General features: G+C 46.3%; 1 protein-coding gene across 1 annotated transcript; it reads right to left on the bottom strand.

Annotated features, from left to right (window-relative positions):
- Positions 1–15,937: 15,937 nt before the first annotated feature.
- On the bottom strand, positions 15,938–67,162 carry LOC138292605 (extracellular serine/threonine protein kinase FAM20C-like). The gene is made up of 10 exons (XM_069231307.1): positions 66,435–67,162; positions 63,768–63,940; positions 59,956–60,034; positions 58,821–58,913; positions 57,898–58,013; positions 56,895–57,075; positions 50,659–50,768; positions 20,217–20,298; positions 18,436–18,495; positions 15,938–16,706 (listed from the first exon to the last, which is right to left on the bottom strand). The coding sequence occupies exons 1-10, from the start codon at positions 66,869–66,871 to the stop codon at positions 16,463–16,465; spliced, it is 1,575 nt and encodes a 524-aa protein (XP_069087408.1). The 5' UTR covers positions 66,872–67,162; the 3' UTR covers positions 15,938–16,462.
- Positions 67,163–72,089: the final 4,927 nt, after the last annotated feature.

The raw sequence follows: 72,089 nt of genomic DNA, 5'->3' as shown, positions 1-72,089 counted from the left end.
AGGACATGGGTGTAGCCAGCTAAGTGAGACAGGTAAATCAATGTTTGTTAGTAGCTGAGACATGCACATTCTAGCAGTTACAATGCTGGGATAATCCATGTAGAAGTTAGTTTCTTATTAAAAGACGTTTCGTGGATAGTGATTGAAAGTAGAAAACGAGCTCAGGTAGATCAGTTAAAAGGTAGTTGTTATACCCTGGGGGAAGTGGCAGGAGTAATTTGCAGAGGAGGAGTTCGATTAAGATGGTGTTACTGAAAACTTGGAAAGAGAAGGCCCATTTTTGCTAAAGCAAGAGTTGGGAGGAAAACGTGCAGAATCATATGTGCTCAGAGAGAAATACAGGCCCGAGTGCTCATGGCATCCAAGTAAAAGGCCAGTGCAGGAGACAGAGAAGAGAGACAAAGGCATAGTTATCCACAAAGCAGCTACACGTAGAAAGGCCTAGAAGCTTGCAAATAATATAGTTACAGGAAAGGCACGCATTTCAAATCCACGTTAATGAGGAAAGGGAGTTTCTGGACAGGAATGTAAAAGCTTTGATGCTAGAAGGTCAGCAGCTGTGTGAAGGAGGTCAGACAGTCGGGGAGAGCTCCAAGCCTGGAGTTAGGAAAGGAGGAGCTACAGACAGCCTTTAGAACGTGAGATAAACGGTATTGCTGTTTATTAGTAAATGTGCACGTGACAGATATGTAACCTTCGCTTTTCTGCAAATGTGTAATTAGACACTTTCTCATGAGAAATGCGGCTTTATGCTGACGAAAGCAGTGACACAATGTACCACGTGAGCGCTTAGATCAAAATGCATGACAAGTGATAAGATGCATTCAAGGTAGCAAAAGTATATAAAAAGGGCTGTTTGAGTTGATGATTTTGAGGGCAGTTTCAGACTTAGAGCTGTGCTGTCCTCCCGGCCGTTATTCATAAATGCTCATATTACTTGCCAAACTGAATCCTGTCTTTCTTTATTCGTGACCTGCCAACAACATTTGGCGAGCCAGCCAGGAGCCCTCCTTCTCTTCTCCGGACACAGCTGAAGGAAAATCTGTCTGTACTGCTTGAATAGAACACTGCGCGCAACATAAACAGGTGAGATTACACCTGCCTATTCAACCAGGCAGTCGGGGATTCCAGATGTTGCAGTCCTAAAGGGGTAAAGAGAGGTCGGGCTTGTACCTTATTATTTTTAATTGCATGATTCTTTTTGGCAACTATAATATGACAAAATGCATGCATGATTTATGTGGGGTTTAAATGTTTTAATGCAATATTATGCTGTGTGCTAAAAAATAAATTGTGATTTCCCGGTAAGACCGGAAGACTAGCTAGGGGGTTAAAGCAATGTTTTGATGGTATGTTATTACTACACTGTGATTCCCTGGTCAGACCAGAAGACTAGCTGGTGTAATAGATAGTACTGCATTACCCAGGGGAGTAGCCCCTGGAAGACTTTTAGAGTATTACCCAGGGGGGTAGCCCCTGGAAGACTTTTAGAGTATTACCCAGGGGGGTAGCCCCTGGAAGACTTAGAGTATTACCCAGGGGGGTAGCCCCTGGAAGACTTAGAGTATTACCCAGGGGGGTAGCCCCTGGAAGACTTTTAGAGTATTACCCAGGGGAGTAGCCTCTGGAAGACTTAGAGTATTACCCAGGGGGGTAGCCCCTGGAAGACTTAGAGTATTACCCAGGGGAGTAGCCCCCGGAAGACTTAGAGTATTACCCAGGGGGGTAGCCCCTGGAAGACTTAGAGTATTACCCAGGGGGGTAGCCCCTGGAAGACTTAGAGTATTACCCAGGGGGGTAGCCCCTGGAAGACTTTTAGAGTATTACCCAGGGGGGTAGCCCCTGGAAGACATTAGAGTATTACCCAGGGGGGTAGCCCCTGGAAGACTTTTAGAGTATTACCCAGGGGGGTAGCCCCTGGAAGACTTTTAGAGTTAACCCAGGGGGGTAGCCCCTGGAAGAATTGTAGAGTATTACCCAGGGGGGTAGCCCCTGGAAGACATTAGAGTATTACCCAGGGGGGTAGCCCCTGGAAGACTTTAGAGTATTACCCAGGGGGGTAGCCCCTGGAAGACTTTAGAGTATTACCCAGGGGGTAGCCCCTGGAAGACATTAGAGTATTTCCCAGGGGGGTAGCCCCTGGAAGACTTTAGAGTATTACCCAGGGGGGGTAGCCCCTGGAAGACTTTAGAGTATTACCCAGGGGGATAGCCCCTGGATGACACCAGTATATTACCCAGGGGGCAGCCCTGGACGAAAGTAGTGCATTACCTAGGGGACAGCCCCTGGAAGAGACATTCATTTGGGAATGCCTAACAGATATTTTGGTTAAGACAGAGGGGTTAGAGTAGGAAATAGTGAAGTGGACCGAGTAACAAGTGTGCACATTTTGAGTCACATGCCCGGTTCACCAGATTCCCAGATTTACTAACCTCTGGAAGGCGTCTTTGAGGGGAAGCGACCAGGGCTGAAATATTAGTGAGAGTCTGAGTACAGTCAGACCCCTGGTTGCAGACCTGCAAAGCGCAATAGGGACTAGTGAATGCGTTTTATGAGTAATGAGTAAAAAAGAGGATAAAAATAATACTGTGTTTTACAATCATAAAGGACAGGTTATAGAGAAGTGGCAGGTGTCCCCTCCAGTTGTCACGCAGTCAGATATAAGTGAAGAAGAGAGGGTGCGAGATCTCTGCCATATTTTTGACATCCCAATAGACACCCTTAAAGAGTTCTGTGAAGGGGCAGTAATTAGTGAAAATAAAAACACAGGAGGCCCGAATAAATAACACCAAAGCAAGTAAAACTTGATAATAAATCCCTATGAGTGAGGCTAATAATTCTCTGTGGTAAGAAACAGATACACTTGAGCTAAAATTAGTATTTAAGTGGGCTCACGGTCAACCCCCATGCCCATGTAACACCCCGAGGTTTGAAATAATAACTCAATCACCCCTTGTATTAGAGGCTCTTCTTGATGCATTCCTCACAGATATTCGTACCTTCACTACTTTAAATAATGAATGGCTCAACGCACCCCAGAGCACCACAAATACTCATCTACATACATGACAACGTGATAACACGCATTGCTTCAGCTACTAATCCACTTAGACCACCCATAAATTCACCTGCCCCAGACATCACCATAGAAGAAGTGTTACACAGACTAGCGATAAGCATGGCTGATGTCCATAGATACGGTCTTACAACAATATATGTGAAGTCTGGTAATACCGAGTAGGACTGACCTTACACAATACTGTTATAAGTTAGTGGCATAGTTAAAATACTCACAAGATAACAGACAGGGAAAAAAGAGCGATGGATTCAGGAAGTAGGATGTAACTTGGAAAATACGGGAGGAAATGCAATTTTGTTTTATAATGTATTAAAGCGAGGCCTTCCCACTGACATTCAAGCAAATTTAGATGGAGTGGTGGGAATAGAAGCTAAGCCGTGGCCTGAAATACAGGCCCACATAATACATTATTTTAAGCGAAAACAAGAAAAAGAGCAAGCAGAAAGGGCCGCAGCGAAGTTGGTGCAACAGAAGCTTAAGAAGCCAAGTACAGAAGGGGCACTCGTGACTGTACCACCAATGTCCGTCACTATGCCAGTACAGGTGCAGACACCAGGGGGATAACCAGTAAGTGACATAAAGAAAGGACAGGGAGGAGGATGACACCAGACAGAGTACAGAGTATTAGGAATATGTCTAAGCCCACAACCACTAAACAGATGCAGAAGTTTTTAGGACTCTGCAATTATGTGAGACAGTTGATATTTTATTATGCCACCCTAACTGCACCACTTCTCACTGCCTTAAAAGAGTCCCACGCAAACGCAAATAAAGTAGACTGGACCGATGACAGGGAAACAGCCTTCCTGGAGCTAAAAGAAGTAATTACAAATGCTCCGGTGTTAGCCACACCTGATTACAAAAAACCTTTATGGGGCACGATTGCATTTACGCGAATTGCAAGAACAAGCACTACCTTATGAAAGGGAGCTGTGGGAGCAGCGAGGGTGTATACAGTCACCAACAGATTTTATCTATAGGCAAGAAAGTACAGGCAAGCCAGTGATGCCTCAAGCCCTGCTGTATATTGCCCTTGAACAACTACACCTCCCTGCACACATTGCCAAAGAATACCTTCTTGCCACATTACAGACAGACTGGTTCATTCCGCATAGCTCAACACTGAACAGATGCTCAAAAGACAGCTGAGGTCCTAGGACAGGAAATGAGTAGCTATCTATCTCAGTTATTGAAGTCTGTCAAGTTCTTCTCTAAACAGGTGGCACGACAAGAGAAGTGCACCAACGCAGCCCAGCAGACCAGTCCAATATCCGTGGGCCAGCAAGTGTACATCCGCAATTTTGTGCGACGATGGAAAGACAGCAAGTTCGAGGGCCCTTACTTAGTGACCCAGAGCACCCCCACAGCGGTGAAGGTGGAGGGCAGGAAGCCATGGATACACCTATCAGACGTTCGATTGTCCCCGGCTTCATGTCATACATCCCCATCTTCACAGGAACATTTACAGCAAGACAAAGACAAAGACGAAGGACAGCGTCCTTCCTAAAGAGGCCAGCAGAACTTCTACTCAACACTACTAGTGGACAGTTATGTATTTTGATTTTGTTTTACTGTTCATGCTTTGTTATGTTAGCAATTACCTTTCAATGGTATCTTAGTCCACACATGGCAATGTGTCAGTATACTAAGCGCTTACAGAGAGAAGTATATAAATATGAAAATATATCTCACAATATTCATACTAGCTTATTAGACAATGTATGGTATCAGCACATGACAGAGATAGGCATGCAGACTACTAATGAATCATGTTTTGTTTGTTCTTTGATTCCACATGCTAGTGACACAGATAGGCTACATTCATCAAAAGAAGTATTTCCAAATATTACTCGATGTTTATTGCACTTGTACCTTTGCAGGATGAGAGCACGAATGCAGCCCTTACAGATAAGACAGGGAGCATTTCTAGTAAACACCACACAATATGAGGAGGAATTAGCCGATATAACAAATATCTTGACAGATCGCAAGGAATTAGTGGTGAAATTAGGGAGGATGGCTGAGACGGGAATACTGAAATATAAAAGTAGGAATTGGAAGAATAAAATAATAGAACAGGGATTCCTGGGAATATCAAGATCTACACTTTTCTGTAAGAATTATTCAGCTTCACCCATGTCCCAAGATTGTCAGGAAAGACCATATTTTCGAGTAAATGGATCAGTGTATGTTCATGGTCAGTGGTACCACGGTGCAACATTTGGATGTAGAGCTCTCTCTCTCTGGAAGGGAAATCAGACTGATAATAGCACCCAGAAGAAGTGTCAGGCTATATGGGATGAAAATATATCTAGATTAACTTGGGTGGAAACACCAACAACTCTCCGAGCAGGCAGAACACCAATTGTTTTCTTTTTATGTTTCAGAGGGAATGGAACAGTCGCTGTGGGAAGAAACATCAATTGCATCACCACCGAGTACAATGCTGATATGGAATGGGGCACCTCCAGTCTGATGGACTATTATTGGCAATGCGGAGAATGGCTGTATTCGCGACTTCCTTCCGGATGGAAAGGTCTCTATTCCTTAGTAACTGTGCACACCCCCTCCCTGGTGATTCCAGGGGTGGACATCTCAAAGTTATATGATCAACCCATGAGCATTCCAACAAATTTATTGCGTCATCGGAAAAAGAGGTATGCAGAGCATATGGGTACTACAACCTGGGAAGACATTCCACAAGAGCACAGGTTGTTTAATGATGCCCAAATGTTCTTTGGGAGCATCTTTCCCTTTGTTCAAACAAAGGCCACGGCCCGCTGGCTGCAGATAACACGATGGGAACTGATGAAGACAATCAATGCAACTGAAGATGGATTCAATGCAGTCAAGGAAGAGATGCGGGCTGTGAGAGTGATGCTTATGCAACATAGGTATGTGCTAGACTTGATGACGGCCATGGAGGGTGGGGTCTGTGCCAAGATCGGAACTGCCTGTTTTACATGCCAACGATGCAGACAATGGAACAATCACAGAGACCATGCAGACTCTACATAACTTGCGGAAGAAGATGGCAGACGAGGGGGGTGCCCCCGATGGATGGTTTTCAGGATGGTTTGCATGGATACCATCCTGGTTATCAGGACTGATTAAGGGGTTATTCCCGATATTTGTGGTGATGTTATTAATGTTCTGCACCTTTCAGTTAGTGGTAGGATGCTGCAAGAAGGTTAGTCAGAAGATAGGTGGGATGTTCACTATTAGGGCAGCCAGGGACGTAAAGGAGGATGAGGATCACATATATATCCAAATGAATGAATGTAGTAGAGAGGGTGGAATAGTAGTTGAAAGTTCAACTAAAGGGGGGAATGTTACTGAAAACTTGGAAAGAGAAGGCCCATTTTTGCTAAAGCAAGAGTTGGGAGGAAAACGTGCAGAATCATATGTGCTCAGAGAGAAATACAGGCCCCGAGTGCTCATGGCATCCAAGTAAAAGGCCAGTGCAGGAGACAGAGAAGAGAGACAAAGGCATAGTTATCCACAAAGCAGCTACACGTAGAAAGGCCTAGAAGCTTGCAAATAATATAGTTACAGGAAAGGCACGCATTTCAAATCCACGTTAATGAGGAAAGGGAGTTTCTGGACAGGAATGTAAAAGCTTTGATGCTAGAAGGTCAGCAGCTGTGTGAAGGAGGTCAGAGAGTTGGGGAGAGCTCCAAGCCTGGAGTTAGGAAAGGAGGAGCTACAGACAGCCTTTAGAACGTGAGATAAACGGTATTGCTGTTTATTAGTAAATGTGCACGTGACAGATATGTAACCTTCGCTTTTCTGCAAATGTGTAATTAGACACTTTCTCATGAGAAATGCGGCTTTATGCTGACGAAAGCAGTGACACAATGTACCACGTGAGCGCTTAGATCAAAATGCATGACAAGTGATAAGATGCATTCAAGGTAGCAAAAGTATATAAAAAGGGCTGTTTGAGTTGATGATTTTGAGGGCAGTTTCAGACTTAGAGCTTTGCTGTCCTCCCGGCCGTTATTCATAAATGCTCATATTACTAGCCAAACTGAATCCTGTCTTTCTTTATTCGTGACCTGCCAACAACATTGGTTTCTGAGTTGTCACCAAATCGTATTTCAGTTAGTCTAGTAAGTGGTTGCTGCAGGTTGGATCAGGTAGAGTCAAATCAGTTAAGGAAATATCAGGATCAAAAATATTCGTCAGTCACAAACCTTTTTTGTGTGGCATTAAATAGCTGAGTGTGTGGGCATACATGAAGTCTGTGAAGTTTGATCCTGCCCGTTGGCATGGGTTCAGTGTATTTCATATCCTGGGGTCTTACACTGCCATGGACTGGCCTTCACGCTTCATCTGTTAGAGGCCTTTTTGAGTGACCAGTTGCACAGCCACTGACTGCAAGCACCTATCAGGCAAAAAGAGCAGTGTTAATTTCAACAGGTAGTCTGTCAGTGGGGCCCAGTGGGCCTTATGATGCAAAGACTTTTGGATTTTATTGGGGCCTACACTAAGAGAAAGTTTAGCAATTGTAGTGCTATTGTTTGTGTTTTCTCTCTTGAACAAGGTAAGATTAATTTTTTTACCTAATATTCAAGCATCTGCAGTCTGTTTAGAAGCCTTCTATGAAGTATGTTACAATAGTGTTCACCAAACCATCACTACTCATGTCACCTCCATCATTTGCCTATTTTGTTGGAAAAGAAGAAGTTCATGAATTAGGGAGAGTCATAGGTTAATCCAACTGCCCCTGGATTACCTTGATGAGCCATAAAAAAGGCAAAGGTCAAATAGGACTGCATGGTTCTTCACTGTCAACCATCGGGCTCTAATACTTCTTGGTTATGAGGCCAATAATGGAGCAGTAAGATCTTGCTCCTTTCAGCACCAGGATCTCGTTCTTGGCTTCATTCATGAACAGGACGTTCTTTTTAATCTGGTGGAATATCGTGTGTTCTAGGTCATTCATCAGTCTTACAAAGCAAAACTTTCAATATTTTTGATGGTCAAATAAATCTGGTTTGCTGCATGGCCCCTAAAGAAGCGGAAATCATAATTGAAGACAAATTATTGAGCTAGCGTAGGGAAATCTAGAGCACAGGTTTCCTGACAAAGCTTCTGTTGCTGTAAACAGAGCTCATTTTTTCCAAGATGGCTGCCATGGTGATAAAGAACTGAAGACAGTTGTCCACATTGGATTGACTGTTCTGAGCATGGCTGGAGCTAACAGCAAACAGGATGGAACACCATCTCTAATTTATATCAGCAGAAACTGGTTGTCAGTAACTTGCATGGAGAACATCCAATGGGAAGCTATGTTGGTCAAACAGAAGAGTCTAAGGGAAAGATTTAAGGAAAGTGGCACTGCACCCAGTGCAGTGCCACTTTCCTTGCGCCCCTTAGCGCCCCCTTACTGCCACCATTTTTATGGCATATTTAAAATACGGTGCACCCTGGTGCAGCGTATGGTGCTGTAGCATCATTTTATGTGACGCTATTGATGTTCTTTGCAGGAGTGGCACCAAAATGTTGTCGCTACTCCTGCAGAGTACATGGGGGCCCATTCTAAGTAATGGTATGCCCCCTTTTAACACCTGCTCTGAGCAGGCGTTAAAAGTGCCGAAAAAGACATCTCATAGATTCCCTTGTGCCAGTTTTTCATCTCCCCTAACGGGGGAATGCCCCCCTTGCATACATTATGCCTGGTGCAGGCATAATGTGGCGCAAGGGTTTACAAAGTGGCGCAATGCAAGCATTGCACCCCTTTGTAAATATGGTGAGTGGGAAATGCCACCTTAACGCCACTTTTGCGTAGAAATAAATGCCACAAATATGGTGTAAAGTGACGCTAGGGGCTTATAAATATGCCTCTAAATTTTTTAAGAGCAGTGTCTGGTATGTATTAGGAGTGAGACAAGAGAGTAAGGTGCACTTGTATAAGGAAATTCTACAAATTGTACTGAATGGCAAGTAGTGAGGGGGATTTTATAAAATGCTGTTATAAAAGTTCAAATTGATGCAGGAAAAAGCATTTCCGTCTGTACACATATCATGCAGACAAATGGAGCACAGAATATGATGCTTAATGGTTTTATCTTAGCAGAAAGGCTAAAGTGACTAGGTAATCAAACTGTTTAAGTATAAAAAAATTGGTAAGAGAAGACATCGACTATACACAGAGAGGTAAAATAAACCTCAGAGAGTGGATGGATGGGAACAGTCTGAAAAACTAAAAGGGTAAAAGATTCTATTTCAGGACCGGAGGCTCCGATTATGCTATCTCCTTCTTTACTGACCCAAAACAGCAGCCAATCAAAATACCCATGATGCTCAGTTCCAGTATCACATGGTCCAATCACCTCCCGCGCCCTCTGTCCATAAATGCTCTCACCCCAAATGTCACTTCCTCTTTCTTTGCTGCTCCGCAGCAGATAAGTGACTTTCATATTTACTCTTATTGTTTGTATGCGTGTTGTTCATGGGCTAGTGTTATTTCTGGTTGCCGTAGTAGCGATGCGATTTCGCTCGCTTTGGTGCTTTTGGTAAACGCCTTACGCGTTCATGACTGTCGGCTCCATGCCGTTTTTTCTAACAAGTCCCTGTGGAGCGGGAGCAATCTACACGTTGCTCGTGTAGTCCTTCCTACCTTTTTATTACTCGCGCTTTGCGCGCTTGAATCGAGCCGATCTCGTCAATCTCTTGGTTTGACAGATTGGCTTGGTAGCAGACGCGCGTGGCAGCAGAGATCCTGACTCCAGTTTGTGTACTATTCAGTGGCTCCCTGACGCCCAGTTTGTGATCAAAGAGCTTGGGCTGTAAAATATTTGAGGCTTTGCCTTGCGTGCCATTCACAGGCTGCTCCCTCCATGTTTTATTGGGCTCTCATTGCCTGTCAGGGGTTTTTGCACTCCCCCTATTCACTCTTATATTATTTACTCAAATTCCAGCAGTCTGATGGCTCATTGGAGTGAGAATGAAACAGGGTTCTACCCTGAGGAGCTAGGTAATCAGCTCGAGGTTAACCTGGTTGAAGCCCTTGACAATAGGGTCCAAAAATCTGTCAACGATGCCCTGGTGAGAGCTTTAGGGCCTTTTTCAGGACAACTCATTGACTACGCTAGATCCCAGGGTTGGTTTCAAGAACAACAACCACCTCTAGATGAGAAAAAATCGAAATGCAAATCTAAAGCTAAGAACTCAGAGGGAAGCGAAGAGATTGCTGGTGGCTTACAAGCAGACGCATTTAATAAATTGCATAAAAAACATGCTGCTGAGCACAACTACAGTTCTAAAAAAGATGTGGTTTCCTCCCAGTCCTCTACTGATACTGACTCCCCTTCCAGTGACTCTGATGACCTGGATACTCCGGGTCCCAGTATAAAACCTAAGAAACAGGCATCCACTCCTAGAGTTCTGGATTTCGACCCATCGGAGATTGTACACCCTAGAACATCTAATTGGGTCACAGCCTCAGAAGTGGCGCAGTATGCCCACGACAATATCAGGAGGAGTTTTGATAAGGAGGTTCGGTCACGTCTTAGAGCGGAATGTCCTAGACCGGATTTGGACGAGATGGTAACAGACACTCCGGACATTGACCCTACGATGGTCACGTTTATGAAAAAGTTTGGCAAAGACCCTAAGAAGGGTTTGGATAGATCTTGGCGCATATGCCAAGATAAGTTACTTGACGTCACGGGCTCCTTGACGAAAAGTCTGGATATGACATTTCTTGCCAAAGAGTCAGGTAATCCTGTGGACACAGAGGTTCTAATTGGTTGGGCCCAGAGGTCCCTTTGTCTTCTAGGCAATGCAAACTGCACAATATTTTCAGAATGGCGAAAATCCATTCTCATGAGGATTGACCCTAAACTAACAGACCTAGCCGCCTCTGAAGCAGGACCTTCTGCGGATGGTCTTCTTTTTGGTGTGTCCTTTATTATGGAGTTGGCCAAGTTTTGCTCTACCTTTACATCTCTAGATAAAGCACAGATGTCCCTTAAAAAGGTGTTCAAAAGAAACCTTTTTCCCAGGGCCGGATGTTTTGGAGGACGTATGCCCAGCCGAGGAACCTTCCAAAGTCCTCAAAGCTACTATCCCAGAGGGAGAGGAGGCTGGTATAATGACCGATCGGACGCTACCTTCTACCCCACTCGCAACAGAGGAGGCCGTCCCAGGTTTCGCAGAGGGGCTCGCAGGGGGCAACAAGGAGCAATCCAGGAAACCAGTTATTTAGGTGAGCATTATTCCGCATTCTCAAGTGCAACTTGGGGGCAGAGTGGGGTTATTTGTGGAAAACTGGAAAAAGATTTCAGGGGATCCCTGGATTCTTCAGACAGTTTTGGGGTTTCATCTGGAGTTTATCAGTACTCTGACACAACTCCAATTCAAATGTATTTTTCCCTCGCAGATCAGACCTTTATAGACATAGAGGTTCAAGCGTTGTTACACAAAGGAGCAGTACGTTTTTCGTCTCCTCAACCTTCCGGATTCCTCAGCCCCATTTTTGTAGTAGACAAAAAAGATGGGAGTCATCGTCTAGCATTGAATCTAAAGGATTTCAACTACTGGATATTATACAGGCATTTCAAGATGGAAGGGATCCACATGTTGCAAGATATCCTGTTAGAGGGAGATTGGATGGTCCACCTGGACCTAAAGGATGCTTATCTTTCGGTTCCCATTTTTTCCCCTCACAAGAGGTTCCTACAGTTCCTTTGGAGAGGCCACTGCCTAGAATTCAATGCACTTCCTTTTGGCATCTCGTCAGCCCCCTGGTGCTTCACAAAACTGTTAAGACCGGTGATGGAATGGCTGAGGACTAAAGGAGTTCGATTGATAATTTATCTGGACGACATTCTGCTGATGGCTCAGGATCCTCAAACACTCATGACTCATCTGGACTGGACCATCAGTCTTCTGCAGGGTTTGGGTTTACTTATCAATGTCCAGAAGTCATTATTGGACCCAACTCAGGTTATAGAATTCCTGGGGTTCAAGATAGATTCAGTCCGCTCTCAATTGATTCTCCCGTCTCAGAAAATTCAAAGTATCAAGAGAGAATTGAGATCTGTCTTATCCAATCCGATGGTATCTTTGAGGCCCATTGCCAGAATAGTGGGCCTTTTGGCCTCTTCGATTCAGGCAATCTTCCCAGCCCCCCTGCATTATCAGGCTTTACAGAGACTCAAGATCAGACATTTACAACAGGGCCTGAGTTATTTGGAGATGATCCCCCTGACCAACGAAGTAAAATCAGAGATTCGTTGGTGGCTCCAACACATGGAAGCCTGGAAAGAGAGAAATTCGGTTCCCTTCCGGAAATAGTGATCAAATCTGATGCCAGCCATTGGGGGTGGGGAGCTCACTGCGGCTCCTTAGTGACTGGAGGTCGATGGTGAACTTGGGAACAGACTCTGCATATCAATTGTCTAAAGCTTCTAGCAGGCTCGTTTGCCATAAGGAGCCTTTCCCCTCAGAAGACAGACTGCTGCATCCTGTTACGGATGGACAACATCTCAGCAGTGAAATACATCAACAAGTTAGGGGGGACGAAATCCAGAATCCTGGCAGAAATTGCCAAGGATTTCTGGCATTACTGTCTCAATCACCGTCTGACTGTTCTAGCAGAATAGCTTCCCGGCGATCAGAACACCACGATAGCGGACTGGAATTCCAGGTTTCTAACGGATCCCAGCGACTGGAGACTAGATCCGATAATTGTCCTTCAGATAATCAGGGAGTGGGGCCCATGCGAAGTGGATCTCTTTGCCTCTCGCCTCAATACACAGATTCCAAAATTCTTCATCTGGGGCCCGGATCCTCTGGCACTGGCGATAGATGCTTTCCTTCAGGATTGATTGAGGTTTCGGGGGTATGCCTTCCCTCCATTTCTAATGATCCCCAGAGTCCTCTCTCAGATATGGAGACAGAAAGCAGAGATCATATTCGTGACTCCATTTTCGAGAGCTCAACCTTGGTTCCCACTTGCTCTACAGCTAGCTTGTGCTTCCCCGCTTCTCAGTCCTCCTCGTCTGGATCTTCTCTTGAAGGAGGGCCATCAACATCCAATGATCAATTTAGAAAAGCCAACATTGATGGCTTCGAGGGTTTCAGGTCAAGATGGAATTCCCCAGGACTTTCGCAACAGGCTGCTGCTTTCATCAAGCAAGCTTGGGCATCAGGCACTCATAAAAGATATGCCTCAGCATGGCGCAGATGGAGTAGTTGGTGTGATAGACGGGGTATTAATCCTGTGGAATCGGACGTTTAGCTGATAGTAAACTTTCTTGCAGAATTGGCAGGTTCAGGTCTGGCTTATAGAACCATCAATATTTTGAGATCAGCCATTTCAGCGGGACACGTTCATATTGAGGGTAAACCTGTTGGTGAACATCCTCTTGTCTGTAAGTTGTTGAGAGGTATCCGCTTATCTAATCCTCCTCAAACCAGGTATTCGGTGTTTTGGGATGTGAACATTATATTGAGATTTTTAGATTCCTGGCCAGCCAATGGATATCTGTCTCGTAAGCAAATTTCAGCTAAATTGACTATGTTATTATGTCTGATTTCTTGGAAGAGAGTGCCGGATGTCAGGGCCTTGGACCTGGCTGGTAGAGTTTACACTCCTGAAGGTGTTACGTTTACAATTACTAGATGGACAAAAACTAATTGCAGGTCAGTAACATATCCAATGTTTCTAGATAATTTGAAACTTTATGTAGTTCAATGCTTAAAGGAGTATGAAATGGTTACAGACAAGTTCAGACAAGATGCTAATGGGCAATTGCTTATATCTCTACAAAAACCCTTCAAACCAGTCTTGTTAGCCACACTATCACGATGGATGAAATGGTTAATGAATGAAGCAGGTATTGATACCACCCAATTTGGAGCCCATTCAGTTAGAGGGGCTATGGCGTCCAAGACGTATGCATTAGGTTCGAGCCTGGAGGACATTATGAAGGCAGCTGATTGGTCTTCTGAGTCTACATTTCGTAAATGTTATCATAAACCTGTGGTAGATATTGCTTCTGTAGTTATTGGTCTTATTTAAACGAGCATAATCAGAGCCTCCGGTCCTGAAATAGAATAAAATAAAATTCTAGCTTACGCGTCAAGAATTTTCAATTCTATTAAGGACACAGAGGTGAGGATTATCCCCCCCCATTAAAAGAGTATTATTTTGAGTCAAATGTTTTTTATATTATCTTAGCTATATATCAATATTGTATTTGCCCACCCTGAGTATATATGTATTGAATTACAGCAATATTGTTATGCTTAAACTGCATGATATTACCTTTTGTTATCTTATATATTCTAGGCTCTGATCAGAAGAATACATAAATTATTCGTGATGTGCTCTTGATGATACCGTTATTCGGATCTGTTGTCTGGAAGTGTTTGAAAGACTTGGCTCCGGTTGAGCGCTTTCGTGTTACATTTATGGGTCTGAGGAACAATGGATCTTTGAGTATGTAAGAAGTTTTGTTTCAGAAGTTCAAGTTGTCGGATTTTGACAAAGAAAGGGGAAGTGACATTTGGGGTCAGAGCATTTATGGACAGAGGGCGCGGGAGGTGATTGGACCATGTGATACTGGAACTGAGCATCTTGGGATGTGTAGTTACTGTTTTTTCTGTATTTTGATTGGCTGCTGTTTTGGGTCAGTAAAGAAGGAGATAGCATAATCCTCGCCTCCGTGTCCTTAATAGAATGGAAAATTCTTGACGCGTAAGCTAGAAATTGTTTTATTGTACGTTGAACCAACCCATATGCTAAACCTACAATATTCACAGATTTGTTGAGTTCGCTGTAGCTTACTGAAGCTCTAGAAGTAGCTAGGAAAGACTTGATCAGCTGCTGGAGAAATGCAGGAGAGCTCTCTAAAGCAGTGGTTCCCAGCCTGTGGTCCGGGGACCCCTGGGGGTCCGCGAAGCCTCCTCAGGGGGTCCCCGGCTACTTGGAAACTTTAATAATATTAACAGACTAATTCCCCAGCTTTCAGTAATGACTCATTGGTGGGGTCCCCGAATTCCAATAATGATTTAGTGGCGGTCCCCGGGTTCCAGTACTGATAAAGTGGGGGTCCACAGAAGTCAAAAGGTTGGGAACCACTGCTCAAAAGAGATGAGAGGAAGGTTAAAAAGGTCAGTGGTTGTACACATGGCAAGGTGTATCAACGGAAGGACTGGAAGAGGAGAACTATTAGGAATAGGGTGTAGGTGGCACACATGCTTGAATGATTAGATGCACAAAATAGGCAAATGCAACAGAGGAATGTGGTGTGAATCAAAACACAGAACACGATTAACTAGTTGCGTAACTAAAAGTTCTGATGATGGTGGGATGTGGTTGTTAGTGGTCGCCATTGGTTGACTTGATGATGAGTGATGCGCATCTCTCTTATAGGGGAGGGCTGCAGTGAGCAGCTGTTTTGAGTGATGTGCAGTACTTTCCAGCAGGTGGGCTCTCTGATGGACTTCTCAGATGCTGCTCTGCCGCAGGTGGTATACTACAGTGCGTGTTTCCTCTATTAGTGATATGCTTCGCTCCTGCAGGCAAGGGAGAAAGTGTAGGTCACCTCCACCCCAATCTCTATAGTTGTTAGGAAATGGAGAGGCCACAGGTGAAATATATGAATGAGGCCTAGGAAGCTGCTGAAAGGAATTATTTTTCACTTTACCAAAAGTCTAAATCATGCCTATTATTCTAGCATCAAATAAGACTGTGGTCAAAGATCTGTTGTAAACGTTAAGTTATTTTTTGCATAAATGCGCTGTACTCAAGGTTACAATGGAAACTTGTTTCCTATTCCCCAAGTCTAGAGGCTTGTGAAAGAGTAAAGAGAAACACAATCATTTTTAAACTTTTCCCTAAGTAGATTTATTAATTTTCATTGCGCCACGCAGGTTACAAGTTGTCGATGTTTGTAACACTTTGGTCAACTCTGCGTTGACCTTGATACAATGTCGACAAATCTTTGAATGATTAGATGTTATGTCAGTGTAGCGATGAATCCGGGATTGATACTAATGTGACGACAAAGCAGCCTAGTCCTTGGCACAATTCTTGCCCAACACTGATAATGATGTAATGGCGATTCGACAACAGCATCGAAGGAATGACTATGCAGTGCTGACTTCAGTGCAGCGACTAATCCAGCATTGACATTGATGCAATGAGCATGAAGCTTGCTCCTTGTTATGACAATGATTCAGCCCTGACTTTGATGCAGTAATGATGCAGCACTGACATCCTTGCAGCATTGTAACCGTAAAGATGTCGCTGTGACCAAGCTCACAGAGGGACACAGTTGTAACAAAGCTCAGAATTTTAAGCTAAAAGTTTAAGATCCAGAATAAAAACGATTCCCACATCATGACTTGATTTTCAGCAGGCAGCTACTCAGTCTGGACACTGTGCCGTTGGGTGTCACTCTCCACTACCGCATCATACCCCTCCTTATGCACACAGTCGCGCAGGATGCGCAGCACAGTGCGCAGGCGGCGGTCCAGTGCAACCAAGTGTGGCTCGGCCAGCACAGGGGTGAGCTGGTCAAAGGCCAGGGATTCGCGCATGACATCACTGAGGCGGTAGGGTTCGGAAGCCAGAAGTTGCAGGCGTAGATACGTCGACTTCTTTATTCTTTCAGGAAGGAGAGTAAAAAAAAAAAAGAATACAGTAAGATGGAGAATTTGATTGAGAGCTAAAGAAATGTTTACACTCCTTTATACACACAGGACCCACATTTGACACATACTTTAAGCACTTTAGGCATCACCAAAAGTATGAAAGTGGTATATAAGTAACTGTACAAAGAGTATTCCTTTCTCTGCCGACGAAATGGGGGACACAACTCATTTAAATAAGCATTGGCAAAGCCAACAATTCTTAACTTAGGGAACTATTGGTTTGTCAATGCCACTGGGGCATGCATACATCAGAATACAGGCATGCACCAGACGATTGACCAAGGCACCATTTGCTTTCATTTTTTATTCACTGATCCATAATAGTAGACAACAATTGGATCAAGAAATAAAAAAATATTTTTTTGCAGGAATGTAATAAATAAAAAAAATAGCGGGAGTGAATGGGGGAGTCGTAAGTATAAGGAAGACAAAAACATTGCATGAGACAACAAAACCGGGTGTGTGGGGAGAATCACATACGATGAGAAGAACACAGAGCACAGGGTTGCGGTTAAAAAACATGGAGCGTATAGACGCACACATGAGAGTGAGAAGCACCGAAAAGTGACAGGAACACATGGAGCAGGTGAAAAGCAAACAAGGGCAAGAACAACACGGAATGTGAAGGGCTGAGAAGAGATAAAAGAAAGAGAAATATGGAGCGTGGGTAGCGGTGGACATTTGGAAAGAGAACCTGGGGAAGAGGAGAGAGCTGGAAAACACATGCACTCTCAAAGAGTGTTTAACCAAAAAGAAAAATAAATCTCTAAAAGTAAGCAGGGGAAGGATAGAAGTCAGCCAGTCGGAGAAGTCGTAAATAGGCTATGCTCCAGGGGAGGGATGAATATGAGATAGAGAAACTGGAATAATGAAAGGTATCTAATTAGAAGCAAGCAAATGAGAGTGACAACCAAGAGTGACCAATGGGTGTTCTGTAAGTTCTTGGTAAGCTGACAATAGATATTTTACAACCAGATAGCCTGTCCTCTCTAGTATGATTGATCTAAGTAAGGAACAAAATAGATGAAAGGCTGGCAGGCTTTTAATTTTCTAAAGAGCCAGGCCACAAACTGGTTATTGTACCAAAGTGACATAAAGAAAATCATACTACTGATCACATTGAGCCTGCAACAACATGTAAGTGGGCAAGCATGCGTCAGCTCTCTGAAGAAAATCTTTAAGGGGGCAGAGAAGATGTTTTCACACTCTTTTTTTGATAGAGGAATTTGCATCCCAGTGGGCGAGGAAAGCAAATTGATCACCTTAACCCGTAGAACACCATGGATGAGAGGCTGACAGACGGTCAGCTTTTAGAAATGGGCGCCCTCCTCTGTCTCCCAAAGTGAAATTGGAGTTTAGATCAGACAACATGTAAACTTTTTATTTTTGTACACATTAACAGAATCATTATCTTAAGTCTGACACGGTAGTTTCTGTGAGGTTTTGGTCTTATATATATTGTAAGAAATATTATTTTTCCAGGTTTCAGTGCTTGTTACTCTGAAAAAGGTTGATGTTGCAAACCCAGGTCCGCCACAGAACGTCAGAGGTTGTCTTCTTGTAGTAAGGAGAAAGAAAAGCAGAGGGAAAGCGAGCTTGGTGTAAGAAACACGAGATCTTAGGGACAGAAGCACACTTGTGCGTAGGTGACAGCCTCGGGTTGGCTCGTTTGCGGCATTTACCTGCAGCACTGCTGCACAGGGGCCAGGATGGACATCTCATCGTGGGAATAGCGCCCAAATCTGCACACGGGAGAGACAGTCATTATTTTACAGCACAACTTCCTTTCTTGTTCTCATTTTCTTTCGACACCCTTCCTAATTGAGTGTCATCCTCTAAGCAGCTGTAACATCTGTTGGTGTGAAGCACTATATTAAAAGCATGTTATTTTTATTATTATTTCTACTTCATTATCTTACATTGCACCTCCTTTCTGTTCTTCATCTATTTATCAACCAACTTTTTTTCTCCAAATCTCCTAACTCTTTTCATCCCATGACCTTCTCATTTTCTCCACAATTTCTTCTCACGTCTCTCTCGCCTTAATCCATTCCTATGTCTCTTCTGTTTTTAAGTCTGTAGCATTCTTTTCCTCATTTCCGCTTTCTTGTTTTCATATATTATTTTTTTTTACCTCAATAGCTCTCTTTCTCACTCCCTACGATTTATCTCTACCCCTCGCCATGTGTTCTCCACAATCTTACCACGTTTATTCCCCATCCTTCCCGTCTCACGACTCTTCTACTCTTATCACCTTCTACAAACCCTCTGATCTCCATGTGTCCCATCTTTTTTCTACCTTTCTCTCTGAGGTCTTTCAATCAATCAATCAATCAATCAATTTACTTAAGGCCCCACTTCACCCTTCTCAGTAAGCTCCACCCATGACCCTCTGTCAGTTCCTTTTGCATTCTCCTTTTCTCCTAACTTTCCTTCTCTAAACTGCTTCTCTGTTCGTTCCTCAATTTTCCCACAATCCCTCATCTTTCTCATGCTATATTTTCTCCCCATCTCTCTGAGTTCGCTCCATCTGTTCCCGTTGGTTCCTCAAATTGCGTTTCCGCTCTCCACTCTGGCTCTGTCTTCCCTTTGTTTCTTGTCTAAGGTACGTCACTTCCACTATTACTTCCGTTTCCCCCCTTTTATACCTCTCCCCTATTCCTTTTCACATCCATTCTCCATGCTACATCGTTCTTCCATTTTCCCTATTCCCCTCCCAATCCCTCTTCCTTCACCCTTTTCACATGATTCCTTTTTTCCTACTTTGTTCCACCGCATTCTTGTGTTACTCCTTCTTCGCTGATCTCCTTTCTTCTCTCACTCCTCCAGCCTCTCCCTTTGCCCACCTATTGCCTCCCATTTCTCTCCTCCACTCCCTCCATGTGTTCCCCTTTCTTCATCTATTCTTTCTGAGCCCCTCTCTCCTTCCCTTTACACCCTTCTTTATATTCCCCCTTTTTCCTTCATTCAACCCCTTCTACCTCCTTCAATTGTTTTCCATTTTTCACTTTTCTCCACTACTCTGCCTCTCTTCTCCCTTCATGTGTCCTGCTTCTCCCTAAGTCATAATCTCAACCTTTTCCACTTCCCTTTGCTTGCCCTCCCTTCTCTTTCGTCTTCATCCCTCACACACCTTCTCTCTAATTCAGCCTTTCTTTATTTCTCCCTTCCCTTAGTTCCCTTTTCTTCACTTTCTTCCTCCCCAATAGTCTCTCCTCCCTTTTCTAAATATGCTCAGCTTCAGCTGTTTCAGCAATGACCTCACCCCGCCAGTATACAGTTTCTCTGATTACCTCTCTTCCTCTAACCCTATGTTCCCTCTTCTGTTTACCCTTGTCCTCTTACTTTTCTACATTCTTTTTGAACTTCTTCGTTCTATTCGTGTACCCCCTTCCTTTCGATCCCTTTTCCTCACCTTCTCCTCCATCCTCCCTTTCTCTCCTCCCCTTGGCTCCCCACTCACCCCCGTCCGTTATCCAGATGAAGCAGAAAGGTGTTATTCCCAAACTTCTCGAAGGTTTCGTAGTGATGCCTGTCCAGGTTACCTGCGAAAAGAAAACACACTAGAATTAACCCAGGCCCAACATAGGGCAAAATGCAGACCACTGCAATCGTAGAGTTAATAAGACTATGGAAAAGTATTTTGACATCTGTACGGGTTTTTCAACAGACATATTTTCAAGAGTGGTTTACGCTAAAGCCCCTTCCCAGCTGACGAGGAACGATGGTGGAAAGCTTAAACAAGCATTGGCAAAGCTAATAAGTTTCACCTATGCAAGGGACTTTGGCTTTGCCAATGTGTTTTAGCCATGCTATTCATCAACATGGCTGCAGTTAGGCGTGGCTAACCGTTAGTGACATGGAGGAAAGCAAAGTACAGTGTTGTAGAGTGCAGTGGCAGAACGTGTCAGGTATTGGAGTGCCATAGTGTGGATTTGCATATAATGGCATACACTGGACTGGCATAGAGTAGAGTGGACTGGTGCAGAGTGCATTGACATGGAGTGTTGCAGAGTATGTGGTGTTGAGTGCAGTGGCATTGTGCAAGTGGCATTGAATTCAGCTGTGTGAAATGCAGTGTCGTAGAAAGCAGTGGCATAAATTAGAGTGGTACACAGCAGAGTGGAGTGGCACAGAGATGACCGGCTCAGAGTAGAGTGGTGCAGAGTAGAGTGGCACAGAGTAGAGTAGAGTGGCGTAGAGTGCAGTGGCATTGAGTGGTGCAGAGTGAAGTGGCGTACAGTTGAGTGATGCGGAGGGCAGTGGTGCAGAGTGGAGTTGAGTGGCATAGAGTGCAGTGGCTTAGAGTGGTGCAGAGTAGATTAGCATAGAATGGTGCAGATTAGAGTACAGTGTTATAGAGTGCAGTGGTATACAGTGCAGTGGCGTAGAGTGGACTAGTGAAGAGCAGAGTGGCATAGAGTTCGGTGGTAGAGAGTGCTGTGTTGCAGAGTAGAGTGTCAGACTGCAGTGCCGCTGAGTGGAGTAGAGGGGCATAGAGAGCAGCGGCGTAGAGAACACAAATGCAGAGCAAAGTGCAGTTGTATAGAGTGCAGTGGTTAAGAGTAGAGTGGCATAGAAGGAAGTGGTGCAGAGTGGTGTAGAGTGCAGTGGCATTGAGCAGATTGTTTCAGATTAGAGTGAAGCGGCATAGGGTAGAGGGCAGTTGCATACAGTGGTGTAAAGGCATACAGTAAAGCTGTGTAGAGTGCAGTGGTGCAGAGTAGATTAGAGTGGCGTACAGTGGATTTGGCGTAGAAAGCAAGGGGATAGAGTTGAGTGCTACAGAGTAAAGTGCATTGGTGTAGAGTGTACTGGCATAGAGTGCAGGGGTGCAGAGTGCAGTTTTGCAGAGTAGCGTAGAGTACAGTGCCTTACAGTGGAGTTGTGCAGAGTAGATTGGTTTGGCTTAAACTGGAGTGGTGTAGAATTCAGTGATAAAGAGTGCAGCAGTGTAGAGTAGAGTGGCCAAGAGTGCATTTGTAGAGAGTAGATTGGTACAGGGTAGAGTAGAGAGGTGTAGCCTGAAGTGGTGTGGAGTGGAGTGGTGTAGAGTCAAGTGGCGTGGAGCGGTGTAAAGTGGAGTGGTGCAGAGTAGAGTGCAGTGGCGTGGAGTGATGCAGAGTAGAGTGGCATATTCTTTGTGTGGTACCACACTGCCATTAAAGCAACACATTTTCAATTGAAATGACCATTACATTTGCACAAACATACAGGCCCGTATTTATACTTTTTTAGCGCCGCATTTGCGCCGCTTTTTGACGCAAAAGCGGCGCCAACTTACAAAATACAATTGGATTTCGTAAGTTTGCGCCGCTTTTGCGTCAAAAAGCGGCGCAAATGCAGCGCTAAAAAAGTATAAATACAGGCCACAGTTTTACTAATAAAACTATACAGTGGACAGATGCAAATGTGAGGAAATTGCATCACCTAGTTCACTGATTCATTTTGGTCATATCAAAGCATTTGTTTTCCTCACACTTCAGAAGAAAAAATGTGCTTCATTTGTGTGTTCATAATTCTCATATATTCTGAAATATTTACACAGTTAATTTATATGTTATTGTGTTGTGTGCTAGAAAAAAAACCTTTTTCTACCCCCAGTATCCAGCAAGGTTGTCACATAAATCCTCTCACTTAGAAAGAAAAGTAAACAATAGCCCTTGGAAGACAGCACCTGACATGAATGCACAGCAAATGTGACGAATTAAGAACAAGATTAAAGGCCTGTTAACAAAAAGCAAGTTTGTGGAAGGTTACAGAAACACAGTTTAGGCAACAGGAGGGACAAACTGAACCTGGAGTGCCTAAAGCAAATAAGGCCTGCAAATGGAAAGCCAGAAAGTGTGAGTTACTAACCACAAAGCTAATGGTAATCAACAAGCAGAATGCATTCCTAGGTCAACTTTCTGAAAGTGCCCAAGATGTCTTTAGCAAACCCTGCGCTGTCTGGTAGGCTGTGACCTAAAAATGGCCTCACTGAGGTAGCCTCTGGAGCTGGAACAAAAAAAAAGATGGACGACTTCAGAAATAACCAACCTTGCTCTTTTCAAGACCACTTATAATAAGAACAGAAAATGGTATATTTTTAAAATGTGGCTGCAAACAAAATAAAAAATGTATTGGCATATACAAAAGGTTTTTCTAAGTTGACCTATCGGCTTTGCCAGTGCTTTTTTGCAGATGCAGTTGAACATGGGGAAAAAGCAAAATTATCCTTTTGCCAATGCTGTGCATTATTGGGGAAAATACATTTTAAAAAAATGTAAAAACTGCGATGATGCAGTCCCTGCTTGTGGTCAAACCATGACACTAGTGCGTACATGCATGATGACACATGTGCATCCAAGTGTCATCACAAATTCGCCATTTTCATTGATTTCTTTTTTTTAAAATGTACCCGCACTTGATGGCACATGCCACATAGATCGGGAAATAAAACAATGAAATAGTTTGAGTGTAAAAGCACACAATGCTCCTTGGAGCAGCCCAATAGTGAACAGCAGCTGCTCGGCCACCCCCCAAAAAAACAAAAATAACTGGCAGATTTGCAGGGGTGCCACAAATGACAATGAGGTGGAAAAGCACTGGGGAGTATGTGGGAGGTGGACATCAAATACAACTAATGGCAGGTCGTCGGGGGAGAGGGAAAAAGAAGAACACAAGAGAGAGAGCAACACAGAGCATTGGGGAGAAGCACAGGAGCTGTGCTCATCATGGAACATTCAGGTGTGTAGGGGAGAAGTCAACAAAACACTACAGATGTGGGGTCAAGCTGGAAGGGACTGGACCACTTTTGGTCCAATCCAAGGCACAAATTGAGCACTTTTTTTCCAGACTGAGAAAGGTATCCTGTGTGGCTGTGTGTAGAAGAGGGAGTTCCTTTTACAGACTAGGTGGTCTCACACACCTTATGGTGTCATGCTTTATCATTTGACCACCTAGCCCCACCCAGGTAAGATGATACTACCTGGGTGGACTCAACCTCGTTGTTAAAGGAACTATTGAGGGAGTGCTGAGATTAAATCTGACTGGATATTTTACATTGATCCAGATAGGGACATGATAGATAAATAAACTTATCTCACAAATCACCTGTTTCGATTTGAGATAGTTTAATATAGGTGCTTGTGTGTAAGACTAAAAAACTGTATTGAGGACTTGGTTGAGATTAATGACTCACTGAGTCTAAAAACGAGGGACCAACATGTTTCTGCCCACAATGAAAGCTGGAAGGTCTGGGACATTCATAGGGTCAAGGATCCCTATATCTAAAGCATAGTGCATAAGGCATGCTAGGGGTAGATGCAGGCCTACCTGAACATTTTGTATGAGTACAAGTAATCCCTTTGGAGTGAGTGTGACTATAAGGGGCACCCCACCTCCGTTTACTTCCAGACCAGAGGCAACCCGCCTAGTTGTGCTGGACCTACACACAGAGAACAAAATGTTCTCCGCTCCTCTCCTCCATCGCAGGCTGCAGACACAAGCTCCCAGCCTGCCCTGTGGCCAATCCTGAAGCTGCTCAAAGCAGCATCAGGGTTGGCTGGAAGTGCCCAACCAGGCAGCTCCCAGGCAGACTGGGAGCCTGTGCATGCTCTCTCCAGCCTGGCAACACAGTGACGGGCTGGAGAGAGCCTACTGTGCATGTGTGTTTGGCTGGCCCGAGGCGGCTGGCCAAACATACATGCGCACTGAGGGGAGTACACAGGGCACTCCCCTCACTGCTTGTCACCCCCGTGGCTCCACTCCTTTAACAAATGTAACAATAATAAACAGGGTTTATTATCATTTTGTTTGTCAAAGGTTTTACAGCTTCTGCTGCTGGTGGGGGGCAACGCTTCTCTGCCCTAACGGAGGAGCCGCCCCTGCCAATTACATATTTCCAGTGGACCTGCATACAAGAAATGATAACATTACATGACATTTTCACAGAACAAGCTAAGCTGTGTCCTCTGCTTATCCTGTACTGCCTCCTACAGGACTAGAGAGGAACTGCACCCCAAACATTCAAAACGGCAGGCACAGGCTTAATAAAGCAGATGGTTGCTCTGATATTGCTGGTTTGACCTTATGCAGACTAGGGTGACCGACCACCGGGCATGGAGGCAAATTCTGGACAGGACTGTCAAAATTCAGGGCAAAAGGTGAGTTTTACGGACACACCCGAGAAGAGGCTATACCCCACTTCATTATCAGTGGATTTATTTACTGTATTCTAGATAGCACTATTTGTTCTTTATGCTCTGCATATGATTGTCTCGAAGTATGCTACATTTAGGTGGCACATTATGTCCTTGTTCAATACATAAATGTATCCAATCTTTCTTGGGTATAAAGCAATGGAAAAATGTTGATTATGCTTCTAATCACTTTAAAACCCATAGGAAACAATTTGGGAAACATTAAGGTAAGTGACTTTTTCACCTTCTGCAGCTAATTTAGACAAGTTGAGCAAAAACATCTGCCCCCACCCTCCACTGGATGTTAAACTTTTTTAAAAAATAGACAAAGAAGATAGTGTGGGCCACAGTCTCACACCTAATGTCAGGATGTCAGGTACTCACAACTGGTCTCTAGTCTCACAGCACTAGAGTGTGCGTCCGGGACTTTAGAAAACCGGACTACCAGACAAAAATATTTAAGAGCAGAATGAAATTGAGATCAGCTGGGAGATCCACTACAACTGATTCAAAGGGGTGTTGCTAATAACCGGACAAATAAGGAATAGAAGAACAATACTTAAAATCAGAAAAGATGGGCCCGCCATGAGTTTAAAAAAGTATTGCATTCCTGAAGCGCAGTCACAGCAGAGAGGCCAGAAACAGAAGAGGCACTTTGGTTAAACAAGCATCACCTACCCACCCTGGCAACCTCTACTGGTGCAATAGTGTGTTGGATGGTAAGCAGGGGCCGGACCCCTTGGAAGATTGCTCCCTGGGCAATTGTCCACTATGTCCATGTCCTAAAATAGCTCTTCAGTAGAGGCAAGGCTGATGCAGTGATCTGGCTCATCCCCAAGTGCCAAAGAACATGCAGAATCTTCAAAATATTTGGGATGTAAATTACACAACAAGCAAAATGTAAGAATATGATAAAGATTTTAAAATGTAAGGAGTATTTCTTTAACATATGGTACTGTTTCAATTTAGTACATTAGATCGCAACATTGCATTTACATGTATTTGAAATGGAAGTTTTTAAACATGAACTTAAAAACTATATTAACACTCCCTCCTGGCAACACCATGAGTGAACACAGTGAGTCAATTTTCTGGTGTCCTTTACACAGGGCCACCAGAATTATGCATTCTGCGGCTGCAATTTATTTTGCATAATTATAGATTTGCCACATGTGGCACATAATCCATCATCTACTGCATAGTCCGAAGATTTTACCAAAACCAATGTTGTTTCTAGCGCAAATGAATCAAAAATTACTAAAAATATGGCAACCTGTGTTCGCACACAGTGGAAGACCCTTCGCAAAGGTTAACTAATCATGTTTTGATTTACTTTTTTCTCTTTTTGGTTGTTAAACTGGTGCTAATCAGGTGCAATTCTTGAGAAATAATGAAGTAATACTATTAACTAATGTGCTGCATTACACAGCATTATGTGGCTTTTCTGCCTGCATAATTTAGTCAGCTCTGTTGCATTATGTGGTGCTCTCCTGCAGCATGAATTTAGTGGCCCTACCCTTACATCATGGCCAGCATTACTGTTGAGGATGTTGGAAAATTACAGGCTGTTAAAACATATACATGAGGTTGTTTTAACCGAATCCAACTAGAACTGAATTACTAGAAAGTGCTGTCAAATGTCACATGAAGTAAATTGATTTGATTTAGATCCCACAATTTGGTCATGCAGAGAATCTAGGATTTGAACCTGGAGAACCAGGTTTGAGTGTTCGCATTGGCTGAACATCCTGTGATTCCGGGCAAATCACTTATTCTCCCCATGCCTATAACCTGGTGTAATGCAATTGGTTCTTATGTTAAGCACTCGGTTCTCGCATTTGCGTTTTATTTAAAAACTACACCTCAAGGTAAAAACTGAGCCGAAACACAAGGAAACACAAATATATAAAGATTTGTTGGCTAATTTGCACAAAGTGAATCTAGGAAACTTGGATAAATCGTGGCTTCCCTGCTTCAATTATCTGATCTTAGGAAAATATTTTATTTCACCAAAACTCTTTCATTATCATGTATAGAAGCACTTTCAAATATGTGAGTTCAGACTACCATCACTTTTAATAAGTCCTTCTCAGTGCAGTGCTATAACGTGTATTATTAATGTTGAAACTTCCACATGATAAAGAAATATACATTTTTGAATTTTGAAGTGACATTATCATATTTTGTATGATGTTTCTTGTATGATTTACATAGCAGATATTTTCAAGAATCGGCTCCTGCCTGGCCTCTATAAAATCCGAGCCAGACCCTTGGCTTGGTTCTGGCCCAGCTTTCCCGGTTAACTTGTTGGCTCGCCCACCTCTATTTAAAACCAGAGGACAGAGTTTTTGTCTGTCAGATGTACAATGTGTGAAATATATAGGGATCACAGGTTAATCTGACACAATATCTAAATAAAGGTACGTAGTGAAGGTAAGGAAAGGCAGGACCCCAGATGCTAATATCACTGGCTTTTTCAAACTTTACATAGCTATTCAATGCAGCGGTCGAACATTTTTACAACTGTCCATTCAAAGCACACACTTCATAGCTCAGCTTGGAACACCCTTATAATATCTTGCAAAAAGAAAATATTTTGTTGTCAGGAAACTTCAAATGACTCCATCAATTAACGCCTATACCAGCTTCCAGGCAGCCTTTATATTTGCAGATTAACTAATTACACACATTTGCATTTAATTCAGGCAGCAGGCACCCTGGCAAGAAAGTGTGTTTCTCGTTTAGCTGTCTATCCCTCCTTTGGGATCAGAGCATAGGAGACCCCCTACCTTCTACTTTAGCTGTGGAATCTCAACTGTGGGAATTAATCTTTGTCATTTGGTTGAAAGGATAAAACTACAGACAAATGTCATCCATTAAAACCTCAATCATGGACAGATGACATTAGGGCTCATTTACAGACAACTCGTGTAAATTACGGATGGTAATCCTAATGCAGACAGTGGTGCTAGAACAATTTACAGCATGGGTGTGCAGGCCAGAGGCACCTGCTCAGTAAAACTTACAGGATTTAAAAAAATCATTAAGTTACTGAATACCCGAGTGCAACAATTGAGACTATCCCATCTGCAAGAGAATGTGTAGAAAAAGCTTCAATCTGAATACCTTTTTGTAAAAATAGAGCTCATGTTTTGTTTATAAGAACATATTTCTGAATGAATGGATGAACTTTGTTATGAGCATTGTTAGACATGGTATCTTTTGACATGATGTTTTTGTTTTCTGACCCCCCTGTTTTGACTGTGTGCTGAACTTCATTTTGCTGACTTTGGGACTTTGTGCACTTTTGCACTGCTGACCAGTGCTAGAGTGCATGTGATCTGTGTCTAAACTTTGATACATTGTGTCTCTCCATGATTGGCATATTGAATTTACTGGTAAGTCCCTAGTAAAGTGTACTAGGTGTGCCCAGGGCCTGTAACTCAAATGCTACCAGTGAGCATGCAACACTGACTCTGTCGCCCACTACAGAAACCTTTCAAACATGTTTCAGGCCTGCCACTGCAGGGCCTGTGTGTGCAGTTTTAAACTGCCATTTGAACCTGGCAAGTGTACCCACTTGCTAGGCCCAAACCTTTCTTTTTATCACATGTAAGTCACCCCTAAGGTAGACGCAGATAGCCCCAAGGGCCAGGTGCAGTGTATTTAAAAAGTTTACGTTTTACATGTCCAGATAGTGAAAAACTCTTAAATTTGTTTTTCTCTATTGCAAGCACTGTCTTTCCCATAGGCTAACATTGGGGTTACCTTGAAACAGCTTTTAAGTGTAATTTCCAATTGGAAAAAGATAAAAATGTGTAGGTTGGTGTCTCTGGACTCACAATTTAAAAACATATCTTTAGGTAAAGTTGTTTATTAAGTTGCAGGTCTGAAAATGCCACTTTTAAAAAGTTGGCATTTTCTTACTTTAACCATTCTCTGCCTTTAGCCTGCCTCTGAATACACGTCTGGGTTTAGGTGGCAGCTACACTTATGCATACTCTCTAGACAGCCACAACACAGGAAGGGCTGGGTGTGACAGGGGGATACATCTCCATTTGTCTGCGTACTGATAGTCTTCCTGGGCCCTCACACAAAGGACTAATGATCCCCTTACACTCAGAACAATTATGGACTGAGGACATTCTGCCAAGAAGAAGGACTGCTTTGCTGCCACGAGGGACTGCCACTTTGTGGTTTGCTTTGCTGTGTTGCCCTGCTACTTCTTGCCTGAGATTGAGAGGACTGGACTTAACTCTCTACATCCTGCAATCTAAAGTTTCTCCAAGGGCATGACTGAGCTTGCCTCGTGTTTCTGAAATCTCAGGGACATCAAAGACAGGGCACGTCGATCGTAACCGGCACATCCCGCTGTAGAAACAATGCCTCGCCATTGCCTGCACCAAAGCCCCAATGACCCTGACTTACAACACAGTCCCCACTTGGCTGACGCAGCACCGACGCATCAGAACCGATACTCATGGCTTCTGGACATCAACACATCAACAATGCTACCCAATCAGGAAACAACACATCACCTGCAATAATGACGCATCCCCTCCTTTGGATCAACGCATCTTCCCTGATCAATGAAGCAACCAAGGTACTGTCAGTGGGTCTGTGTAATTCCTGTACCTAGCCCACACTCCATTGCAGTCAGACTGACCTTTTGGATTTGCCCCAATCCAGCACTCCCAGATAGCCCTGGTGGGAGCTATTGACTTCTAAGCACTGCATTTTGATTTAGGGCCTGATTACAACTTTGGCGGAGGGTGTTAATCCGTCCCAAATGTGACGGATATTCCAGCTACTGTATGACGAGTTCCATAGGATATAATGGACTCATAATACGGCGGGTGGTATATCAGTCACATTAGGGATGGTTTAACACCTTCTGCCAAAGTTGTAATCAGGCCCTTAATCTTTAAAAAATCACAACTTGACTTGTGTATGTTGGAGTTTTGTCATTTTGGTCTTATTTTAGTCAGATAACTAGTGGCTATTTTTCTAAACTGGTGTGGAGTCCTTTTGTGTTGTTTCCACTGTGTTACTGTATGTGTGCACGAATACTTTACACATTGCCTCTTTGGTTTAGCCTGACTGCTCTGTGCCAGGCTACCTAAACATTTGGTGTGTATCTTACTTGCCCTGACTAGGATTGTGGTCCCTACTTGGACAGAGTGCAAACTTCTGTCAACTAGAGACCTAGGGGGTTATTATGACCCTGGCGGTATTATGACCGCCAGGGCCAAAACGACGGGAGCACCGCCAACAGGCTGACGGTGCCTCCTTGCCTATTTGGACCGCAGCGGTAGAGCCGCGGTCGCACCGCCGGGGCCGGCGGTATACCGCCATTTTAGCCCCGGCACTGCTAATCCGCCAGGGCAGCGCTGCAAGTAGCGTCTCCCTGGGGATTATGACTCCCCTACCGCCAGCCTGTTTCTGGCGGTTTGCACCGCCAGGAAGAGGCTGGCGGTAAGGGGACTCAGGGGGCCCCTTGGGGCCCCTGCACTGCCCATGCCCTTGGCATGGGCAGTGCAGGGGCCCCCAGGCAGAGCCCCGTCGCGCATGTCATTGCCCGAATTTCGGGCAGTGAAATATGCGACGAGTGCTACTGCACCCGCTGCACATCAGCATTGCCGCTGGCTCAATTACGAGCCGGCAGCAATGTTGATGTGACATTTCCGCTGGGCCAGCGGACAGTAACTCTGTTACCGTCCGCTGGCCCAGCGGAAATGTCAAAATAGGGAGCCAGCCATACCGCCAGCAATGGCGGTATTCTGGCGCCCGCAACCTCGGCGGTCTGCCATGCAGACCGCCGAGGTTGTAATGACCCCCCAATTTCTAACAAGCACTGAAAGTGAGCACATGCAACTTAAAATGGCATTTTGGTAATAATACATTGTCATAAACACAGTGCCGCCACTAATGTTTGAGGAACAGCACTCATATTTTTCACATCAGACATTTCCTGACACCAAGAGAGGGAAAAACAAATGGAACTAAATGACAGAGGAAGAGAAAGATAGAAAACAGTCACAAAGGGAAAATGCAGGAACCTGTAAGAGTGAGTTGATGGGATAAGGAGTGTCTGCTAGTGGATTAAAGATGCTTGAAGTGGAGTCAGGACTATGCGGCCTAGAATTTTGGTCGTTGACATATAGTCACACTTGTTGCGGGCTTCTGATAGAGCTTTGGGCACCAGCAGTCATTATTTTACAAATTTAGAACTGCATAAACAATAAAACCCCTAGACTCAAACCTAGAAAATACTTGTGGAAAAGGTGAACTTGTGACCACTTGAAACAGGATAAGAGCTCTCCTTGAGATTATTAAAAGCAGAGTCCAGGTATGTTTTAATATTAGAACAGAGTTCTGAGTGAGACCGCACAATTTGCTGCCCTCTCAAAATCAGGACATAAGGGTTAATGAACTGCATAAAAAGAATATTTTTTGTTAATATGGCATATATACATGTGGAATACTGAGGCAGCGTAATATTTAAGCCGCCTCGGGCCTCTTTAATCCATTTACAGGCACTCTCTGCCCCTTCAGCCCACTCTTGCAGCTTTCTGCTTTCTCCCTTTGTTACGCTTTTTCATTTTTCCCTTCCTCCGTCTTTCCCATATGTGTCTTTCTCGCAGCAAATGCTTTAGGCAGAAGAATAAGCCCCGGCCCTCAAAAATAAGTGCCAGTGCTCAGCACCGGAAACAACAAGCACAAATTAAGCACTGACTGCATGTGTCCTGAAGGGCAAACACCCAAATATGAAAGGGCAGTGACACCTCGATCTGACTCGAAACTCACTGTTGGGAGCCAGACTGTGACGTCCAGTGTCTCTCAGACAGATCAGAGATGGCTCTCCTCAGCTGGTACAGTGTGTGTGGTGCGGTACCGGCTCTGAGACGAGGTCCTATTTTGTGGCAGGCTCTAACAGTGATGCTAACAACACACAACCCGAGGTCAGCAGCAGCGCACGAGATCCACTATGGAAGCATGGTCATACTATCCAGAACCTGAAAGAGGAGGCAGAAAAAGCACTTTGCATTGGCCTCGGAGAAGTTAACGCCATGAACACGATTTCTTGCTGTCAGCTGAGCTCATCTTAAATGCGTGACTAACTTCAGACCTTGCGGTAATGTAAAAAATAGTCTCATATGCGTTAGTTTAACCCTAGATGCGTGGCACTTGGCGAAACTGAAGATCCCATTGGCTAATTCCAAAGTTAGACTCCAGCCTTTCAGAAAAAAAGGCATCCAGTCCCTTAGCGAGTGACCACACACTAGTGCTTGTTGGATATTTTTGGTTAAATTAAACGAGTATATGTGTATTATCAGGCAATGCCCGGTCCTTCTATTTGAAAATACACCGACCTATGATTCTGGCAGTTATTTTTTAAGCTACATGTATTTGTCAAGCCTCTCACATAAAACGTAGGACCTCTACAGCAGTATCACAATTTAACAAAAAAACACAGCAACAAAGAATCAATGTGAGCTCCTTCTATACTGTCACAACATTATGAATTTCTCGTTCAGTTAGTTGGAATGAGCGTGGAGTATGGTAGGCAGGCACTTCAACACTTAGGGGACCGCTGAGGGTATTCTGGGTTTTGCACTGGGCTGGCGGGCGAACGCCAAAAGGCCACCCGCCAGCCCAGTGCAAAACTACCTTCCCACGAGGACGCCGGCTCCGAATGGAGCCGGCGGAGTGGGAAGGTGCGACGGGTGCAGTGGCACCCGTCGCGAATTTCACTGTCTGCAATGCAGACAGTGAAATTCTTTGTGGGGCCCTCTTACGGGGGCCCCTGCAGTGCCCATGCCATTGGCATGGGCACTGCTGGGGCCCCCAGGGGCCCCACGACAACCCATACCGCCATCCTGTTCCTGGCGGGCGAACCGCCAGGAACAGGATGGCGGTATGGGCTGTCAGAATCCCCATGGCGGCGCAGCGAGCTGCGCCGCCATGGAGGATTCAAATGGGCAGCAGAAAACCGGCGGTAGACCGCCGGTTTTCCACTTCTGACCGCGGTCAAACCGCCGCGGTCAGAATGCCCAGCGGGGCACCGCCAGCCTGTTGGCGGTGCCCCCGTCATTTTAGCCCTGGCGGTCTTGGACCGCCAGGGTTAGAATGACCCCCTTAGTACAGTCTTACTCATACCGATGGTGTTTAAATCAAACACTTAAATACAGAGTAATAGCCTGCCTTTGTAATATAGTTTCCAGGACCCATTTCAATCACATCTAAAGCTTTCCTGCTGAAGATGCGGGTAACTTGCAGAAACATGGTTACCGCTGGTCATTACCGCCTCTTTACAAGTGTGTTCTCTCTCAGGCATTATTTCATGAGAAACATAGCAGTTACTTTGTGACTTCACAGCAATTATTGGAAAAGTAAATACATCGTAGTGGTAAAAAAAAGTCCAGTAATCAGATACGTGGGCATTTTACCACTCTGCCAGGTTCTATGGTGAACTTTGAGGTGCCATTCGAGTGGTGGCACTGTAGGGGCTTTTCTCCAGAAGGCCACATATTTCTATATTTCTACTTTCTTTATCATCTCGAATCTTTAACCACAGGGCCAGAGATTCTTCTAACTCTGTTGTCTCCATCCCTCCGGGGCTCAGCCGAAATGATTTGATTTGGTCCCTCTAGTGTTTTATCCATCAACAGTGTTTTTTGAACTTTTTGCAACAATGTGGAACTGTCTGCACCTTTTTCTTGTCAGTAAATCTACTGCCCATATCTTACTGGGCACCAGTAAGCAATGCCTCAAGGCAGCTCATCTGTACAGACCGGTAGGGTGTACACCTACCGCCGTGTGACACACTGTTTGCCACTGATCACACGGCCAAGCGATTAATTGTCGCACTCACACTGAGGACAGTAAGGTAAGCTGGGAACCCTCGCACTAATTAGGTGCTCTTCTGGCATCCATTGAGGATTCTAAAGCCTCCCAAGGACATGGGAGACGGCTCCAGATGGCTTCATCTTTGCTGAGGAGTAGAGGTTAGTGTGCCAGCTCAAGCAATGCCAGGGATTCAAAGTCACACCCCCGCTCAAAGCTTCACCCCCTTCTAGGCCTCACACTTCCCCACCTTTTCCCATCACACGTGGCTCTCCCGCTGCTTTACCTCCTGTGCACTTCCACTGCTTACTTCTCAGGGACTCCTTTTTTGGGGATGAGCACTCCATGAGGGTACATGTGTTTGCAGCTGTCTCCCTTGTGTACTTCTCTTCACCCCTGCCGGACTCTCTGTTGCTCTCTCTCGTCTGTGTACTTCTACCCCACCTACTCCGTGTTGCAGTCGCCATTGTTTACTTCTTTGATGTTCCTTTCTCTCCCATGTGCTGCTCCCTCCCCTCTGTACTCCAAGTTGCTCTCTCCGTCGCCCGTGTCATTTATTTCTTCCCCTGCCTTCAGTGTTGCTTCCACTTCTGCTCTCCATATTGCTTAGACCCCCAACAAGCACCCCCCCTTGTTGCTTCTGCCTCTGCACTCTGCGTTGCTACGGCTCCCTTTCCCTGGTATTTCTCCCTCCACCCGAACCCTTGTGTTGCTTTGCTCACCCACTTTTGCAACAAAAAACCTCCAAAAATGCTACTTTTCTTCATTTGCGATTCAGTTCGGATTGGTAATTAAAAAGTACCACCCACGTCAGTTTGGACGTGCGCGCAACTACAAAATGGTTTGGACTACAGAGTCATGGCACCTTCTTTCTTTTTGTTTATGGCACGAAGAGAAGGCTTGTTTTAGCCAGACTTCTGCACATCATTGCTGAAAACCATTGGCAAAGTCAATATGTCCCAGAGGGCAAGAACTATTAGCGCCGTCAATGCTTGTTATATGAACCAACCTTTCTGCACCCGCGAGTAAAGTACATCGGATTTTGTATAGGCAGTTGATGTTGCACATCAGTGCTACATAATGTGACACAGTGCAAGTTATGCGTCCTCAGATAGTATTTTTTAAGCAACATTGATACATTTTGTTTTTACCATGTGCTGCACACTAAGGCCCTCATTCTAAGTCTTCCCCCCTCCAAAATACCGCTCCGCGGTCCAGAGACCGCGGAGGGTATTCCAAGTTTTCCCCTGGGCTGGCGGGTGGCCGCCAAAAGGCCGCCCGCCAGCCCAGGGGAAAACAACCTTCCCACGATGAAGCCGGCTCGTAATCGAGCCGGCGGAGTGGGAAGGTGCGACGGGTGCTACTGCACCCGTCGCGTATTTCACTGTCTGCTATGCAGACAGTGAAATACTAGCGGGGCCCTCTTACGGGGGCCCCTGCAGTGCCCATGCCATTGGCATGGGCACTGCAGGGGCCCCCAGGGGCCCCACGACACCCCCTACCGCCATCCTGTTCCTGGTGGGCGAACCGCCAGGAACAGGATGGCGGTAGGGGGTGTCAGAATCCCCAAGGCGGCGCAGCATGCTGCGCCGCCTTGGAGGATTCATTTGGGCAGCGGGAAACTGGCGGGAGACCGCCAGTTGTCCCGGTCCGACCGCGGCGTTACCGCCGCGGTCGGAATGCCCAAGGGAGCACCGCCGGCCTGTCGGCGGTGCTCCCGCCCCCGTTGACCCTGGCGGTTCTGTACCGCCAGGGTCATAATGAGGCCCTAAGTATGAGCACAATACCACATGGCATAAAGCACTTTGGGCCAGATTTACGAAAAAGTGGTGCAGCGCTGCACTGTGACACTTTTGAAATGCAGGGATGCACCGTATTTACAAAAATTTGGCACACCCCTGTATTCCCCCCTGCGCTAAAATTTGCTGCCACCGCCAACAGAGGCATCCTTGTACTATAGTGCAAGGGTGTCTGTGTTGAGGGGTGGAATTGTTTATGTGCAAGAACGGACACCTTCCTGCACATAAACAATCATTGATGGCCATTTGCTCTTTCTATGGGTGCTGTGCTGCAGAATGCAGCACCCATAAGAAAAGCAAAAACAAGGAGGAATAAAAGTATTCATCCTCGCAGCACCATGCTAATGCCATCCCTGGGTTGGCGATAGTTTTTGGCGCTAACACAGATTTACGATTTCTCGTAAATCTGGTGCAGCGTCAAAAGCAATGTGTGTTGCGGTGGAACACCCACCCCAACACCAACTGCACGCTCTTCTGCCGCAGAAACCTGCGTTAGAGGGACCCATATTTACAAGGAGGTGTTAAGCCACTAAAAGTGACTTAACTCCTCCTTGTAAATAAGGTGCAGTGACTAGTACCACTGGAGCGTCACTAAAAGTGAAGCTCTGGTGGTGCTAGGGCCTTATAAATCTGGCCCTTTGTGTGATGTCGGATGAGTTATTCAACAGGTATTAATTTTGTCTAATGAGTAAAATCCCTAACACACATTATATGAATTCTTTGTTGTGAAGGATATGTATGCACTGTGTGCTGCACAGTGCACCACAGCATTTTATATACTCTTGGTTGTACAACACTTTTTTCTGTTAAGAATATGCTCATTTATACTGAATAGACTGGTCCGTCATGCAGATCCCAGCTTTCACTTGGCGGTGTACAGTGTACAGCATGCCAAGTCAGTTAGCGCCAGGCCTGCACTTGGAGTTGCACATTGCACCATGATGGTTAGTTACAAATGACCAGTCCTGCACTCTGAGCCCTGCTACCGTTCACCCTACTTTTAACCTCAGCACAACCTTTCTCCGTCAATCCCTATCAATAAACAAATGCAGATAATGTTCAAGAAGCGGTGTGAGTAAACAGCCACATACCACGCGTAACATGTACAGCACCACAAACTTTGTAAGACTAAAACTGTAATGTAAAAACGGGGTGGTACATTTGACAAAACTAGCCAAACTACAGGTTAATCATGAAGTGTTTCATATGTATTCTGTACTGTACAGTACTCCACAGATCTTTTTTTTTTTATCACTTCGAGTGCACTGTGCATGTGTTCTGGAAATAGAATAGATTTGCACTAGAACAATAGCCACTTTGGCTTAGGTCTGTACACTTAGCACAATATACCACTTGCTAGAAAGAAGTCTTAGAGTCGGAGAGTAACTGACAAAACTCAGGCCCTCATTACAACCCTGGCGGTAAATCCCGATAACCGCCGTGCTGACGGCCGTCAAGATACTGTGGCCGCGGCGGAAATCCGCTACAGGTATTACGACCCACTTCTCGTAATCCGCCACAATACAGACACCCAAACAAGTCCGCCACACCAAAAGTCAGTAATAAAGTGCCGTTTTCAAAACCTACACTGTCACGCCAACAAGAATACACCCACACTATCACGACCCACGAATCAACGCGGTGGTCATTCATCCGCAGTAATCCATTAGTGGTACACACCGCTGCTCTCAAAATACACACACACTTACAAAACACAACCACATTGGACAATTCAAAAAATACACACACCTAATACACATACACACACCACACCCACACACTCACACCACTATAAAACACACACCCACATTACCCACAACCCCTTACAACAACATTGTTAGAAGAAGCAGAGAGAGAGAGAATAGCAAACACAACACCAGCATCCACAGGCACACAACACCATCACTCATACAACATCCACGCACCTCAATCAACACACACCAACACAACGCATCTCACAGCACAACAAACATCACCCCACACATCACCCACACCACATAATGGCACCTCAAAGACACCCCAGGTTTTCTGAGGAGGAGCTCAGGGTCATGGTGGAGAAAATCATCCGGGTAGAGCCACAGCTATTCGGATCACAGGTGCAGCAGACGTCCATTGCAAGGAAGATGGAGCTATGGCGGAGAATTGTCGACAGGGTCAACGCAGTGGGACAGCATCCAAGAACACGGGATGACATCAGGAAGAGGTGGAACGACCTACGTGGGAAGGTGCGTTCCGTGGTATCAAGACAGCAGGTAGCCGTACAGAGGACTGGCGGTGGACCCCCACCTCCTCCCCCTCAACTAACAACATGGGAGGAGCAAGTCTTGGCGATCATGCATCCTGAGGGCATTGCAGGAGTAGCAGGAGGACTGGACTCTGGTAAGGCAAATCTTTACTACTATATCCCCCCCTACCTGCATGCCATCACAAACTCCTACCCCTACCCTCACACCCTTCACACCAACACCCCACAGATACCCCACTATCACAACCCACACATCCCAAAACCAAGCTCTGCATGTAACACCAATGCATGGACACCCATCACCAAAGCATGTCCAGTAGAGAGACTCACCCAGTCCCCAAAATCACCAATCACACAAGCGCCAAGGCAATAATGTAAGCACAGGAGTAGAGGGTAACTCACCCACTGCACAAGATGGCACACACAGATACAATAACTATGCATTTACACCCCAACAGGACCCCTACCCAACGTCACCGGACAGGAGGTGCCAGCCATATCCAGACCCCCACAGAAGAGGCCCACAGTGACAACAGCAGCTCTGCACGCCTGGATCAAGATGACCAGCCCGGCCAATCAGGGACCTCTGGACAGTCGGTTCCCCTGCCACAGTCGCAAACCACCACTGAACCTCCCCCCTCAGGAAACACCACCACAGCACCCACCCAGCGGGCCCATTCCTCTGTCCCCAGGACACGTCAATCAGTAGTGTGTCCACCACTACAGGGACCCCAGGCAACTCCAATAACCCAAGACAATCAGAGACCTTGGGTCAGTGGCAGTGGGCACACGGTTCAGGAAACAGAGGCACAGGACAACAGGGAAACTGGGAGGACTGCTGTGTGACAGGGGGAGGATGGGCCCTGGGAACCCACTCTCCACGAGGCACTCTCAAACATCATGGGAGCATACGACCATTCCCAGGAGACCATGGGCACGGTACTGGCAAAGTTTCAGGAGACCCAGTGGCTGCAGGAGGAACAGTAACTGGGGATCTGGGAGGACTTGAAGTCCATTAACACCACCCTGGTCACCATTGCAGGGGTGCTGGCAGACATGGCCAACACCATGAGGGAGACAGTGGCACACCAACGGGCCCCTGGCACTAGCCTGAACAATGAACAGCCCTCCACGTCCGCCAGCGCTAGTGGACAGGCAGTCCCGCCACAGGAACAACAGGCCACCAGCACCCCACCCCCTGCAGAAGGATAACCACCCCGCAAACGGTCCCTGAGATCCAGGCACAAGACAGAGAACATTGCCAAGACCCCCGCCAGAAAATAAGACTCTCCTGATTGTCACCCTTCTGTCCCACTATGTCACCCTGACAACCTTGAACTGCCATTACTCCACCTCCTATGCCCCCTTGGACAAGAGACTGGACTCCACCATGGACATTCCTCCACCATCACCCCAGCCCATTGCACATACCCCTCCACTGAATAGCACTTAAATAAACACCCTTGAATCACAAAACGATCTGGAGTCAGTCTGTACTTTCACAAGTGTGTTAATACAACCTCTCTGATAAATAGCAATGTCAATGTTCATTTTCACATACCAATGTTCGACAGTTGTTGGGCAGCAGTAAACATAGCAAAAGGCAGAAAGTGGTACCCAGATCTGTGAAATGGAAAGTCAAAGTGAACTGTCAGGGTCCATACACAGAGGTAAAAAGGCAGAATCATGCAATGTCCAAAAGTAGTATGATATGAGAGGAGCAGAGCCAGTCTCTTACCTGTGTCTCACTGGAAGTATTGCATGATGATGTTGTTTCGGTTGTCTATATCTTCTTCTACAGCTGCCACAAGACCAACATCAGGACCATCCTCCTGCAGAAAAGGCACCTGACGTCGCAAAGCCAGGTTGTGCAACATACAGCATGCCACGATTATCTGGCTCACCTTCTTCGTGAGTATTATAGGGTGCCACCTGTCAGATGGAGGCACCAGAACCTGGCCTTCAGGAGGCCGAAAGTCCGCTCTATTATCCTCCTAGTTCGCCCATGTGCCTCATTGTAGCGTTCCTCTGCCCTTGTCCTGCGATTTCTCACTGGGGTCAGTAGCCATGACAGGTTTGGGTAACCAGAGTCACCTGCAAATATCGAGGGACCACAGTTAGACATCCTCCAAACATTAGGGACTCCTATTCAAATTGTGTGGTGACCTTGGGCTCACCTATTAGCCACACATGGTGCCTCTGGAGTTGGCCCATCACATAAGGGATGCTGCTATTCCTCAAAATGTAAGCGTCATGCACTGAGCCAGCATACTTGGCATTCACATGGGAGATGTACTGGTCTGCCAAACACACCATCTGCACATTCATGGAATGGTAGCTTTTGCGGTTTCTGTACACCTGTTCATTCCTGCGGGGTGGGACAAATGCCACATGTGTACCATCAATGGCACCAATGATGTTGGGGATATGTCTCAGGGCATAGAAGTCACCTTTCACTGTGAGCAAATCCTCCACCTGAGGGAAAACGATGTAGCTGCGCATGTGTTTCAGCAGGGCATACAACACTCTGGACAACACGTTAGAGAACATTGGTTGTGGCATCCCTGATGCCATGGCCACTGTTGTTTGAAAGGACCTACTGGCCAGGAAATGGAGTACTGACAGGACCTGCACTAGAGGGGGGATTCCTGTGGGATGGCAGATAGCTGACATCAGGTCTGGCTCCAATTGGGCACAGAGTTCATGGATTGTGGCACGATCAAGTCTGTAGGTGATAATGATGTGTCTGTCTTCCACTGTCGACAGGTCCACCAGGGGTCTGTATACCGGAGGATGACGCCATCTCATCATCTGCCCCAGCGGATGTGCCCTATGGAGGAGAAGGGTGAGCAGAGGGTCATACACCACATAGCTTGCACAAGGGTGTTTTGAACTATTGTGATGTAATCGGTGTGTGGCGCTGTCTGTCCGTATTCCTGCCCAAAAGTGCTGTGACACAGTTAGTTGGCCTACCATGTGGCCCCCTGAAATGGCGGCTGCCTGACCTGTAAGGAGGGACAAGGGGAAATGAGGTAACTGCGCTGGCGTTGTGCAGCGTTGCTGTAGGGAGACGAAGACCGCGGCGCAATTCAGCATTGGTTATCATTGGGCCCTATGGGTTCCAGGAGCCAATGACGATGTACGCCGGCGGTGACGGTACGCACCGCTGCGGACGTAACCACCATTTTCTATCTGTTCACTCTGTTGATACTTGACCTTCAACAGGAGAGGACCTACACTGCAAGTGCTGCTGTGACCTGGGTCTGGAAGCGACAATGGCAACAGTGTCTGGGGAAAGGGCCCCTGCCTTCGCCGCGGAGGAGTTGGACAACCTGGTGGCTGGGGTCCTCCCCCAGTACACGCTACTCTACGGTCCTCCAGACAAACAGATGAGTACACTGTGAGCATGATGGATGAGACATGAATGTATGGAGTGGGGTGGGTGAAAGATACATGTGGGGGGGGCTGTTGCCAGCATGTGAGGATGGTCAGTGTATGTGTTTCTGGGCCAGGGTGGGAAGTTGTGGCCAATAAGTAAGAAGAACCGGACGGGGGAGTTAAATCCATTCTTACTTCACTTTTCCTCTAGGTCAGCACCCACCAGAAGAAGGGTATTTGGCGTGCCATCGCCAAGGAAGTGCGGACCCTGGGGGTCTACCATAGACGGAGCACCCACTGCCGCAAAAGATGGGAGGACCTGCGCCGCTGTACAAGAAGACGGTGGAGGCCCAGCTGGGGATGGCCTCCCAACGTGGAAGGGGTGCCCGTCGCACCATGACCCCCCTGATGTACTGGATCCTGGCGGAGGCATATCCTGAGTTGCATGGGCGCTTGAGGACATCACAGCAACCACAAGGGGGTGAGTACAGTCTCATTCAGCTGACTCTGCGTGCTGTATGAGGTATCTGGGTGTGGGAAGTGGGCTGTGGGTTCCCCTGGGCCAGGGCAAACTTCATGGGTAGGTCCATTGTTAGGCAGGCTCTGTGGCACTCCAACCCCAAAAGTGGTAGTGGCCATCTACAATTAGTCAGGCTCATGTGGGTTCCAGGTGTGCATCACCTAATGGGCTTAGGCACAGTCCCCCATGGGCAGGTGATTTTCCCAAGAACAGTTAGTGCATGGCCTAGTGCATAGGGCTGCTCCCTGTGTGTTGTGTCCACCAACGGTGGTGTTGTTGCTGGCATTGACCATGTGTCTCCTCTGTCTTCCCTCCACCTTTTTGTTTTGTCACCCTGTCCTTGTGTGCATTAGCATCATCTGGCGGAGGAGCATTGGCACCGGAGCAGGAGGGAGCTGCAACCCACATGGCCCAGGAGGGTGAATGTACGGAGTCTGAAGGCACCAGTGAGACGGAGGGCAAGGGGAGCTCCACTACGGGGACAGGAGGAGACACCAGCGACAGCGACTCCTCCTCTGATGGGAGCTCCCTTGCGGTGGCTGGCACCTCTGTACCCACCGCAACAACAGGTACAGCCGCTACCCCCCCTACCAGCACCGCCCTCCCAGCAGCCCCTCAGCGTGTTTCCCGTGCCCGCTCACCCAGATGGGTGGGCATCTCCTTTGCCCCTTGCACCTCAGGCCCTGCCCCAGTCAGCCCTGCTGCCCTCAGTGAGGAGGCTATTGACCTCCTGAGATCCCTCACTCATTCATGGAGGGCATTCATTCTGATGTGGCGGCCCAACCGAGAGCATTTCAGGCTCTGGCCTCAGCACTGATGGCAGCTATTGTCCCTGTGTCCAGCCTCCCCCCTCCAACTTCCACTACCCAGACCCAATCCCCTCTACCTCAGCCTACCTGAAGCACACCATCAGACCAGCATGCACACTCATCAACACACAAAAGTGGCTCAGGCAAACATAAGCACCACATATGCCACAGGCACTCACACAAGCACCATACCCATGCAGACACACCAACATCCACTGCCTCCACTGCGTCTCCCTCCTCCATGTCCTCCACCTCCGTCCCAGTCTCGTCTCCACTCACACCTACATGCACTACATCCTCAGCCACTACCTCCATCACCAGCACGCCCATCACCACACACCGCTCACGTGCATTCACCACCCCCACTACCATGCACACGATCCCGGTATCCTCTCCCAGTGTGTCTGTGAGCCCTCTTCCCAAAGTACACAAACGCAGGCACACACCCACTCAGCAGCCATCCACCTCACAACAGCCTCCAGTCCATGCACCTTCACCCAAACTCAGCAGACGTACACCTCCTACAACCACTACCTCTTCCTCCACTCCCAAACCTCCATAGAGTATCAGGCTACCTGTTCCCACCAAATCTCGTGGCTCAGACACCCAGGTGAGGGAATGGGAACTGCCACACCCCAGGTGCAGCACTCTGGGCACCAAGCCCCCTCCAGAACCAGTGGAGAACTGCATCCACTACCCCAGTCCTTGGCAGGATGAAGCACTCTTGGCACAAAGCCCCCTTCAGAACCAGTGGAGAACTGCATCCACTACCCCAGTTCTTGGCAGGATGAAGCACTCTGGGCACCAAGCCCCCTCCAGAACCAGTGGAGAACTGCATCCACTTAAGAGACTGTGGCTTTGCACTCCCCAGGACCAAGCAGTGGGCAACCCACCCACTTGAGAGACTGTGGCCTTGCACTCCCCAGGACCAAGCAGTGGGCAAACCACCCACTTGAGAGACTGTGGCCTTGCACTCCCCAGGACCAAGCAGTGGGCAAACCACCCACTTGAGAGACTGTGGCCCTGCACTCCCCAGAACCAAGCAGTGGGCAAACCACCCACTTGAGAGACTGTGGCCTTGCTCTCCCCAGGACAAAGCAGTGGACACACCACCCACTTGAGAGACTGTGGCCTTGCACTCCCCAGGACCAAGCAGTGGGCACACCACCCACTTGAGAGACTGTGGCCTTGCACTCCCCAGGACCAAGCAGTGGGCATGGAGCCCCCTCGTGGAGCAGTGGCTTCGTCCCATCATCCGGCTGAGGTGCCACCCCTCCCTTTCCCCCTGAGGTGCCTGTTTTTTTTGGACCTGATGCCCCAGCAGTGTTCTCTCCGTTTTGAGGCATGGTCATGTGTGGGCTTCACCCACGCTTTTTGGGACCCCTGGTCCACGGACATTGAATGGAACAGTATACGGACTTGTGTACTTGCTGTAAATATTTGTATATACTGATCTTTTAAAGTTATGTTGGCCTACCTGGATTTTCAATTATTACACTCGTTACAATCATTTCATTTGGTCCTTGTGTTCTTCCAGGGGGTTACGGGGAGTAAATGTCATGTTGCTGCATGTGTTTATGTGTGTGTTGTAGGGGGTGGGGGTGGGGGTGATGCGTGTTGCATGTGTGTGTCACTCTCTTTTTCCTCCCCCCTCCCCTGTGTGCTAGGTGCAGTACTCACCGTGGTCGTCGCCGCCGTCTTTGATGTTCCTGGTAGAAGAGGAGGTAAACCAACAATGGTAACACCTGTAACTCGGGCTCCATGGCGTACTGGTTCCTCGTTGGGTGTCGAGAGGTGAGTGGTTTCCCTTCCAATTCCTGTTTCCGCCGTGCTTTTGATGGCATTGGTACCGCCCCGGAAAAGCTGGCAGATTGGTGCCTTGTAATAGTGTGGGCGGTACATTGTCTTCCGCCTGTCTGTTGGCGGTTACCGCTGCGGTGTTTGTTTCTACCACCGTGGCGGTCGCTGTGTTAAAGTGGCTGTCTGTGTTAGCGGTATTACCGCCGCTTTATCACCGACCGCCAAGGTTGTAATGAGGGCCTCAGTGTGTGAATAACAATGATCACAGCAGTACTAATAAAACACCGGAACTTGTAATGACAGGGCAGCACTGATGAAGTGAGGCAGCGACTTGTCAGCTTTTGTACCCCAAGGCAAACAACAGCCTGGAGAGTAGTCAGCATGACCGTCAACATGCAGCTCTGTCGTATGGCCTGGAATGGACAGAACATCACTTCAGCAGCTGGAACGGGGCAAGGAGAACTGAAAGAAAGCCAATATGGCAGCAGGCTGTGCTACTGGAAATACAGGAACACACCTGTCCATGCAGTGACAGTCTGGGCCTTCACCACCATGGCACCCCTAAGAGGACAGACGACCTCCAAAAGGGGTGACCATATCCCAAGCTGTCTCTTGTGGTAAAGATGGGGTCCAGTTAGTGTTCTGTGGTGTGTGTTGGTTCTGGGACGAGCTAGGTGAGTCTAATGTTGCTCAAGCTTTTAAGGAGTTCTGTGGAGCAGGGGTTGTTTCGATCTTCCAAGTGAAAGTTGAAGTCACCCAGGAAAATGCAGGCTCTGGAGTCAATGGTGAGTGGAACAAAGTTAGTGATGAGGTTGGTAAAGGTGGCTTGTGGTCAGGGTGGTCAGTAGGAGAATGTTTTGTACAGGGTGAAGATTTCAGAGATTTTCAGCTTGAAGTGCAAGGTTTTACATAAATGGAGTGGCGTTCTCTGTGGGTGTTGTGTATTTGATGGATTCCTTGTAGATGATTGCAAGTCCTCCTGGCTTATGAAGGCAGTCCAGTCGAGCGATCTTGTAGCACGCTGTGATTGCCGTGGTGGTGTTGGGAGCCGGTGAAGGGTTGAGCACGGTCTCTGTCATGAAGAGGATGTTGGGCGTGTCATTACTCAGAAGGTCCAATATTTCGGTTGCGTGTTTGCTGAGTGATCAAGTGTGTTGAGGAGCATGCATGCAAGTCGGTGTTACTTGCTGGTTTTATGTGGCGTGTATTGTAGGTTGGGGGTGTAGGCGTTGTTGGTGCTCGTGTGGCTTGTATGTTTGGAGGGGATATTGAGGGCGCTGTTAGTATTTGCATATGTGGTATGGCTGGGTGGCTGCTGGAGAAATGGCAAGTGGGCATAGGTAAATGCTCCTACCGTTGTGTGAGGCATGGCACAACATCAGTTGGGGAACAGCATCTGGGAATTAGCAACCTTAGGAGTGCTGTAGAGTATTGTTGGGCAGTGATCGGACTAGGGCTCCTGTCGCTGAGTGCGGTCCAGGCATGGACAGATGCAGACAGGAACACCTTTGGCGTGCCAGTGGGACACCTGTTGCTTGCGTCTGTGTTGCAGCTGCCATTAAGTAGGTCCTATGAGGGGGAGGAATGAAGGATGCCATGATTTTATTTCCTTTGCTGATGGGTGATGGAAAATAAAGTCCTCTTGCTTGCCTGTTTCTTTTAAAGATGCTTTTGGCAAAAAAAACAGTAATGTCACTTCCTCTCCAAATGGATAATGGGAAATATAGTGATGTCACTTCCTGTGTAGGTGGATGATGGGGGATCCAGTGATGCCACTTCCTGTTCTGATAGGTGATGGAGAATGAAGCCCTCTTTGTTGGCTCTTTCTTTAAAAGGCAGTTCAGTGTACCCGAGTCCTCCGAAAGGAAGGCAACAAGGGTACAAAATGGTCTTCCTGAGTCATCTACATGGTACCAATGAAGATGCAGTGAACTATACATCAAGGAACAAATGGTACAGGACTATGGGAGACATTTGTAATTGGTTTGTGACTTTGGGTGCCAAGAACACTCCGGGTCTGCACTCAGTACTTCCCTTCAGTGCCCTACGAGGATGTAGCCAGCTGCCAACATTCTGGAGTGGTGTTACTTTCACAGTGTAAACATCCACTAGATGCCATGGGCTGAACCAAAAGGAGATCAGCACTATAAACAAGCCAATGACAGAGGGGACTTTACCCAAAGAAGTTTAAGAGGACACAGGATCATTTGACTATGCCAGACTGAACAAAAAGGATAAGTGTTGGGGAGTTCACTGCGGGAAAAATAAAAAGAAACAGTCACTTCCAAAATTATTTCACATAGAACCACGTGGAATAACTGCAGTGGTCTCCCCTCACCCCCCAATCTCTCTATTCAGCTTCATTCACTTCTCCTGTCCTCCTCGTTCGTCTATTTGTTTATAACGTTTCTGCAGAAGGTCCAAAGTTATGTAGTTTCTTTGGGAGTTTAAACAATTGTGGAGAAGCAAGAGTCATGGGAAGATGTTCTGTACAAATACAAAACGGGAAAAAGAAATCGAACCTCTTCCTCATGATTACTGAGTTGAGCAGGGCCGAACACTCAGCACTACTCTTTCAACATAGCGCTTCGTTTTAGATTTGATTTAGAGATGGGTGATAACAGAAAATACTCCAGTTTATGAATGCTGTCATAAATAGAGATGATAATCCAGGGGTGGAATTGACAATATCATTGTGTGCCCAGTGCTTAATTTGAGCAGGTGGTTTCTGGTGGGGGAGGAGGGGCACTGTCACTTATTTTTTAGGGCTGTCATTTATTTTTCTGCATCAGGCATTTACTGTGAGCAAAAGACACATACGGGAAAGACGGAAGAAGAGAAAAACGAAAAAGCGTCACAAAGAGAGAAAGTAGAAAGCTGCAAGAGTGAGCTGAAGGGGCAGGGAGTGACTGTAAATGGATTAAAGAGGCCCGAGATGGCTTTAGGATTACACTGCCTCAGTATTCAGTGCTCGCACATTTAATTGCAGCAGCCGCGAGAGAGTTTTGGGCACAAATACGTTTTTATTTACAAATAAAGACCGCGGCGGCCATTCTGGCTTTCCCGCTGGGCCGGCGGGCGCCCGCCAAAGAAGCGCCCGCCGGCCCAGCGGGAAAGGCCCTGCAACACAGAGGCCAGCTCCGAATGGAGCCGGCGGTGTTGCAGGGGTGCGACGGGTGCAGTTGCACCCGTCGCGATTTTCACTGTCTGCTAAGCAGACAGTGAAAATCATGCTGGGGCCCTGTTAGGGGGCCCCTGCACTGCCCATGCCAGTGGCATGTGCAGTGCAGGGGCCCCCAGGGGCCCCACGACACCCATTCCCGCCATCCTGTTCCTGGCGGTAAAAAACGCCAGAAACAAGGTGGCGGGAAGGGGGTCGGAATCCGCCATGGAGATTCAGCCCAGACAGGGGAAATCCAGATCCCCTTTTCTGACCGCAGCTTTACCGCCGCGGTAAGAATGGACAGGGAAGCACCGCCAGCCTGTTGGCGGTACTTCCGTGGTCATCCACCCTGGCGGTCGATGACCGCCAGGGTTGGAATGACCCCCTGTGTGTCGTTGACGAAGGAAATTCCAGCAGATAATTCTCAGCATTTAGCAGTCCCTCAAAAAAATGGTGTAGGTTGCCCTCTGTGCCACTAGAGGGTAGTGTTGACCAACGTCAGTTTTCTCACCGGTCGGGTGACATTCTGATTACTAACCAGCATTTTCTCTAGAACAGAAACACGCTACTTGATGGATGAGCCCAATTTTCCAAATAGCAAAGCTGATACATTTGCGTGAACAGCTCTTTCCAGTCTCAGGTAGATGAGAATTAATAGACAGTTTTTAAGGAGTTGAAAGACTGTCTCTAAGTACTGGGTACATTATAAATAGCATTTGACGCCGTAATAGTTGCCTGCGGTCTTTTCTGGTGTAAATCCCTCAAAGAAATAATTGTGTCAAACTAAATCTTAGCATCCTTGCTTGAGATCCCCCACCTCTAACAACTTAGAGCCCCATTAGAAGTATCTGGTTATTGTATGTTTACCAATATTTTAACTCTGAGAAGAGGAAGATGTTTAAAAAAAATCGTGGAATTAATTTTCCCCATTACCCTTATACTGTAGCATAGACAATTCTAGGCAGGATACAGCTGAAATAAAGCCATTTTTGGCTTAAAAATCGGCAGTCTCTTGCGTGCATCAAGTCTGTTGCACGTATGTTATTCGGTGGGGGGATTCAGGGGATTGAGAATCTCCGGTTTTGGATGTTATCCCTATACCAAATAATGAGCATTATTTGTTATTGTCCACAGATGTGGAATAACATGCAGACCCAGGAATAATTGTATTTATTCCACATGCTATACCCGATTACGGGCCTTTACTGCTGCCATTTCACACCTGCTCATGTGTGCTTCTGGTTGGCGGCGGGCAGAGGGCACAGCAGGGGCATTCTGAGACAGCGTTGTCAATTACAGGGGAGTAGCCAGAAAAAAACATATCTCTTATTTTGAACCGTATCCAAAATGGCACTGAGCGAGCAGGGGAGGCAAGCATGCCGGGCAGTCATTTGGGGCACCTCCCTCAGACGGAATTCTGAGCGTCTGGAAATTCCTTCTTTTAATCTATTGTCTTTCCTTCTTGCCATGTTTCTGACATTGTTTCCTTCCTTCCTTCTTTCCATCCTTACTGTACTTTTTCCTACCCATTCTTCTGTCTTTTTACATCCATCCCTACATCCTTCTTGCCATGCTTTTTTAACCCACCTAGCCTTCCTTCTCCACATCCCTGTATTTTCCTTCCTTTCTATATCAATCCACCCTTCCTTTTCCATACATCCCTACTTCTCCTATACATCCGTGCATCCTCCTATATGGCCTTGAACAAACATCCATCTTTCTTCCTGTGCACATCACCATCCCTTCCTCCCTCCCAATATCTCTCCCTTCATTCCTCTGCAAGAAATGCTATTTAATAGTTTCTGATCAAAGTCAGAGGAGCCATAAATACCAATCTAAACATGTCATGTTACACATAACTACCCTCTGGCACCCAACCCCACGCAAGCTGCTGAAGTGGGGGCTCCTCACGGTTTGCAGGAAGAGGTGGGCAGAGAATGGGCTCCGCCTCTGCCTGAAGCCTCTGCTTGGAGTTATCTAGGGCAGTGGTTCCAAACCTTTGGACTTCTGTGGACCCCCACTTTATCATTACTGGAACCAGGGGACCCTGCTGAATCATTTTTGGAATCCAGAGACCCCTCCACTGAATCATTACTGAAAGCTGGGGACCTAATCTGCTAACATTATTTAATTTTCTAAGCAGTAGCAGGCCCCCTTAGAAGTCTTCGCAGACCTCCGGGGGTCCCGGATCACAGGTTGGGACCACTGATCTACGGTTTCACTGGGTGCAGATTTGCCCCAGGGATCAAGCGGGGAATACGGCGCTGGCCAACATGTGATGAGACTCTGAGAGAAAAATATCATTCATTTGTTCTCGCTTGAGGCTCCGGAAGAGTCAGGAGCAGGTACTTGAATAAGATCTTGTGTAAAGTTGTCCCCATTTTTTTAACATGGCAGTTCTGCCTATATGTACTTTAATAATCATTTAGAAATAGTTCAAAGACATCTCAAATACTTTTGAAGTAATTTATTTTCCAAGATCATGTTTTACCTTAATGTTTGAAAGGGGAAAAATCTAGGCTTTTGTTGACCTCCCACCCATTTTTTTTGCTGATCCTGATATTGAAATACAGGCTGTGTTGGTCAAATATTGGCCAGATAACATCCCTACTGAGAAGTAACTACTCTCTAGAGAGTACTTACCAATTCGGTTTCTTACATTAATTGATTTATACGCCTGACGGAACCCAGAAAATCAGAATCTAAAAGAGTAAAACGTGAGCACAGGTTTGAACTCTCCAAAACACAAATTTGATTTTGCAAGAGTTCAATGAGGCTGGATTAACAGAGATATGTAAGAGAGATTTTCAAATATCATGCCATGCAAAATTAAGGTCTCACATTCACGTCGTAAATGTTAGTACAGCTCTTCTTGAATCATCACGAATAACCAAAGTACAAAGGGTAAAAACCCTATACTGAAAATGTTCACATGTACAATGGGATGGTGTGAACAAGTTGTTTACCTACAACAACTGTAAGCAAATGTTTGCATTTTCCCTAGATTCATATGTGTGAAGCCAGGACTAATATATCATTATAAATGCAAATACAAAACCTTCCCGTGTTTCCCTCACAAATGCTCCTGCTGACCCAGTCTCCATCTTTCTACCTCACTTACCCCACCACCCCCAATGTTGTAGTCAAGGGGAAAGACTCACCCATCAGAAAGTCCAGGATGGTCATGTCGATAAGGTCCAGAAGGCGAGTGCCGCTGTCGTAGGGGGGCGTCGTCTTCACACGCTCACAATATTTGGGGTTCTCCTCCCATCTTTGAGAAAGTCAAGGTGGAAGGGTGAGAAGTCACAAGGGCACAAGCCGCTTTCCTTCCTTCTATCCCTTACAGGTATATTCTACCCAGCGATTACCCATTTCCACAACACTGTTATTCTTGACCCAAGCATTTTACGCTATACTGCTCGCTTTCTCACACTCCATCTCTCCCGCACTCTTCTCCTATGCACCTCATGCCCGCCTGGCTCCCCTCTTGGCGTCCCTCCAGCTTGAGGACTGGAGAAAATGATGCACACCTACAAATATCTCATAATAATAAAAACTAATTTGATAAAAATAGACTTATTTAACCTTTATTAAGGTCATCAAGCTTTTTTCTACATTTTTTATTCTGGCCTAGAAACTGCTTTAGCTGTCTCGCCAGCCTCTTGTACTACAAAAACCTAAATAAAATAAAAACCCACACACCTATACATACATATATATGGGTTTTTGGTTAGCTGTCTTCATCCATAGGTCTGTTCAACTTTTATTCACATGTTGCTTCTGCCCACCACAGCATGGGGGCAATTGGTCATCCCACTGCAGCGTGAGTGATGGGTTTTGCCTGATTAAATGTGCACATCTGCCTTAAAAGGAAGTGCGTTTCTGTGCAAAGACTGGTGGCCCAAATCTATACATTGCCATTGTTTGCTTTCCATATTTTAGCTTTTTCTTGGTATATTTAAAATACATCATCAGATTATAGTAATTCAAATGTAATAATACGTTTTCTTCGCACCAATAATATTATTTTCTTGTTCTATGCATTAGAAATGAAAGGCTTTCTATATCTGCTCTAAGTGCACCTGTCTGACAGGAAGTACTCATACTGTTCTAGTAAAATGATATCAGTTGGGTAATATTTTCTAAATTAAACATTTTTATTGCAGTATATGGCAGTCACATTTAGGCAACAGCCCATTTTCTGACAAATTTTGTCAGAGCTGCTTTGGGTTCTCAGTCTGGCCCTGCTTATTAAAAATGAAAGTATGCACTGGCCTCCTCAAGCTATAAACTCACTCAAGGAACAAGAAACCAGTATAAATGATGTCTGCCTTGTTAGAGGGTTTCCCTCTGCAGGACCTTGAAGTGACATCGTCAATCTATACAGATCCCAGTACTCATGGCAGGCGGTTTCTCTGTGCCTGTATCTCACCCCAGCACAATATGGGCTGAGTCACAAAATGTTTCATTGTGGTAATGTATAAAGTGTAAACAGCACTGTGAAGACCTTTCTCCTTATGGGGCCTGTTTACCTCAACAACTCAGTATCAACCATTAAGTCTAAATTTCTGGTAGGCCTCTCTGCCCTCTCAACCACAGATGTGCTACACTGGAAAACGATAGCTTACATCTTGGGAGAACTTCACAGAACGCCACTGACTTGAGTGTGACAGTCATACTCTCTAAAATCAGTACACTGGCCATAACTACCAAGTTCTTAGTGCACCTATTATTGAGAGTTCTAGCTTCCAGTTGATGCCTAATGACCATTGCAGGCACAGATAGCTAATCGAGATGAGCTATTTGCAGGAAATCAGAACAACATATTTGCTTTTAAATAGCCAAAACCTCACCGTTCAGCATCTGGTGCAGACAGGAGATGATGTGTGCCGGGCACCTTCCATCTTCCTAGCCTTTAGCACATTTTCTGCAGAATTTGACATGAGGTAATCTTATGTTGACCCGGAAGGGCTGTATCCTTGACAGAATTTCAGGATATTCCCACAGGATACATTTACACTCGATGAATTTCAATGAGATCATCTACATGGTAAGTGGCTATCCTGAAAATGTGGTATGAATCCAGTTCTCCCCAAACAGCTTAGGCTAGAGTATCTGATTCTAGCTGTACTTTCCCCTTCCTAGGCCATTCAGTTGTACTCATCTCCACTGTTCAGAAGATAACAGAAAATCAGTTCTGGAGAGGTCTCCTCCGCAGGCTTGTGCAGACAGGTTGAAAATAACTGGACCTGTAAAGTATCAGTCATTTTTTTGCTGGCACCCCTTTTAATCTACTCCTTTAGCAACTGATAGATGGCCACTCATGAAAATGAAATTAAAATATGTTGGCATGCAGATTTGTTGACATGTCCTGCGAGAATCAAGCTCATTCAAGCCTTTGTAGGAAAATGTGGACATCGGCTAAGCTTGGATGTGTTCCAACTAGCTGCAATGAAATACGGGAAAGAACTAAAGGATACTTTTTAGTTATGAAAAAAGATCTTATATTTTCAACACCCAGCTTGCTGTTTTTTGGGAGCATTGTTAGTTGCAAATGAAACACAACGGTTTAAATAAGGACGCACATGCATTTCTACTGTAGTATATCTCTGCTTTAGAAACATTGTTTCTCACTTTTAGAGAATAAAACTATCTTCACTCTCCAGTTGTAACCACCAAAGCCACTGTCATGGAGCTGCCATTATTTCTCAGTTGGATCTTTGTGATACCCTATAATGGGGGCTTCTGGGAACATCATTTATCAGCTACACATAGCTCTGATCAACTGATTTGCAGTTTCTCTGGAAGAGATTATGGGGGTCATTCTGACCTTGGCGGTCCATGACCGCCATGGCGGAGTGCGGCGGAAGCACCGCCAACAGGCTGGCGGTGCTTCCTGGGCGATTCTGACCGCGGCGGTAAAGCCGCGGTCGGAAAAGGGGAGCCGGCGGTTTCCCGCCGGTTTCCTGCCGGTTTCCCGCTGGCCCAGGGAACCCGCCATGGCGGCGCTGCAAGGAGCACCGCCATGGGGATTCCGACCGCCTTCCCGCCAGCCTGTTTCTGGCGGTGTCCACCGCCAGAACCCGGATGGGGGGAACGGGTGCCGTGGGGCCCCTGGGGGCCCCTGCACTGCCCATGCCCCGGCATGGGCAGTGCAGGGGCCCCCTAACAGGGCCCCACAAAGATTTTCACTGTCTGCTTAGCAGACAGTGAAAATCGCGACGGGTGCCACTGCACCCGTCGCACCCCTTCAACTCTGCCGGCTCCATTCCGAGCCGGCTTCATTGTTGAAGGGGCTGTCCCGCTGGGCCGGCCGGCGGTCTTCTGGCGGTCGCCCGCCGGCCCAGCGGGAAAGCCGGAATGGCCGCCGCGGTCTTATGACCGCGGTGCGGTCTTTCGGCGGGAACCGCTTGGCGGGCGGCGACCGCCGTCCGCCGCGGTCAGAATGACCGCCTATATCTCCAACCCCAGAAAATCTCTCCTTTGCTTCCGTGTGATCCAGTGAAGGTGGTTTTTAGGTGGATTGTGAAGGCTTTAACATTAACAAGTCCAAGGCCTTTCTACTACTACAAGTCTTAAGTCTACAATCACATAAAACTCCAGTCAAAGGTGCAGTCACTCACACATTTGGACCATGGCCATCTGAGTGTAGACACTATCAAGCCACGAATAACAAACGTTCGTACACAACACAGTGCAGCCAAAGCAGTATGTTAGATCGCCACAAGAGCAGCTCATTAGCCCACTTTTAGGGAAGGAGTATCTTGCAGATACTTTCCACGCCAAGCAGCCGAGTCCTTTAATTTTGCAGAGTTCTTTTTGTTTGTGTCTCTTTATAAGCGTCCTTCAGACACAAACTGATGTTTAATCTCTGGCCACTTTCCTGACTAGATGGGGTTTCTCTTTTCCACCTGGAGCATCTTAACTTGGTCAGTCCACCTCTTTGTACTTTTAGAGTTGCCAGAACGCTTCATATCAACAGGACACCATTTCGCCGTCATGGCTTTTCATTTTACAAATTATTGCTGCCTATTGGTTCCTCTGAAGAAAGTCAAGATTGCCACTCCCAGAACGCACTACTTTCTCAAACTGAAGCCTAAAAATAAAAACATGGGCCCATATTTATACTTTTTTAGCGCCGCATTTGCGCCTCTTTTTGACGCAAAAACGGCGCAAACTTTCAAAATACAATTGGGCCATATTTATACTTTTTGACGCAAAACTGCGCTAACGCAGTTTTGCGTCAAAAAAATTAGCGCCGGCTAACGCCATTCTGAAGCGCCATGCGGGCGCCGTATTTATTGAATGGCGTTAGCCGGCGCTAGCAGACCGGCGCTGCCTGGTGTGCGTGGAAAAAAACCACGTACACCAGGCAGCGCCGGCGTAGGGGGAAAATGGCGTATGGGCGTCTTAAAATGGGGCAAGTCAGGTTGAGTCAAAAAAATCGTCTTAACCCGACTTGCGCCATTTTTTTTCGACGCCCATCCCCCATCAACATGACTCCTATCATTGTAAAGATAGGAGTCATGCCCCCTTGCCCAATGGCCATGCCCAGGGGACTTCTGTCCCCTGGGCATGGTCATTGGGCATAGTGGCATGTAGGGGGGCACAAATCAGGCCCCCCTATGCCACAAAAAATAAATTAAAAAATACTTACCTGAACTTACCTTAATGCCCATGGGATGGGTCCCTCCGTCCTTGGGTGTCCTCCTGGGGTGGGCAAGGGTGGCAGGGGGGGTCCCTGGGGGCAGGGGAGGGCACTCTGGGCTCATTTTGAGCCCACTTGTCCCTTAACGCCATCCCTGACCCAGGCGTTAAAAAGCGGCGCAAATGCGCCGTTTTTGGCCACGCCCACTCCCGGGCGTCACTTTTGCCCGGGAGTATAAATTCCACGTAAAGGCCTGGGAGTCATTTTTTTAGACGGGAACGCCTCCCTTGCATATCATTAACGCAAGGAAGGGGTTCACGCTAAAAAATGACGCACACTCCGGGCACTTTGGCGCCCGAAGCGTCTAACGCCATAGTATAAATATGGCGTTAGTTGGCGTGTGTTTAGCGTCGAATTTGCGTCGAAAAAAACGACGCAAATTCGGCGCAACCAGAGTATAAATACGGCCCAATTGTATTTTGCAAGTTTGCGCCGTTTCTGCGTCAAAAAATGACGCAAATGCGGCGCTAAAAAAGTATAAATATGGGCCATGGTGTCTTGACACTAGGGAGTGATCTGCCAGCCCTAGCCTATACTACCCTATTCTATAATCTTGTGTCACTGTTATGAAAACCCAGCTGCTTGATGTACTGCTGTTTTAACTGCCACTTACAAGCCCACTGGCAGGAATACATATCTCCCTGTGATACCTGCCTACACTCTGTGGAGTTGTGGAGGTTTTGGGAGCTTCCCGCCATTTCTTCTATTTCAGCATATCATCAAACCTATGTACTTGATTCTAACTCCTTTGTCAAACTCTCTGCAAGACGTATCCATCTACAGCTAGTATGGGCGTCTTCTGCAATCCCATCCTGTGAGAGTTCTTGCTCCATGCATGCGTCTTATCCTGCTACATATTCAGCAAATAGTCCCAAATCATGAGTTACCTTCATCTAGTCCCAGTTTTACCTTCGTCTAGGCCCAACTTTTTAGTCAGCAGCTGGGAAGCTGCGGATTTTAACTTTGATTTTCCAATAGACAGGGTAAGTCAGTTTGGGCACCACGTATAGTAGCATATAATTACTGCACAAGGCCCAGCAAATTTCCTTTTTTGTTGATAGGGAGTGTTCTGGGACTTATCTTGGCACCAGAACGTTTTCGGCAAAAAAGAGGCCAGACTAGCTAAAAGTTTCACTAATGACATGGGATCATTTGCCAGCTATGTTGCAAGCCAACTACTCTCCAAGATCCACAGGGGTTTTTCTGAAGCCATTTTCTTCCTTAATATTAATAATTGAAAGCAATAAAGCATTGATTGCAGAAATTCACAAGCACTCAGCTCTTTTCTTCTAGGCACTGTGGCTCTGTAAGTCAGTTTGTTTCCCAACAGACTATGGGATTGTTTCTCCGCTGTTTGTTGCAATCTCAATGTTCCTATTCTGCCTAAGTGAAGCCAGTACCATCTTTCATTTGAGATATTTCAGTAAAGAAGGCACATAAGCATGGGGCAGGCCCAGCTGTCCCTTCTTAGGCTACATGGCCCCTTGGACTGATTACTCTGTTTCATACCCATTTTCCATTACACCTCTATCCATCTGCTATTTCGTCCCAAGTCTTTCACACCTTCCTTCTCTGGAGGCTGAGTCTACTCACTGGGCTGCCCATTTCTACTCAGCGGTCCACCAGTACTCACTCTGCCTCACTGCTCTTGCGCCAGATCCACTCACCGGGCTGCCCGCCAGTACTCACTCTGCCTTCCTGCTCTTGTGGTAGGACCGCCTCCAGGGGCTGCGCCAGGAGCGGCGCTTGGCCAGATTCTCATCGGGCAGGAAGGCCGCCATGGAACCCTCTATTAGGTCGGGCTGGCCGCACAGTGCGTGCTCGGTGGAACAGTAGTACGAGCATTCCCCATAGAAGCAAATATTGTTGGCTGCAAACAAGAAAAGCAGTGACAGTATGAATATTTGAGAAACACAACATCCTAGCAATTTCTCACTTTCCCCAAAGTCAGGAAGTGATCCAGGGTAGATGGCAGGTGACCATAACCAATGATATTGCAGTCTGGAATGAATGTGTTAAAAATGTGTATTATGGGAAGCGAATGCAGTTCCTGCATGGTTAGATTTGCACTTTAAACATTCTAGGATCACATTATAATAGGATGGCGTGGAAGGCTTGCTACAAATCAGCCACTGAATGTCCAATCCGTTGGCCATACCCCTCCTGGGCCTCAGAGAAGTTGTTCTATGACTGGCCACTGGGTGCACCTTTGCACCTACATATGATCATCCACAGACTTCAGACACTACCATATTATTACTTGACACTGGGTTTCACTACTTCACTAGTGCCTGCTCCACCCAGTAGATCAGTCAATGTCATACTGTGGTTGGACACTGCGTGTAACTGATGATTTGATGTCTGCTCTTGCCATGACCTCAGTACCCTACTATGACTGAGCACAGAGCGTCACTACTGTGATATTGTGACTGACCATTAGGATGTACTGCTGAACCAGAACATGCCCCATCCAGGAACCAGCCAATGCAATACTGTGATTGACAGCTAAGCATCGCTGCTGCACCATAGTGTCTCTTCCAGGACCTCAGCCAATGCCATGCTGTAACCGACCACTGGGTGTCACTTCTAGGCCTGTGTCCATTTACTTTCCAGTACAACATGCCCACGGAAATGACTAGTTTCTAAAGACATGGGCAGATGTTGGAGACACTGTAGTGCTCTCCACTCTCACCTGGAGAGATGTAGAAGGTCTTGGCCAGCCTCCTGTCAGTAGTGATGTCCCGGATCTCCTTCGTCATGTTCACCAGGCGTCCAGCGACAGGCGGAATCCTACGGAAGTCTAAGATCCTTCCGGAACAGAAGTTTAGTCAGATATTAGTCAACTTCCAATCAAGTGTAGGTCACCCTCAGCATCAGGCTGGGCTGTCCCCCAGCGCAACTCTGTGTATGTGTTGATGTGTGAGGGGAAAGAAGTCAAGCACTAAATAAATCAGTCTGAATTTTGCTATTCTGCTTTGCCCCATTGGATGAGCTGTGTCGCTGTGTGAGGAAGGACCTTTAAGGAATGAGGGGAGCTTCTTTGTGTAGAAGAGGAGTGGGGAAGGTAGGGTGTACATATGTGGGTGTGTGAAAGAGATCTCTTCAGAAGTGGACCCATTATGGGGCTACAGGTAGGTGTGTGAGTGTGTGTATACGTGTCTGTGTCTGCATGTACAGGCACGTGTGAAGGAGATCTCTGCAGGCTGTGCCCAAAGGTGAGCAATGTGAAAACACTGGGGCGTTATCAGCCTCACAAGGTAGATGAGCTTCAGAGTCTGCACCTAAAATGAGCTGCATATAAAGCAGTGACTACCAAAATATCTGACATAAATATCTTCATCACACCTGTCAACGTGCCCCTCAACCCACTATCAAGAGTGGATGCCCAAATGTAATAGGACAGGGATTAGAACAGTAAACGAGTCCAGTCTTATCGTAGGTGTGATATAAATTTGGTTGGATTAAGGAATTCAAACACTTGCCTTTTTGCAGAGGTATATTCATGCAAGGTCTGTGCATTGGAAATAGACAATTTTGAGCCCATTATTTTACGTCCAAGTTTTTCCCACTGAAACCCCGAAAAAATGACAGCCCGTGGCCTACTGGGTTACTCACCTGTCCAGATGAAAGGCTGCAATTTCCGCATTGTGCCGTTCGAAGTCTGAGAAGTAGAAGAAATCAGCTGGCGTCTCCTGATCCCTCTTCTGCCTGGAACCCCACAAACACAGGGTGAATTCAGACCCACATTGGGGACCACATTCAACGAAACTTGCCTCCTCTCAGAGAGCATTTTAGAACAGAAGTCAGTTTGGAAGGGAATAAGGACGAAGACTAGAGCCAGGAATCTGGGCCCCATCATACTGTTGGAAGGAGTGACCTTGACATTTCCCTGAACGGACAGTAGTGCTGGAGACAGAGCCCTTCACACCCTTGATGTCTAAATGTTATGTCAACCATAGTGATCTCATGAGCCTAGTGATGATGGAAGCAGACTTTATATAGAGGTCTCTTAAATGGCCACCCACAGTTTGCTTCTGCCTACCCCAGAATACAGCATGGGAAAATAAGTAAGCCGACCTCACCCACTGGTTCCCCTGTGTCAGCAATATCATTTTTTCTTGGGCACAAGGTAGCCACCCCCACATAAAGTAATTATCTGTCATGGAAGAATAAAATAATAATACACTGTTCAATAACCATTCCAAGATGGCAGTGTGTGTGCATGCGCCCTCATATGCGACAGCATGACTGGCAGCTATCTTAGAAAGTTTTCTGTGAAGTAACACAAAAAGTATATCAAGGTGGCTGTGTGTATATATACAGGCAGCCATCTCTGAATGCTTTTCAATACTTTGACATTCTTTACCTTTTAATGATAATCAAGGTGCTTTCAATGCGTCAGTCACTTTCAGATATTGAACACAGTTAAACTCTTTCAAAAACAGATAGTGACCATCTCTGAATGCTTTTGAAATGCTCTATTGTTAACCAGCGGCTGCCTATGTTGGTAACACAAGCATTGGCAAAACCAATGCAGATAATAAGGCTTTGCTAATACTTATTTTTATCTGGGGGCAAATGGAGAGATCTGCAAATTGTTGTTATGTCACTTTGGTAGAAATCATTAGGATCATGCAATGTTTATTGTAGTAGATATGTCTGGCCTGGCAGAGGACAGAGTGGTTGATGTATGAGACAAAGCTCTAGTTTGAGTCTGTAATCTCGCTGCCCTCCCGATCCACCTACTCACTTCATTGGCTTGAAGAGGGCTTGACCATAGTTTGGGAATGTCATCACCAGTTTGAGTTGGGTTCCACCTTTCTTCTGGACTGGGAAGAAGATAACAGCTATGTTAGGGATATGGTGGGTCAAAAGGGGAAGAGTTAATTAGAGAGGTAATAACTTGAGAGAGACAGAAAAGGCGAGAAAGAAGGTGGTAAGAGACAGATGTATTTATAGAAGATTTATTAAAGGTAGTCCCAAAGGTGAGATCCATCTACTCACTGATAGCAGTATCAAAATTCACCAGTATGCTCACAATACACAACTCTACTTCAAAGTCTTCTGCGCTTTTGGCACCCAAACTTAAAACACTGCCACCATCTCATCTGAAGCAAAACCTCATCATGACAGAATTCCTGTAAGTTGTCAAGAACAACAAGCAAGAAATTCCAAACCTAATTCAATGACATACTTTGACAGCTTTGAATTCCATCTTTCACCCAGTGCTAAGTCCCTTGATTTCACCATAGAAACCAACGTCACTCTTAAGGAATTCTACTCCAAGAAAACAAAGATGGCCAGCTGCCTGCATGCTGTACTGAAGCCAGAGAAAATGTTCCTTCTGGAAAGTGACTTCCGAACTGTTATTTAAGCTCGCTGTACTTTTGTATCTGAATGGTGGAAGCGCCCTGCTACATGGTCTCCAAGAACCCAAATTGACACCCCTCAAAAGAGTCTTATACAATGCAACAGATTTGAGCTGTGACCTGCGGAAATATGATCACATCATTCTTGTGACCCTCGATAGAACTCCACTGGCTCCCCTTACCAGCCAACACCATCTTCAAAATCAGCGGTATCATTAACAAAGCCACAACTGCCTACATTTCCACCTACCTGGCTGGCAAGTTCACCGTCTCTGGGGGTTCTCTGCACATCCACATCAAAGACACCATCAGACTGGAGACAAAGGAGTGCAAAAAAGCACTGGCAAAGAGAACAGATTTTGCATATGCGAGATCTATTGGCTTTCTCAATGTTTTTTAGACATGTTGCACAGAGATGCAGGCTGATGTGCAATATGGCTTAAAATAAACAAAAAAAGCACCATGACATGGCCAGCATTAATCGCTTCCCTTAAGTCATGTTGCACAACAGCCTGCGCTGCTCTGCAATAATTCTGAAAATCATTAAACAAAGCCAAAGGGCACTTGCATCCATGCAAGCTATTTGGCTTTGTTTAATTTTTTGTGAGAGACAGGAGGCAGGATTGGAGGAGAAAGGGAGATCCGGATGGAGGGGGGCAGCAACAAAACAGACATTAGGAAGATGGAGATGAGGCAAGCAATGAGAGCGATATGTGGAAGAGGAGGGAGGGAGCAGCATCCCAAAGGAGGGGGGAAGTGTGGGGAGGCAAGCAACACGAGGGAGGAGTGGAGGAGGAGGGAGCAGCAACACAACTGAGAGGGGGAGGAGCACGAGGGCAAGCACCCTAATGGAGGGTGGCGGGAGTGCAGGGGCAACCAATACAAGGGAGGTGTAGGGGAGCTAGGAGGGAACAGCAACACAACAGAGAGTGAGGGGAATGCGGGAGGTGCAAGCAACACAAGGAAGGTGTGAGGAAGGAGGGAGCAGCAGCACAATGGCGAGCAGGAAGAGGGTGTGGGCTGGAGGGCAAGAGCTGGGACGATGGGAGAAAGTGCACCTGAAGACACATGCGTTCTTAGAGAATGCATGTAAACAAAGTAAAAAGTAATGCCTGTGGGAGTCTGCGGCCAGTGGAAGGACACTGGCTGCTGAAAGGACGCTGTACAATTTGTACAAGGTCCATGATCCATGGCAGGGACACACACTGAAGCCACAGGAGGAAGTAGGATGTTAGCAGGCGGCAGTGACCAATAAGAAGCAATGAAACAAGGGTTACGTTGAAGCCAACCAATAGTAAAGAATGGTAAGAAATGGGCAGGTTCTAAGTGTCTTTTAGGCTTTTTTTTAATAACAAAACATTTCGCCGGCAGCGCATTTGCTGTCTTCAGTGAAACCTAAAACACAAGACAACAGGCCTTTTCCATCCACAAATCTAGGACATAGAACAACAATCTCGTATACAATAGGATAGCTCCAACCTTGCTCTAATTCAGGAAAGTGTTAAAGAGACACCTGTTCAAAGAATACTATATCATGACGCATTAAATGTCCACACATCAGCTACATAACTCGTTGACTGCCTGCTTGCATTTGACCATGTACAGCACTCCTCTTCGTTTGGCTAGAGTCACCCTACACAAATATGAGATTGATAGATCCTTGCCAGATTTTCAAGAAACCCACATAAGATAAATTTACACACTGTGCATCTATTTGAAAATTATTTGCACAGTAAGTGGTTATCTTGAAAACGTGGAGGAATGGGAAAATTTGTGGACCGGAGTTGGGTAGAACAGAGGGCCATATTTCTGACCCGATTTGCGTTACTCTTGACCACGCAATGTGGTGCAAGGGCGACGCAAACCTTAAGTGAGATTTATGAAGCCACACAAGGCCATCTTGTATGGCCCTGCTTGGCTTAATAAATCTTGAGTAATGTAGCGCACTAGAGGCGACGTGGGAAAGAGAACTGAAAGAGGGAGGGTAGGGGAGTAAAAAGGGCACACACAGGAGGAGCAAAAGAAGGGGTAGAAAGTGGAATGAGTAGGAAAGAGGTAGTGTGAGAGAAACAAGGGTGAAAGGGAAGGGGAGAAAGAAATAGAGAGGAGAAGCTGACGGGGACACAGATAAAGGCAACAAGAGACTAGAAGTGTATGGAGCACGGCCATACAGTGGTAGCAGACTGGCAGAGAGCACAGGCAGTGGGAGGCGGCAGGTGCCAGGCCGAAGCAGTAGGGGGCACAGACCAGTGGCGGCCGCACATGGGAGTAAGAGACTCGGGCGGAGGGTGGCAGAGGATGGGTATCGACCAGGGACGGAGACAGCAGAGTGGGGACAGGCACGAAGGGACGAAGGAGACTTTGGGGCAGGAAAATGACCTAAACCCAGAACATTAGCAAAGGAAGGAGGCAGATCGGGAGGTGACAGACTGACACCACTGGGGGCAGGCAGAGTGGAAACAAAGGGGCTCAGCAGAGGAACAGAAAGTATCAGGCTCAGAAGAGAGGCAGACAGACAGAGATTGGGGTCAGAAGCAGCTGGCAGATAAAGACGGGGATCAGACAGATGCTGCAGGGGGACACAGACTAGGTGCGGACAGGGACTGCGGATGGGCACAGATAGGGGCAGACAGAGGACACGCAGAGGCAGCCGACGGACAGAGCCGGATTAGGACAGACGACAGAGCAACAGACAGACCAGGACTGTGGACAGGCTGTGGCAGAGAGCAGACGGAGACAGCAGACAAACACATGCACGGAACAAAGAGGAAGCGGACTTAAAGATGGGGACAGGCAAAGGAATGAGGCAGCGACAGACACAGTATGTGGCCGACAGAGGTAGCAAGCGGACACAGACCGAGGAGAGGTACTGAGGGTAATCGCCTGTCCCCTGTCAGTGTCCATCTGCAGCCTCTCTCTGCCCCGGTCTGTGTCTGTTACAGACAGCAGACGGGCACAGACAGGCGGAAGACAGAGGCTGCAGCTGGATACTGGCTGGGGACAGACGGTGGCGGCGGACGGACACAACCTGGGGTCAGACAGAGCCTGGAGGCAAACACAGGCTAGACGGACAGTGACTGGAGACAGACAGACCCAGCCCACTGGCACAGTTCCGGCGATAGAAACAGAAGACAGACTAGTGTTAGACAGACATAGCAGAGGGGTACAGATCAGGGACAGACAGAGGCCTCACCGGAACCCAGAATCGTTTGTGTGGCCAGCTCCTTCAGCAGCACGGGGGTCAGCGGGTCCTGCCGCGGGTACAGCTCGTACCGGTTGATGCCGATGTGGAACTTGAGCCAGTTGGGGTAGGTGTCCGAGGCGGCGTACCCTGTGGGAAGGATGAACTGAGCCCCATCGCTGACCCTGCAGCCGGAAGAGAGCCACCCGCATCAGCCCTGCACTGCAAACCACAAATAGGCTCGCTTGGCATCAGCCCTGCCACAAACTACTGATGTGCCTGTGTTATGCCAGCCCTGTGCTAAAGTCGCTCGTGTGCCCGCCTGGGATCTGCCCTACAGTCAACCACTGACGTGTCCTCCTGGGATCAGCCCTAACCCAAGGCCACCCATGCGCCTCTTGGCGTGAAACCTGCAGCAAACTATTGACATTGGCATTAATGATGTGCCACACCACTGATGTGTGGTCAAAGGCATCAGGTCTGCATCAAGCAACTTATGTATCCCTGGCTCAATTTTTGCATCATTGCACCAAACAATTGAAGTAGCACCTGGCATCAGCCCTGCACCAAGAATAACCATGTGCCCCCTGGAATCTGGACTCCACTGAGACCATCAATGTGCCCGGCACTAATCCTTTAATATGTCTCTGGCATCAGCAATGCACCAGACACTGATGTCACGCCTTGGTATCAGCCGGTGACGTAGCCATTGACCTGCAGTCCTGGCATCGGCCGTGCACCAAGATCTTCTTTGTTGCCCCTTGGTGTCAGCCTTGCACCAGACCACTATGGCTCATATTTATACTTCTTCAGTGCCGGATGTGCGTCATTTTTTGATGCAAAAGCGGCGCATAATACAAAATATTGGCCCATATTTATACTTTCTTTGCACCGCATTTGCCTCACTTTTTGACGCAAAAGCGGCGCAAAGTTTATTGTATTTTGCAACTTTGCGCCGCTTTTGCGTCAAAAAGTGAGGCAAATGCGGTGCAAAGAAAGTATAAATATGGGCCATTGTATTTTGTAAGTGTGCGCCACATTTGCGTCAAAAAATGACGCAAATGCGGCTCTAAAAAAGTAAAAATATGGGCATATATGTCTCCTCGCATCAGCCCAGTATCAGAACCTTCCATGTGCCCCCGGTATCGGCTGTCCTCTAAGAAAACCATGTGCCCCTGTTAATAAATCCTGTACCATAAACCACTCATGGGCTCCCCTGGTGCCAGTCCTACATCAAACCACTGACATATATACCCCCGACATTGGCGCTGTATCAAGCCACTTATTTGATCTCCCAACCCTCTTCATCCTCCCTGCAGCAAGATCACCATTGTGGCTCCATGACATCAGCCCTGCACCAAACCCCTGACATGCCCCACCACCTGTCAGAAATCCACCCTACATCAAGATCACTGATTTTTACCTTGGAATCAGCCCTTCACCAACCCCCTGATGTCCCTTTGATATCTGGCTACCAGCTGCATAGCCTGGCAACTAAAGGATCCAATCACAACTTATACCACTTCACATGCTCTGGCACTCCACGGCAACCCCCCTGGCCCAGGGTAGGAAGTTGCTGGGGCCCGCTGCTAGGAAACATTGCATGTAATGCAAGGCATCGTCCGAAGAACTGAGACCTTGGTCCTTCTGGCTACCATGACTCAATCTACCCTTGTGCCATGGCCTTGCTTACACCTTTACCACCCAAAGACCGGCTAAGTCCTGGGGGCTGCTGCAAGGTAACAAGTCTGCACTAGATCAAATACTGACCCGTTCCAGGCTAATGTTGAACAAATCAGCCCTAATACTGACCCATGAGGGGCTAACAATTACCGATCCTGTGCTAACATAATCCCATCTCAGGCTACTGCTGCCCAAGTGTGGTCTAAATGTGACATATACAAGGCTGGAGCGAGTCCAGCTCAGATTAATATTCAGGCGTCTATACGGGGCTAATACTGATCCACATTGACTCATTCACAGGCAGAATTTACCAATTGAAAGATAAAATGGACCCGCTAGGGGCTAATAATGACAAATCCAGGACCATTGCTGGGCAAACCAGGGCTAACGCTGAGCCATTTGGGTCTAATAATAACCTGCGCATGGTTAGAAGAAGCAGGTCCGCCTGTCCTAGTGACCTAGCACTAGGTGCTCCACTGCCTGCAATGCCAGGACTAGACCAGCTTGGTCTGGTGACTTGGAGCTCAGTACACCCTACTGTTCATATCTAGCTGCACAAGCCTGTCTCTAGGGACCTGCTGTTTGGTACTGCTCTATGTTTAATACCAAGGCCGGATACCTAGAGCTTTGTTGGGCACCATACCTTTAACAGCCAGTACTGGTTCCCACTGCCCTTTGTAATCTGAAATTACATCATCTCTAAAATTGCCCGATTCCTAAAATTGTCGTCTTCCTCGACTTGATGTCATTCTTGAATTCCTTGTTATTTCTTAAGCTCTCCCATTCCTCATTTTGTCTCATTTCTAAAGTTGCCTATTTTTAGTAGTTACTTCATTTCTGAAGTTGCTCCATTTCTAAAATAATTACCCCATAGCTGAAGGTTCACTCACTCCTGAAGTTGTGCCTACTCCTGAAGTTACCCCATTCCCCAGTTACTCCATTGCCAGGTGCCTGTCCCTGAAGGTATCCAATTCCAGAAGTTACCCCATTTCTTACCACTCTTCGCTTCCGCTGGTCTTCAGGGTAAACCTCTCCTTGGAGTTCACGATGAAGAGGCGGTCACCTTCCTTGAGGGGCGGCAGTGGCGCCTGATAGAGAGAATGCTGGAACAGGGCGGCCAGCTTGGAGCCGTGGTAGCGCCCTGACTCACCTGGTCCGCCGCCCTCACGCGACCCTTTCTGCCGGGAGCCGTTGCTGCCACTGAAGTCCTGCAAGGCCCGAAGCACCTGTGCTTTAGGCCGGCCCCTGGAAGACCGGACTGGCGTTTGCTCACGGGCACCACCTCGAGACGGACAGGGGCAATTGCTCCCCGTGACATGGCTTACAATGGGGGTCAGGTCTAGTAGCAAGTGCATGATAAAGGTGAGCACGAGGAGTGCCAGCACGAGCACCTTAAACCTTCGCTGGACCAATGTCTGCATGCGACGCAGCATCTTGCCCTTCCCACTCCAGAAAAAGATGAGTAGGACTTAGTAAAATAAAAAAATAACGTAAAAGTATTAAAAAATTAAAAATAAGAGATTAAATGATGCATAAAATTAGAAATTAGAGCATCATATCCAAATTCTGACTCCAAAACATATTGTTTTTTTTAAATTGGCAATTTAAAAATGGCCCTCAGAAGCTGAATTACGAGGACTATCTGGATATCCTGGGTATTTTCATGGTCTGTTGCCTAGGAGTCCTCTTCGGCAGTGGAGTGCTTGCACGAGCGTCCGTCCCGTTCATAAGACATTTAGGAAAGAGTTGGTCAGCACGGGTTCCCGCACTGACCCCCTTATCAGCATGTCATCACCCATGGCAGAGAGCGTTCGAGGGTGAGGTTAAGGTGCACCAGCTGCTATTGATCTAGGGATGGGTGCCAGAGCTCAGGGAGTGAGCTGTGGAACACCCCCAGGATTGTAAAAAAAACAACTTCAATGCAAAATCTCCCTACGCAGGAGACTGTGGGTTGTGAGAGAGAATTATGCCACCACTCAAAGGGGATGCCCACGTAGCCCCTCATTCTGTGCAGCCCGGCTAATCGTGATTCGTGTGGTAATTGGTGTTACGACACATATAGCAATTATAAGTTTTTTTAATAAATATCGAAGGACCATACCTTTCGATATATACTGGGGGAAATGCCCACTATTAACTGAAACACGCGGATTTTGGTTTCCTGAGCACAAAAATGTATCTTATCCCCCCAAAATGCGTAATTGGATAATATTTACTACACATGATAGATTCAGACTCAGCGGAGTCGGGTTTTCTCAGGTGCGATAAATGTCACAAGTTACAGGGCCAGTCACACCGAGTACCTTAGTCCTGATGCTGATTGGGTGGCAGTTTCCTGGCCCCTGCGAATACCCCTGTTCGTAGATGGGTAGGAATTCCGAGCTGTATGGAATTTACAGCACCCGATGATTCTCGGTTCCAATAAAGTCTTCACCCTTTGTTAGATTTGGGCAGGTCAAACCTGATGGAGTTTAAAAGGTGAAAACTGTATGGTGTTTACAGTGCTATGCAGTTTTTGTCCGGCAAGCACCAACACCTGCATATTTGTCCTAAACAACTCAGGCTAGGTGCAATTAATCTAACCTGGTAGATTTCGAACACCGGGGGAAGGGTTTTATCTGGGGCAATAAATTGCAGTTTACCTCTGAATCCCTCATTCTCAAGGCAATAGTCTCAGAAGTGTAACAATGATTAAATTCTACAAAAGCCCTGTGGCTCAGGGCAGCACAATGCCCTGCGTCAAAGGGAAAGTGCAGATATGCACTGAATTTTGAAGGTATGGTGCATTTCTGTCCTTTCCCCCTGCGCTGGTGCACAAATTGCAGCCTAACGCCAACGCAGGTGCACTTGCACCATGGTGCAAAGGTGTCTGCGTTGCAGGCAGGATTGTTTTTGTGCAGGAAGGAACACCTTCCTGCACAAAAACAACCCAGAGAGGCACTTTTCCCTTTCTATGTGTGCTGCAGAATGCAGGACACATAGAAAGAGGAAACGACCAGGAGAAATAAAGATATATCTCCTCCAGGTTTACAGATTCTTGTAAATCTGGTAATGCCTCAAAACCTATGGTTGTTGCGTGGGAACACCAACTGCAAAGCTCATGGTACGCCTCCCCGACACAGTGTAAGGCAACGCAGCAACTTGTGCTGCATTGCCTTACACCATATCTACAAGGCCGTAAAAAAACACGCAAAGTGGCTTTGCATGGCCTTGCAGATATGGGTCTGCACTGTGCGCTGCCAGTGCATCTCAGAAAGTGACACACTGGCGGAACATAGGGCCTGTAAATATGCCCCAAAGTTCTTGCAAAGCTTGCTGTCATCCAGAGTATAACTTGTCTTTGCAGAAAACGTAGGATGCCCTTCTTTTTATCCCACAAACCACTTTTTGGTTAACATTTTACAGACTTTAATGACATGGAGTTTCACCAGATCACAACATTCTACTAATCACGCTAATCATTTAGAATAGCTTTACCAAAAAATGGAAGGCACTTAAAATCTACCAGCATCAGTTAAAGAAAAACATAAAAACATTCTCTTTCTAGTTTATCGCACTGATGAGAAGAGTTAGAAGCATAAACAAATATAGGCAATCTAATAACATCTTTTGTTGAAATTGTTATGGATGATATCAACTTATTGACACTGCTAGAAACAAGAATACAGTGTTAGCCCAGCTGCAAGCCTTCCACAACATGCCAACTCAGCACTTTCAAAACAAGCTTACACAAATGTCCATGTCCGGTATAGTCCTTATTGCCTTCCTAGTGAAGTCAGTGCTCGAAAAATCATAAAAATGTTACTAGACCTGCAGGTCGAGTAACTTAATCTATTCGACCTACCTGTAATGTACTTGACCTGTAAACGGGTCTCCAGTTGTGTGGTGCTAGGCACATAGTTTACAGAGTCGCCTTTTTCTTAATTCTCACATATGTTGCACCTTCAAATATGTGAGCTCAACATTTCTGCAGCACAAAAGCTCTTTTGTTTGATTAAGTAGACTAAAGTTTGCTGCATATATCACAAGAATCTAGCCCACATACCCATGAGGCCTAGCCCACATAACCTAGGACTTCTTAGGATGTTTCTCATTTTGTTTAAACACAACATTTTAATAAATATAATACTAAACCATGATGTGGTAACATATTGTCATCTACACACAGTAACTTTCCAAGAAATGTCCAAAAGCCTATCCACTAACTTGCAGCTTTACTGATAAAACTATAGAGTGTATTAACAATAGTGAAATTTGGGTTTCAGAAAACATATCCTTTGCACATGTAAAGTATTCTGATTAGTTTTCATCCTATTAAAATATTGTTTCATCACACAGAAATATAAAAAAGGGCTTTCACAACTACTGAAATATATTTTGAAATGTTTGCACAGTTACATTCTAAGCAGCAGGTCACACAGTTCACATTACAAAGCGCTGGAACTCTGTAGTCAGAAGGAAAATTAATTGTAAGAAAAACAGATTTTTGACCTCTGTCTGTCAACACAGAGCAAATGTGACATAAGATCAAGATTTAAAGGCATCTTTTATTGCCCCTCCACTTTTTAACTGAACAGAACACTGTACAGTGTCAACTGGCCACAAGGGATGAGTAAATATTAAAAATAGCTCGACCTGATCAAATAAGACTCGCCAATGCCAGTGGTCGAGTGGATTTTTCAAGCCTTGGAAGTCACCAGTTGACTGCTGTTGAGAGCAGTGCAACAGAGAAAACTTTACTCTGGGAAACCATAAACTGGGGTTCAAAGTGTGTCAAAGGGAAACAGGTGGAGTCAAGAAGGGGGAAGTCATGTAAAAAAGTCCCTGACTGTCAACTCTGCTTATTTATTTCTTAAAAATATGCTACAAATGACAAATGTGACAGTAACATTGTTCTGTTTAATTAATTGGTCACAAACAGACTGGATTGTATAATATCATATTGGTTAAGGCATCTGATGCAAAGATTTTTGTGAGCTTAGCACATTTCAGGGGATGATAATAATGCTAACAGCTCTGGTGGTTAATGCACTTGCTGGAGAGATATATGTTTTGTCTGATCACAGTTTTGGCTCATAAAGTAGCATAGAGAACTACAGTGCCTGTTGCAAAATACTTTGTGTAACATGCAGATCACGGATTTGTACTTTAAGTAGATAGGTTAGTGGGTTAATGCTTTTGACACAGAGATCCCTTTTTACTTCCAGTTCGTAAGTTGCAATCCTTCTCATTTCACACAGTGTGCTACTAACAGCCACCAGGGAACTGCATGCAAACTGCAATTAATTGATTTAGATCCTTAGTGTTCTTTTTTCCAATCAGTTATTATTTTAAGTTTACAAAGAAGGGTTCCTTTGGATAGTAACGGAGTCCTGTTAGTACAGACAACCCCAACTACTGTTTTACGTTTAAAATTTTGACTGTGTTTTTCTAGACCATGAACTCAAGATGTCTACAAGCATGGACAATACGTGACTCCTACACCTTATAACCCTCATTGCCTTATGAAACATTTCCTGACCATTGATTTACACACTTGTATGATGTATTACCTCACCTTGTGATGTAAAGCACTCTGATACCCTACAATGGGATGAGTAGCACCATAAAAGAATAAAAAATAAATTAGTAGGTGCCAGGATGAAAAATGAGGGATGATGACCCTTTAAATCAGGCCTTTGCTTTGGGCCCAGATGGAAGAGAAAATAAGAAAGCCCCACCTCACCTACTGCAGTTTTCTACTCTGAACAGAAAGCAGAAGCACAGATGCTGCTGAAACGTGTGCCATATTGGAAAAAGACACCAAGATAAAATCAGCATAGTTCACGGAGTCAGCCGGATTCCACATCTGGCTCAGATATGGCTACTGGAATGAGGACTTGTAAGCAATGTTTCCTCTAATTTTTTTCCACTGTGTGTGGCAGTGTAAGGTCTCTGTGCGCTGCAGCCAAGGATACGTGCGCCAAGAAATTGACCATTCACGCGAGCGCAGCGCATAAGTACCAAGATCTTTGGCATTTGCCTCTCAATAACTTTGTTTTACCACTAAAGAAAAAAAGGGATATTTGTATAAACATTGCTCCATGTAATAGGACATTAAGGCAATTTTGTGACCTGGTGGCACACCCCAAGGGCATGGCCTGTTGAGTGCCACCCACACCCCCCAAACAGAAATCAGGTGGTTGAACCATTATGAAACTTTAATGAATACTCTCAGTGTGCTACAGAGGGCCATGCACATCAAACAGAGCACGTTGTAAATTAGTTAACATTTACAATTTGATGAACACACTACTGAAACAAAGCCTGTCCTGGGTGGAGGTGCTTCACCCCCCACCGCAGGAAGAGTAACACCTGGCGGTGAGCCTGAAAGGCTCTGGCCTCGAGTTACACTGCCCACACTACCACAAATAGAGCATTAGTATTATCTATTATTGCCTCTGTCAAGCCTCTGGGGAACCTCTAGACTCTGTGCACACTATATCTCACTTTGATATAGTATATAGAGCCAGCTTCCTACAGCAACCAAAGCAATGAAAAGCCCATCTTTTTTAACCTGTTATTTAATAAAACAGAATTTTCAAGGTGATTCTGTAATTCTCAGCGTTAGTAGTTTGATGCTATAATTGAACCCCCTGTTTCCACCTACAG

Source organism: Pleurodeles waltl, chromosome 4_2 (genome assembly GCF_031143425.1).
Source record: "Pleurodeles waltl isolate 20211129_DDA chromosome 4_2, aPleWal1.hap1.20221129, whole genome shotgun sequence".
NCBI lineage: Eukaryota > Metazoa > Chordata > Amphibia > Caudata > Salamandridae > Pleurodeles > Pleurodeles waltl.
The sequence above is the reverse complement of the archived record's forward strand: the minus strand, read 5'-3'. Positions and strand labels throughout refer to the sequence as shown.

Coding starts and splice junctions, on each gene's coding strand:
- LOC138292605 (XM_069231307.1), bottom strand. CDS start 66,871: ATGCTGCGTCGCATGCAGACATTGGTCCAGCGAAGGTTTAAGGTGCTC. Junction 58,014..58,820: donor GCAGCCTTTCATCTGGACAG/GTGAGTAACCCA, acceptor CTGTTCCGGAAG/GATCTTAGACTTCCGTAGGA. Junction 18,496..20,216: donor CATCTGGATAACGGACGGGG/GTGAGTGGGGAG, acceptor TCCCGTGTGCAG/ATTTGGGCGCTATTCCCACG.